Source organism: Phyllostomus discolor, chromosome 9 (genome assembly GCF_004126475.2).
Source record: "Phyllostomus discolor isolate MPI-MPIP mPhyDis1 chromosome 9, mPhyDis1.pri.v3, whole genome shotgun sequence".
Taxonomy (NCBI): domain Eukaryota; kingdom Metazoa; phylum Chordata; class Mammalia; order Chiroptera; family Phyllostomidae; genus Phyllostomus; species Phyllostomus discolor.
The window spans coordinates 98,296,148-98,366,004 of NC_040911.2; the positions used below are offsets into that span (position 1 = coordinate 98,296,148).

The window sequence follows — 69,857 nt, forward strand, 5'->3', positions numbered from 1 at the left end:
AAGCGAGAGGGCGGGAGTTGGGTGTTTACTGCCAGTTTTCCCCAAGGCGCCGTTCCCTCCCTGCCCCTCCCCTCCCCCCGCCCTGGCGCTCCATCAGGCCGGAGGGACCCCAGGAGACAGGCCCTTTTCCTCCTGGTTCCCGCGTGGGCCGGGCCTGCGGGGAAGTGCAGCTTCCTGTCCTCAGAGGGCCCACGGCAGGCTTCTCCCTCCTCCCCGCGGGTTCTCTCTAGTGGCGCGTGACCCGCAGGAAAGACAGACACGGTGCTGCGGCCGTTTGCGCTTTTTTCTCCAGGCAGAGCCGTAAAGCGAGTCTTCACTGGGCGTATTTACATGGTGGGGAGGGAAAGCCCTCTCCTTATGGGGGGCGGGGACAGGCTGGAGGGTTGGGGTGCACGGGGGCGCGCGGGGGCGGGGGGACCGTCACGGCTGTGTGCTGGGCTCGTGGCCAGCTCGGCTGGCCGAGGAGGGCAGGACCCCCGTGCGGGTGTCACGAACACCCCAGGGTGTGGGTTGGGTGGGTCCTCTGCCAGGGACACATTCAGGATCAGCACGTGCCTTTCGGAGGCTTCTGCGGCGATGGCGTCTAGCCACGGAGGGCAGGCAGGGCTGGGGCTGTCCTGGCGGCGGCGGAGGCGGCTGTGGCGGCTGCGGCAGTGGCGCGGGGTGTCCCCGGGGCTCAGTTCTTGTCTCTGGTGTCTGAGGAGGCACTTCCAAACAAGATGTCACTGTCCTGAGACATGCCGCTCAGCTGCGACTTGGTTTTGATGAGGAACTGGGTCCTCCGGAACATCACCCTCTCCTGCTCCTGCTTGAGCTCCAGGTAGGAGCGGGAGAAGGTGTGGAAGATGGAGGTCACGGGGAAGGCCATGAGGAGGATGCCGCTGAGGATGCTGCTGAGCGCCACCACCTGGCCGGGCGTGCTCCTGGGGACCATGTCTCCGTAGCCCACGGTGGTCATGGTGATGACGGCCCACCAGTAGCAGGCGGGGATGCTGGTGAACTCGGGGCTGTCGGCCATCTCGTTCTCGATGACGTACAGGAGCGGGGCGAAGAGGGCGATGGCCACACAGAGGAAGAGCAGCAGGAGCCCGAACTCGCGGGTGCAGCGGCGGGCCGTGAGCCCCAGCGTCTGCAGCCCCAGCGAGTGGCGGGCCAGGCGCATGACGTACAGGATGCGCAGCGCCCGCAGGACCCGCAGCACCAGCCCCACCTTGTCCAGGTAGCTGTTGCCCGCGCCCGACTTGCGGCGGCCCGAGGCGGCGGCGCCGTCCACCAGCAGGGTGATGTAGTAGGGCAGGATGGCCACCAGGTCGATGAGGGTCAGCGGGCTCCGCAGGAAGGCGAACTTGCTGGGCGCCTGGATGAGCCGCAGGAGGAACTCCAGGGAGAACCAGCCCACGCACACGGACTCCACGATGAACACGTTGTGGCACATCTGGGAGCACTGGCCCTGGGGCAGAGGGGACAGTCACCGGAGAGGTCAGCGGCGGTCCCGCCAGCGAGGAGGCCAGCAACCCCTCCCCCTCCCGGGGCTGGGTGCCGTGCTACCTGGGCACGGCCAGCCTGCCTGTCTGTGCTGTCCCGCCCTGGGGCCTCTCTCCAGCTACGCTGACGCCCTGGGCGATCGCTAGGGCTTGGAGCGCCATCTTGAGGCTGACCACCTCTCTCTCCAGCCCACACCTCGCCCCTGAACTTCAGACTCCAGGCAGGCTGGCCTGCCGCCTTCTTGATGTCACCTCCCCCCACCCCCTTCAGTATCTGACGGGAGTCCCAACACCTCATATCCCAAACCAGCTCCTGATTTGTTTTTAAATGTATTATTATTGAGGTATCATGAACATGGGACATCGTGTAAGCTTCAGGTGTCAGCATGCTGACTGGATGCATCTACCCACCGCAACGTGGTTACTGCCGCAGAGCTGACACCTCTAGCACACCACGTAATTATCGTTTCCTTCTTTGTGTGGGAACAATTAAGATCTAATTTCTTTATAGGGTTGTACACTTGAAACCTGCATGATTTTAATTAGCCAATGTCACCCCAATAAATTCAATAAAAATAAAAGAAGACCCAGTGTCTTCAGGCTCCTGATTTTACCCGCCCGCCTGTGGCTCCCCTTCTCAGCAAGCGGTGACCCCGCCTCCTACGCAGGGCAGGAGACTGGGCCTCCTCCCAATGCCTCCCGTGTAATCCCCCAGAATCCCGTTGGCTCTTTATTTAAAGCGGTTCCAGAGTCAAGCCGCTTTTCACCATGTCCACTGCCAGGCACCTGCTTCCTGGGCTCCCTTGTCCCTCCCACCCATTTTGCACACACAGCCGGAGGCACCCTGAGCACCCTGAGTCAGGGCCCGGCCACCCGTGCTCAGCACCTCTGTGACTTGGAAGGACAGCGCAAGTCTCCCAGGCCACACGTGGCCGGCTGCCCCCTCTCCCACTTCCTCGTCCTCACCTACCTTGCTCGCCTGCTCCAGCCTCATGGGCCTGCTCACTGGCCCCCCTACAGCCCAGGCTCACCCCCTGGCCTGGCCCGGGCTTTCTCTCCCCTGGCTGGATCCCTCTGCCCGCACACCTACGTGGCTCTGCCCTCTTGCCTCCAGCTCTTTGCTTCAGTGTCACCCCAGGGGGGCCTTTCTGATCCCCTCCCCCATGCTTGCAATCACCCCTCCTCTTGTCCTGCACCTGATTCCCCTTCCCCTGCTCTATTTATTCAGAGAGCTTATTATCTTTTTTTTTTTCACCCTCACTCAAGGACATGTTCTTTCATTGCTTTTAGAGAGAGAGGAAGGGAAAGAGGAAACATTGATGCGAGAGAGAAGCATTGATTGGTTGCCTCCCATACGTGCCCAGACTGGGGATCAAACCTGCAACCTAAGCACGTGCCCTGACTGGGTATTGAACCTGCAACCTTTTGGTTATGGGACGATGCTCCAACCAAGGAGCCCATAGGCCGGGGCATCTCGCGTGTTTATTGTCTGTCTCTGCGCCCCGCCCCCCCTACTCCCTGTCCCACAGGCTGTGCCCCCGAGGGATGGGGCAGTTCGTTCGCCTGAAGAGGTCCCGTGTGCTGTGGGTGATCGGCTCACATTTGCTGCCTGGTTGGATGGAGGGGCACCGGGCCGGCGCTCAGACAGGCGCGGCCGCTCAGGGCCTGGCGGGCAGCGGGAATGGGGAGGGGGGCCGTTGTGGGTGGAGGCCACCGGAGAGCACGGCCATCACTCGTGCCCCCTTGATCGCCGCCTCCGGATCATGGAGACGGCCTCCTGGAAGCTTCCCAGAGAGGCTGGAAATCCGGAGTTTTCTGTGAAAGCTCCTGGGTTTTAACTGTGGGGATAATTCAGTGCGGAGTACGCACACTGTGGGCCTCTCAGACACATCTGTGCGCTGCGTTTGGCAGGTGCGCCGCCAGCTGGTCTCTGAGGAGCGTGGCTGGATGGCCGCGGGCCTCAAGTTCGCAGGGGCCTCCGCAGGGAGGAAGACACGGACAGAGCCAGCGTGGGGGGCGTGGCCTGTGGTTCCGGGGCACAGCTGCGCTCCCCGAGTCCTGCTCCACCAGCTCTCTCGCTCTCTCCCTCTAGGAAAGCATTGGGGGCTGGAGGGACGGACGACTCCTTGGAGGGGCCCTGAGGTCTCAGACCTGTGGGAAGGGGAGCTCCCAAGAGCTTTCTCTCAGCTTGCATCTCACGCTTATGGTCACAGGGTGGGGGGGAGGGATATGGGAGGGGAGAGTCACTGTCCTCCCCCTACTGGGCTTGAAGCCCCTTGAGGCTGGGTGACTTGTTTTGGTCACCCGGCCCCTCCCTGCGGTGCCTGAATGCAGCAGACACTCACACGTGTGCTCAAGGAGGAGGGGAAACAGGGAGCCACTGAGTCCCCGGAAAGGTCAAGGGCCAGGAGTTGAATAAAACAGCGGCCTGACTTGTATTTTCCTGGTGACATCGGCATTGCGTAGGCTGGCGCTGAAATGAAATCTATACTGATCCAAATCTGGGTGCTTCCAGACAGGTCTCAAATGGTGAGCATTTGCTTCATGTTTTTTGGGGGAGGTGAGGCAACTGAGGCACAGAGAGGTTAAGTCACTTGCCTGCAGACACACAGCCAGAGTGGAGGAGATAAGACTTACGTTCAGGCCGTCTGGCTCTTGTCCTGCCCTCGGCCTCACTTCCCTTTATGACCACCGATAGTTACCTTTGCTGCTGGGTGCTGCTGTCTCAGCACTTGCTTCTAAAGTTCAACACATAAGAAAGCGCCAGAAAGCTTCCTTGGGTTATAGATGCAAGAGTATCGCTCCTTCTTCCATACCGCTTGTGTGTGGAAAACCCCCCATGGGGTCAGTAGCTCTGAGGTCCCATGCAGGGTACACAGTCAGCGCTCAGTAAGTGCTGGCTGGCACGATATTTAGGTTCAGTTTTTACCGCCATACCTGCTTCTCCAATACAGTGTGTCCTACTTCTGCCTATACAATGTGTACCTGTCTAAACCTTTCCATCTGTCTTCAAACTTGCTCCCCGAAACCCCGGGTCGGGGAGGGGTCTCACACAGAAGGGGGCCGACCTGGGGGGCGAATGTCCCGTGGATTCAGCTCCCACCGAGAGTTGCCATGTGGGGGGGGGTGCAGAGCAGGTCTGGAGGCCCAATCATACAGATTTTTAAGAGAAGCTGGGGGTTTGATTTTTTAAAAGATTTAAAAAATCTAGTTATTTTTAGAGAGAGAGGAAGGGAAGGAGAAAGAGAGGGAGAGAAACATCGATGTGTGGTTGCCTCTCATGCGCCCCCTACTGGGGACCTGGCCTGAAACCCAGGCATATTCGATTCCCTGACTGAGAATTGAACTGGTCATCTTTTGGTTCGCAGGCCCACACTCAATCCACGGAGCTATACCAGCCAGGGCAGAGTTTTAATTTTTAAATGAAAAAAACACCTTACTTTTAAATGTTGACGACCAAGGCAAGATTTGGGGGAGTGCAGCAGGGGCCTGTAACCTGCTTTTGTGGGGGGGCTATGTATATGAGGACCATGTGGGACCCATTGTTCCACACCGAAGAACACAGAATTTGGACTCGGGCAGACCTGGGTCTGGGCCAGCTGCTCTGCCTCCGCATCCTCACCTGTCAAGTGCGTGAGAGAACACCTCCCATGCCGGGTTGCGTGGGAGACTCACCCTAAAAGACTGGGGGTGCGCCGGGGCCGCAGCCCCGCCCCTGGTTCCTCTGAACCGCCCACTAAGTGGCAGCCTGGAGGGTTGAGCACACCCCCATGCCAGGCCCCCGAGGAAACATGGCCCATGCCTTCTCTTATTTAACACAGAGAAACGGCCACTGTTTGATGGCAGGTGCACACACACACACGCACCTGTCAGAAAAGTTACATTCAGAACCCAGAAAGTGCTCCTGGGATATTTTTATACAAAGGAATTAGGAGGGTGGAGAAAGGACTTCAGTCAGTGAAATAAATGTTGGTGATGTATGTCGTGTGCTCAGCGCGGGGCCAGGCACATCATAAATCACGCCATCCATTTAGTCACCCGTGCCTTCATTTATTTAACAGAGTGGCGGTGTGCCTGGTGGTGCTGGGCACTGGGCTGGACACTGCGGCACAGCGTCTAGGCCTGGGCAGACACGGGGCTCGTATTTGAATGTGGAGGTGGACAACCACATGTAAAGGTGACGTCAGGAGGGACTGGGGATGCTACCCGGCTGGCGCAGTCAGGGAAGGCCTCCTGGAGGAGGTGGCAGTGTGCACTGGGAAGGATGTTGGCTTCTGGGAGGACGTGGCCTAGCAGGCAGCTTTGTCTCCTGTGCTGAGAGACCTTCCTACACCGCAGCGCGCCTCCTTGCACACAGTTAGGGGCTCTTACCTGCTCCTCCTCCTCCCTCAAGCTGGGCAAGGTGCTGATGGAGAGGTTGACGGCGGTGACGGTGACAAAGAGCACCGACAGGCAGGCGAACACCTTGCCGGGCAGCCCCGAGTGCGGCCTCTCCACCATGTCGCGCAGCCTCCGCATGCAGCGGCCCAGGCGGCCCTCGCCCTCCGCCGCCGCCGGGCCCTCGCTGTCGCGGCTGTCGCTGTCCAGCGGGTCGTCCTCGTCCTCCCGCTCCACCATCTCGGCGAACTCCTCCATCTTCTGCAGGTAGCGGCGCTTGCAGCAGCCGTCCAGGTGGTCCTCGGCGATGCCCCAGTACAGCAGCTCCTCCTGGAAGGACAGGGCGCACATCTCGCGCAGCAGCCGCAGCTTGCCCGCCCGCAGGAAGGTCAGGATGGTGCCGAAGGCCCCCGGGTTGCGGTCGAAGAAGAACTCGTTGCAGGTGACGTCATAGTCGTCGCACACGTTGAGGATGTCGTCGAAGTTGGTGCAGGCCTTGAGCTGGCCCAGCCGCGTCATCGGGAACTCCTCCAGCGTGGTCCAGGGCAGCGAGTACTTGATGCCGCCCACATTGATGATGATGCGCCGCCGCCGGTCGTCCGGCGCGCCCCCCTGGCGGGGCTCGTCCTGGGGCCGCAGCCGCTGCGCCCGGCGGTAGAAGACGCCCTTGAGCGACTGGCTCTGCGGGAAGAAGGCCGGGTGGGAGGAGGCGTCGGAGGTGCAGCTCAGGGCACTGTAGTCGTAATCAGAGTTGTCTCCCGGTAGGAGGGTCATTTTGGGCTTCACATGCCTCTCGGGCCTGGAGGGGGAGAAGGGAGGAGAGACCCTCGGTGAGTCCTGAGTCTCAGCCAAGGATGCTAATGCCGCAGGTATTTGCCGTTAGGGACTGAAGTGTCCCGGCCAGATTCACAGGGAAAAGCCCTACCTGTCCCCACGCATGGGACCGTGTTCTGCGGTGGGGCCTCTGGGAGGTGATTGGGTTTACAAGGTGGGACTAGTAACCCCCTCATGGGATTAGTGTCCTTACCAGGAGGGGAAGGGAGACCAGAGCCCTCTCCCCCGACCCTGTGCGGGCATAGTCAGGAGGCACCATCTATAGGCCAGGAAGGGGGTCCTCCCCAGAGCCCCACCAGGCTGGCACCCTGATGGCCGAAGCCCCAGGGAGCTTTCATTGTGAGCAGTGCAAGTCTCTTCGTGAGCCACCCCGCTCAGTGTTTTGTTATAGCAGCCCAAGCTGACTAAAACATTCACTTCAGAGTGAAAATAGCAACACCACCCTGCAGCATCCCCTAAGTGTTACAGCTCTTCCACATCCACCTCACTTACATAAATACACGGAGAGCTACTGGGTGCCAGGAACGCTTTAAGCACTAGAGATTCACAGCCGAGCCCAGAGCCAGACACCGGCCCTGACCCCGGGGGGCCGGCAGCCTGCGGGGCTGCCGGGCAACCGCCGTCCTGCCATTTACCGCACGCTTTATCGGGTGTGAGCCCCGCTTTTTCTTCGGGATTCATGTAGCTGAGAAAGGAGGCGATTCTGGAGGCATTTTTGATGGTCATGTCTGGTGGATGCCAACAATGCTTCTGAAATTCCTGCAATGCGCAGGCCAGACCCCACAACGGAGAATTATCTGGCCCCCAGGGTCCACCGTGCCCAGGAGGAAAAGCCCCAGTGTTGTGAGTATGAGCACGGACTTTGGAGGCCCAGCCGGGGCGGGCTACTCCATGTTGATGTGTTTCAGTTTCTTCATCTGTGAAATGGGTACAACCACATGATCCACTTCGTAGGATTATCAAGACAATTCAATGAATGATGTGCATAAGAGCACTTAATACAGTGCCTGGCACACAGTAGGTACTCAGAAATAATCATGATTACTATTTGTATTTATCTTAAAGGAATACCTTGTACAGCTCCCATAACCAGAAAACCCACATCATTTGCCACAAATAACAGTGTCCAAGGAAAGTGCAATTGTGACAACAGAGCCATCCATATTCACTCACAGATCGGGAAACGTCATCTTGAGGATACAGGAGGGAACAAGGACAGGCGTGCATGCTCCTCCAGGAAGCCTTCCTGGGCTTTTCCAGCTAAATCAGGTTCCCTCCACCCCTCTTCATGGTGCATGTATCTTCAGTACACTCCTCACCCAGTGTTAGCATTATCTGGGTGCAAGCCTGGCCCCCTTATTGGGCTCCCTGCTGCTTGAGGGGAAGAGCTGTGCCCCAGTCCTCTCCGGATCCCCGTGCCCAGCTCCAAGAAGTGCCTGTTCCATAAGAACATTTCCTGCTGGTGCGGCCGACATGGAGAGGGCACTTCTGAGAAACTGAGGTCAAAGAATCAGCCGGGGTAGGCTCCTTCCTTCCCAACCCTCAGGGCTAGAATGAGCTAAGCTTACTCACTCGTAGCCCACGGGCCAGATTGGGTTCACAAATATTTTGCCTGGCTTGGAGAAGATTTTGAAAAAGGAGAAGTTTCACGTAAGCATTCGTATTCTTGGTTTCTCTGGAAAATCAGCTATCTGGCAATATGTGGACTGAATTCCAGCTGAGAATGGCTGTCCCCTTGAGGCAGGGCATGCCTATGGGCATGCCACCCACCACAGTCCCCACCTCTTCTTGTCGTCTTCCTACACCCACTCTCCTTCACTCCTGTACATGTTCTTCTTGGCCCCTGAAGGCCTTGGAGTTTGAGACCCTCAGATTATGGCCACAGGGCTCTCCAGAACTAAGCCACTCCGAAAGAAAGCAGTAAGCATCTGATACTTTGCTTTTTAAAAGCAGCGTCCCTCCCCCAGCCCAGTCCCCCATGGAAGCACGTGGTACCAGCAAAATCCATCAATTCCACACGGACGCCCGTTTCCAGTGCCCCAGTGTCAGTCTGCGCTCTGGACCAGCTCAGGGCAACCACGCGCATGCACACAGACACCTGTCCGGACGGGGCAGGGAACCACAGGAGCCAGGAGGGCTTCCCCGTCGGAAAGGGGACCTTTCCCACCTGCGCTGCTTCTACAAAAGCAAACCGTCCCTCCTCGCTCATCTTTGGGGAAAACTAATTTCACAGGCTGGGGTTTGGAGAACTAGGGTAGACCCGTGTTTGAAGTAAAAAATGATTCGCTTTTAGAGTGTTGGGAATGTCTTTCACTCACCCTGACATTTCAACCCATCTCCTTGGGCAAGGCCGCCAGGACCCCCTGCAGGAGTGACAGAGGGGTCCCTTCCAGGCGACGTCGAGTCAGTGACACCGTCTTCAGCTCTGCTGCTCTGTCTTCATCAGGAGGGACAAACCACGATCTACTTGGCCAGAGTGGTGACGGAGTCGAGGGACACTCCTCGGGTCCTGCGAGCCCCGGAGAGCTCTCGTAACAGCCCCGCAGCACCATCCCCTCTTCTCTGAGGAATTTCTTCCAGCCCGCCTGCTCTCCCTCCGGCGGGAAGCTTCCGCCGCCAGGAGCAATGGATTCCTCCTGCCTTTCCCTCCTGGCTCAGGTCAGTTGCGGGTTCAAGCCTCCGCCTCCCGTGTGGTGTGCAGAGCTATCCTGTCTCAGCAGACGGCTTAGTGTGGAGGAGAGGGAAAAAGGACACTTGGTTCAGTCCGCGTGCACCTGGAGGACCCAGCACCGGAATTCGCTAAACACGGAACGGGTGTGCTTCTCCTTGCATCCAACCTGATGGGCGTGTGGGGCGCGGGGCCGGCTCCCCGTGCTCTGGACTCCATAGTCTCCAGCGAAGGTCGCAAATCAAACACGTCCCAAAGTTCAGCTTCTGCAAAATACCGCCCCCTTTCACCCACTCCGGTACCCTCATGACAGATCTGTCTTTTAATATTTCTCTTCAGGGTTAGGTCTGTCACCTCGAGAGCGCGGTGGGTCAGACTGAATGACCTCTGGGGGCCTGTGGGGGTTTGGGAGGGAGAAGCCAGCTCGAGAGACAACTCCCTGACCGTCCCAAGCTGGGGAGGCAGAAGAGCCCGCTGGCTCCAGGCCAGTTACTGTGACTTTGGGCAAGTCGCTCCTACCTCTGAGACTCAGTTTCCTCATCTGTAAAGTGGGAATGTGAATAGCTCCCACTTTCTTGAGTTGGGGTGAAGACTGAGGCAAATGCCATGGTGATGTGATTGCCCCAATGCCTGACACGTGACGGGCACCTGCTGTATTATTAGCTATGGGATGGGCTGCCTGCCATCCCCCCTCCAACAGCCAAGGATGACTCCTTTCCTGACCTGATCCAGTGGGATCTGAACCCGGCATTGTCTGACCCCCGGAGCCCACTGCTGGAGGGAGTGTGGCCCGGTGCAGCCTCTGGGAAAGCCCCCAGGGTGCAGAGGGAGATGGAGGGTGCTGGTGCCTTGTGACCCGGGAACCCCACTGCGGGGCAGGTCTCACGGGCCTGGACTCACAGCGGTCTTGGCAGACATTGCCGGCCGTGAATTATCCGCACTCAAACCCCTGACTCGGGACCTGCATCTGGGGAAACAGACATACGAGAGAAACAAGGTACATGGCTGTGCATTGCCAACTGCGTGTCATCCTGGGTCCCCCAGGGTCTACTAGGTGGGGTGGGGAGACGGAGGAGGGAGTCCTGTCGATGGCGCAGGGATCAGAAGCGACGCACTAGATGTAGGTTTAGCGACACACTGAGGTCTCAAAACCATGTGGAAGAAGAAACAGAAGTTTACAGCACTGGCTCTTGGTACCAGTGACCACACACAACATCACGCATTTTACAGAGATTCGTGCACACGTTAGGATTGGTACCGACCGCGGGGAGGGCGCCGGGGAGTGGAGGGAAAGGGGAGCAAGGGAGGAGAGTGGGGACTGGAGTGAAGGGGCCGGTGGATGACATGGCCCGGCACAGGCCGGGATGCAGAGGGAGGGAAGGAGCGTGGTGAACGCCACTCTGTCCGGGCTTTAACCAAGGGAACAACCAGACAAACGAACACAAGAACAGCCAAGCCACCCGGTCCCAAATCACTCTGGTGTTTGGCGGATACAGATTTCTGGGCTCTCCCCAGACCTTCTCACCCAGAGTGCCTGGGGGGGGGGGCCCGGAATGGGCATTTCAACAGGTTCCCTTAGAAAGTCTCCCATATGCTCCAGAGAGAAAGAGGGGGTGCTATGAACATCCAGAGATCTCACAGGAGCTGGGGGCTCGAGAGCTGCTCTGGGCTTTGGAGGGGAGCCCCTTGCCCAACCTCTCGATGCCCCTGGGGTTCTGGAAGGCTCTGTGGGTCCCCTGATTGGGGAGCCTCACTGGGGAAGTGGAAGCCTTCTGCACTGTGAACGCCTTGACCAAGTTCCCCTGTGTGAGCCAGCAGATCCGCTGACACTCCCATGCAGTCTCTGGTCCTTCCTCTCGGGAGAAAGGCGGTGTTTACCAGCAGCGGCTGAGGGCTCAGTATCCATTTCCAAAGACGAATGATCGTTTAAACCGTAAGGAGTTCCGAGTGGCAGCCTCGCCCTGAGGCTTCTCTGTGGCCAGGGTGTGACTCCGGTGGGGGTAGGAGCGGGGAGTAGGAGGGGACTCTGCATCCTGTGCCCATCCTTAGCTCTCCGTCCCTTTTCTAAGCGGGAGGGAGGCTGCAGAGAGAGAGCTGAACGGTCCTAGCACTTTAACAGCAGCGAGCACAGCCTCCCTGAATTGCCCGTCATGTGGCAGGTGCTGCGGAAGCCCTTCCCAGAGAGGCAGGCATTACCGTTAACTCCCCCATTTTGCAGATGAGGAAACGGAGGCTTCGGGAAGTGAAAACTCGCAACTCTGGTGACGAGTGATGAAGCCAAAATCTAACTAAGTCTGCGGGACTCCAAACCGCACGCCCTCGACTCTGCATTTCCCTGCCTCCCCGGAGGTCTTCCGGGGCTGTGAGCCAGGCGGCCCTTTTCTGTGGGGTGCGTGTCACCAGCGCCTGGGTCCCTCATCTCTGTTTTCTACAGGCAAGCTTTGGGACGGACGGTCTTGAGGGATGAGCAGAGGCAGACAATAGCTCGTGGTTCCTAGTGCGCATGCATTTGCACAGCAGCCGAGTGAGAAGTCAACGAAACGCCTGGCTTGGTCAAATTCCGAGTTGCCCTTTTGGCCGCTGGGTGGAAGAGCTCCCCTGTGCCACCAGCCAGGAGTGAGGGTGGAGCCCCTGGCTCACCATGTGCGAGCTGTGCACCCTTAAGCAAACAACTTCACCTCTCTGTGCCGGGGCGTCTCAGCTGTAAGCTGGGGTGATCATCGCCCCAGCCTTGCAGGCGCCTGGAGCTGCACCCCACCCATGTGTTTGCTAGAATGGCCCTTGTGCAGCAAGGCTGCCCCCCCCCCCATTCTCCCCTCGCATTTCCTTTTTTCCAGGAGGAGTGAGAAAGAGCAGACACCTTCCAGGGGCTGGACTTCAGGGCTGGCTCTCCCTCTCACCTGGCCCTGAGGTCAAGCCCCTTCCACGGCAAAGCCTCAGTTTCCCCACCTGTAACATAAACTGATGAGCCACACCCCTCTGGTAGGCAGAAGAACGGTTCCCCCGAGAAGTCCGCATTCTAATCCCTGGGCACTGAGGCTACGTTACTGTAGTACACAGCAAAGGGACTTTGCCGGTGTGATTAAATGCAGATGGAGGGAAGATCCAGGTGATTCTGGATTATCTGGGTGGCCCTGTGTCATCCAAAGGGTCTTCGTAAAAGGGAGGGAGGAGGGTCAGAGTCAGAGGGGATGGGTGGCGTGATGCGGGGGGCCAGGAGCATCAAGGATGCAGGCAGCTCCCAGGAGCTGCAAAAGGCCAAGAAATGGCTCCCCCCGAGAAAGACCACAGCCCTGCTGACCCCTTGGTTTCGGCCCAGTGAGACGCACTGTGGACTTCTGAGCTCCCAAAACTGGAGACATTCCCCTGGCAGAGTGGCTTCCTTGGTCCGGTCCCACCCGGGGTTAGGGCTCCTGGCTGGGATGACTCAGGCTTGGGTGATGCTGCATTAATCTCCAATTAAAATGTTAATCAGAATGGATTCAGCCATTAGGCTGGCCCAGGTCCTGGCACGTTGAATCTCTCTGGGAGATGCTGTGCCCACGTGGAGAAATCTTTCTTAGCCGCCTGCCATCCATCATCCGTCCTCATCATCATGCAAGCAGGCCGGACCTCAGTCCAGCTTCTTTGGGGCTGGGGCCCAAGTTCTGGGCAGGGGGTAGTATGTTTTCTGGGAGCTGGGCTCTTCCCTCCACCCCCCACCTGCTGTCACAAGAGTAAACAAGTCAGAGTCACCCCCCCCCCCAAAAAAAAAAGACAGAGGCAGCCTCTGGGGCCTCCCTATTCAGCTGCTGCAAAATAGCACCAAATGCGTCTTTGCCTTCCGCCAGGAGGTGTTTTGGGGTGTGTGCCAGACAGCCCTTTTCAATTTGCCTCCTTGCAGGGTGAAATTTGGGAGCACAGACACAAGCAAAGGAGGAGCAGGCTTGGGGGAGAGGTGGGGACCTTGGGACCCGGGAAGGGACACTTGCTGAAACAGTCCCTCAACTCCTCTCCCCTCAGTTAAGAGTTAGGGCTGCGGTCTCTGGGGCGAGCGGCGGAGGGAGGTGAGGAAGGGAGCAGGGACAGCACGGGGCCTGCCCGCGTGTCTGGGGAGGCGTGGGGGTGAGGCCCCCGCAGAGCAGGGGAGAGTTGCGACCCTATGGGCAGCACCCGCACCCAGCCTGCCCTGCGACAACCATGGCCAGGGGTGATGGAGTGCGTGCAGCGACTCTCTTGCCTCTCCCTTTTGTTAATTCTATTTGGAGTGGCTCTCCCAGCTGCCATTTTCCACTCAGGGGCTCCATTTCTGGGTTTAATGACTCAACCAAGAGTGGCTTCCCAGGCGCCTATATGTTTGACAACCGGAAATGTGGACTCTTCATCACATGTAAGAAAAGGGATGCGGAGAAAGGACAGCCCTTCGGGGCTCCAGGGGGGTGCATTCCTGGTCTCTTAGTCCTGCATTCAGGACACGTCTCTCTCTCGGTCTCTCTCCGCTCTTCCGTTCCCTGGGGCATCCACCTCACCTCTTGCCAGAGCCCGGCTGTGTGTTTGGTGCAGAGGATTTAAGGAGGCAGTGGGACCAGAGCCTGGCTCCCAGAACTGCCCCAAGCAGCTTGGGGGTGGCGGGGGAGGGCAGCCTGAGTTCTCAAGCCTCGGTGCAGGAGCGAAGGCTCTCTTGTTTCCGGCACATTCACGGCTCCCCATGGGTTTGGAGTGTGTCCCAAGGCAGACACCTCTCTGCTGGAACGGGCTGTGACAGGGGGTGGAGCAACTGCTGAGGGCAATGCCCAGGGGCCACCCCGGCCCATCCAGCAGACCCTGTCCCCACTCAGCAGGTGCCTCTGCAGAGCTCCAGGGCACAGGGGGGAGCTCAGGCCCAGCAGAGCCTGAGAAGTCCTTGCCCTGGCCACGTGCTGCTGCCCAGGCCCCCAGCACCAGGGCCGGTCTCCCACGGTGCCACACTTTCCTTGGAGACAGGCTCGGGTGAGCCAGACCCCGGGTGACTCCGACTGCCGTCATGTGCGCGGGCATGAAACACACCCCAGTGACAGCCCTCTGCTCAGACTCAGAGAGGCGGGAGCCTCCCCCGTGCCCCCTCCCCCAGTGAATCAGAGCAGCTCCTGCTCCCTCCTCTCACCTCCCCCCTGCACTTATCTCAAGGTGTCGGCGACGGGGGATCTGTGTCCGTCTCACCCACCCGGGTGACGCTGCTGCCTGGCGCGCCGTGAGTGCTCAAGAACAGCAAGTGCTTAAGGAAACGCCTCCTGAGTGGACAGCTAACTCACAGACCCCGTGGGGGGGCGCCTGCCCTCACCTGCAATACTAGGTCAGTGTTTCTCAACCCTCCTCGCTACCTGCTCCCCCACCAGCCCTTTGGAGACCCTTTCCTTCTAGCCAGCAACCTGTTCCAGACACCCTTCTCCCCTGGAGAATGGAGGCATTCGATGACCAAGGAAGGACCATCCTACAACCTGTCCAGTGACGATGCGCCCTACACCCCTGGAGGGGGCGGGGGCTGCTGGAGCAGCCACCCCCACAGGCTGAAGCCTCCTCCAGGGAGGGGCCGGGTCTTAATTCTTACTTCTCCTTAAGCTACGAGCCGCCTTCCATTTTATCCTGGCCCCACCCCTCTCCTTCCACCTTCTCTCCCCACCCAGTACAGGCCTCAGTAACTGTCTGTTACATGAATGGAATAAGGGCTGTGAGGCTCTTGGCATGCTGAGCTGCGCATAGTAGGTGCTCAGCCCATCTTTGTCCCATCCATGGATGAATGAATGAAATGCTCTCTTCTCCTTTCTCACCCCCAAACTCCACCATCCATCCAGGCTGAGCCCCTCCTGGCCATGGGGACGCTGAGGCTGAGGTGGTGACGACCCACCTTCCCTCAGGTGAAAAGAGCGGTCTCGGGATCCCCAGGACCCAGCACACAGTAGGCACTCAATAGAAGCCTGTTGAGTTAATGACGGACTCAACAAAGCCCACTGGTGTGGGAAGCTGCATTCCGTGCCTACGGATAGAGTGAATGAGCCGGGGACAGACGCCCGCTCCCATCTCCCCCAACACTCCCTCCTCCCGGGGCTCCGCCAGGCAGCGAGAAACCCCAGCCTCTGCCCGGATGACTCCCCTCCGCAGGCGCCTCCCCTACTTTGCACTCCGGTGGGTGACCCGCTCGCGAAAAACGCGAGCTGGAACCGCACTGTGACCGCGGCGAGCGCGCTCCACGCCCTGCCCGCAACGGAACCTAGGTCCTCTGTCGCCCCAGCCGCCCTCCTCGGCAGGTTTTGGGGTCCCCCCAGGGGAGCCCCGAGCTGCGCCCCAGCCCGAATTCGCAGGCGCGGGGGCCGGTCAGCGGCTTGGTGGCGCCCGGCGAGGCTGCAGCGCGCAAAGTTCCCACCTCAAGTTGCCCGTCGCGGCGTCCCCGCCTCGGAGTTGGCCGGGCCGCGGCTCGCGTCGCCCGGGCTGCCGGGGGGGTCCCAGACGAGGGCCCCGGAGGCAAGGGGCTGGTGGCCTCCCGGGGCTCCCGCGCCGCCTCCTGGAGCCGCAGGCAAACTTCGGCCCCCGATCCCGGCTCAGCTCCCGCACTCGGACCCAGGGTCGCCTGCTTCTGCCTCGCGGTCCCCGCCGGGCTCCAAGTGCGTCGGGAGCGCCGAGCGGCAGCGCTGAGAGAGGGAGGCGGGCGGGAGGCGGGACGAAGGGAGGGGACTGAGCGCGGGGCGGGGAGAGGGGGCGGTGGCAGGCGGCGGTGCCCGCCTGGCCCCGCAGCCGAGTGAGTGCAACACACACAGGCACCCGGCGTCCGGGCGTCCAGCTCGCGGCCGCGGACCTCTGATGGACAGCGCTCCGCTCGGCCCCTTCCGAGCGGTGCCCCGGGCTGGACGCGCGCAGCGCCCCCTGCCACCGCTTTCTGCTCTTTCCCGCCGCCCCTCGGCCCAGCGGCCCTCGTGGTTCTCGTGCTCCGCTGTGGTGGGGCTACTGGCTCTCCAGCCTCCTGGGGTCGTGCGTGCCTTCCCTGGAAGTCCAAGTACGCCCAAGGTCCTGGACCTCTTGCGTCTTTGCTGCAGAGTCTCCACGGGCCACGTCAAGTCCCCAGGTTCCACTGCACCGCGGCTGCACGCTCCACGCGCTTCCGCCTTCTGAGGACCACGTGCACCCTGTCTGGTGCTTCTCCTTGCAGTCCAAGTGCACCGTTGCCCTTGGGCACCTCATGCCACTGTGCGCCAGGGACTGCAGGCACCTTGCAGCATCAACTTCTTAGGGACAGCCGGGCTAGGTGCCTTTCCCTCCAGGGTCGCGTGCGCCACCATCCCGGGGTCCGTGGGGCCTGGGGTCCGGGAGTCCTACACCCGGTGCGCGGGCAGCTGGCGGGGAGCAACGCCCGGTGTCAGAATTGGTAGGAGTCGCGCTTTTCCTGGGGGTTGGGTCGGACCCCAGAGGGCGGCGCTACAGAACCAGCCTCTTAAGATCCCTTGCCTCGCACCCTGCTCGCCTCTTTTCCTTCCCGTCTCTACCGCTCTTCCCCACCGGGGAACCATGAAAGGACTGAGGAAAGCTGGCTGTGGGCCCTGCCTGTGGCCTTCTCCTTAAGGGAGGGGATCAGGCTCCAGAGTGGGGGGTGTCCACTTTTTCTGAGATTTCCTGAAGAGGAATAGGGTTAGGGCGTTCATGCGCTCGGCAACCCTTGGCTCATGGAGCCCTGGAGGCGACCACACCTGCCCCCCAAGAACTTGCCTGCTGTGGGGAGAGGGGCAGACCCAGGACCACTGCTAACGAGTGGAGAAGGGTGGGTACAGGGTGGGGGGAGACAGACCACTTAGGTAGACCTATGAGGGGGTGCCTGAGCCCTGGACAAGGAGAAGACAATCTTTGGGACATGCGGGGAGAGCTTTCCAGGAGGGTGGGGCAGCAAAGACCACGATCCTGAAGCAGGAGGGAGGGAGTTGTGTCTGAGAATCGGCGGGGACACCGGGGAGGCGGACTGGGGAGGGTGTGTAGGACAGGAGGTCCCAGCCCTGTGCGCTTCGGTGATCAGGTGATCCCCGGAGGACACTTTGAGAAACAGCTCTGGGGGAAGGATCAGGCCGGTGCCTTCTTCTCCCATCTGAACATCGGTCAGTGCACATATAAATGTCCCCTTCTCATTGTCCGTCTCCCCACTAGACGTCACGCCCCATCAGGGTGAGCTCGGAGTGCTACCCTCCCAGCATCCTCCACGCTGCCCGGCACGGACAGGCCAGGCTTCCGAAATAATGGCTTGGGGCCACGTAAAGTCCCCAGGTCGCCTTAGAGAGACCTAGAACTTGCCGAACACCAGAAGATGAGGATGTGCAGCACCTGACTCCTCCGGAGGGCTTGTGAAAACCCACATGGCTGGCCCCCACCCCCCGATTCAGTGGGTTTGGGGAGGGGCCCTCCTAGCAGGTTCTCTGGTGAGACTGGTGCTGCTGGTCGGGGATCAGGGTGTGGGGACCACTGATGCTAGAGACCTGAAACTCAACCCAGCTGGGTCTGACTTCAAAGCCCACACGGGCTACCAGATCCACGGGGGAGGGGGGGGGTCCAAGCCTTGCTCCCTATCGTGTAGGGTCAGCTGAGCCTATGAGCACCCCTAGGGTCAAGGGCTGGGCCTATGAGAACGCTATGCACCTGAGCCAAAGGCTGGGGTGACCCATGAACAGAAGACCCTGAAACGCTGGGTGTAAACCATCATCAATAAGGGCGCCTCCCTCCCTGCCCCTCCCCCCACCCGCCTCACGGACACAGACTCACTTGCCGTGCCCACGAGTTAAATTACTGCCCGATCTTATCCCTGACTTGTGCTAAACGAGGTCCAATAAAATTCTTTTAAATCCTTTTAAGGAATTCCCTCTTTTCGGTTCCTCCCTCCCTTTAGAGCCTTCCAGATCCTCAGCTCCTCGTATCTTCTTCATTTTCCACCCGAGAGGCACTCCCTCCCAAGCTGTGCTGTGGAAGTGGATGTCGATGGTGCTTGTGAACGTCTTCTGGAAAGACCGGACTGGCGGTTGCTTGCAGACACCCAGGAGGTGTTGCAGGGGGTGTGGCTGGGCCATTTGTAGATCGCAGAGGTGCGCACTGGGCCAGCAGGTGGACTCTGGCTCGAAGACCAGTTGCATTTGGCCCTGCTGGCTTAAAAACAATTCTTTTAATTTTGAATTAGTTGCTACCCTTGAACACTGGGTAGATTTCACATACAATATTTTCTTTAGAGACAGTGGGAGATCTGGCTGACACCCCTCAAGGGAGTGGGGTGCTGGCTCTGGGTCACACCCCCACCCTAAGCCCCAACCTTGGCCTCTGGTTTGCCCCTCAGCTCACATTGGGTTGTTTAAGTTACCACCAGGCCCAGGGAATCCTGAGTTGCTGACCTCTCGTCTAGGGTCACACAGTAAATGCGAAAGGAGTGCCTGCATCCAGGCCTGTGTGAGCTAAAAGCCCGAGCTGGTCACTGAAAAACGTGCTGCTATTAGTATAGGGGCAGGCGGAGGATGTGGCCTCTCTGTCTCTGGCCCGAGGAAATACCTTAAAAGGGAGTTGCTGTCAGCGGGTTAAGGATATGCTTTCCTTCCCATTCATAACCAACCGTCAGTAAGCCCTAAAGTTCTGGGTTGTTTTTCTTCCGCGTGAAGGGTTCCCCTCCGCGCTGTCCAAACTTTTGTATCCATCCGCTCTCCTGCGATGAAAAGGCTTGGGGTTGCAAGACACCTGGTTAGAGGGAGGAGGGCAGCCTGGGGAGGGGGTTGGGGGATGGCATTTTCCACTTCTGTAGCTCTTTTGGTGGGGGGCTGTGAACCTAACATGTGTGGGGGAGGAGGGTTGCAGCTGGTTGCTTTGGCGTGGGGATGCGGGGATTCTGCCCACCGCCTCCCCTGCGGTCACTCTTCTCCAGGCCTTCCGCCTTGTCTCTGTGCCTCTGACACCCCGAACAAGCTTTGTCCTTCCGTCTGCTGTGACCTTCCACGGACTTACACACAGCTAGTTCCTTCAGGTCTCAGCCAGCTGTCCCTTTGGCACTCTTGGTCAGGGGCCGGGATCAGGGGGCCGGGGGTGAGGCTGCGGCATGCATGCAAGGGTGCAACTTTACTTAAAGCTTTATTTTAAATGTTGATGATTTGCTCATCGTGGGTTTGTTTTGCACTGATTTGGATTTTAAAAATATTCTATCAAAATGTTGTTTATCTTTAAAAAATTCTTTTCATAAGAGTTTATTTGAGCCAAACTGACAACATATGCCAGGGAGGGAGATCTCAGATGCTCCGCCCAGTGTTACTTAATGTGACGACTGAGCTTTTGGGCACCTTCTTTCACTGTGCACCCCAGTCGGGGACCCCATGTGCCTCACCCCAGCCCCGGCTTTGCTTCCAGGCCAGGGTGCTCTGGGTGGGGAGTCAGGACATCTGGCTTATGGTCCAGCCTGTGCCCCTAGACAGGCTGTGTGACGGGACACAGTCCCCTCGGTGCCTTGAGCCTCTCAGCTGTGCCATCTACCAGGGCGGGGGTTCTAGTTGGCTCTAGTTCTAGAACTATCCAGGACACCTGCTAGAGCTCCGATAGGTTGTGCATTGTCCCCTGGGCCCTTTGGGGCTGCTTTAGGCCTCGCTGACTCTTCTCATTATGGGGTGTCACTGTCCTTTTCCCAGCATGCCACACGAGGTGTTCCTCTGTGCAAACACCATGCATCCTCCTGGCTGCAGCGTGCCAGGTGCGCCAGAGCCCTTGCTCAGTTTCCCTGCTTTGGGGGAAATTTCCAGTTTTGCAAGTGTGGTCAGGCACTCTGCTCTTTGATGTCTTGCTTTCTGTTCTTTGGTTTCATTCATTGGATCTCATGGGACACACTTTCATTGGGGACTGAGCAAGCACTCAGGACACACGTCCAGCCCCAGGGAGCTTATGTCCATTCTCACGCGGAAGCCTTCAGCCAGCAGACCCGTGAGCTGCCAGAAGTCTGTGTGGGGTGGAGGACTTCCAGCCCAGCGAAGGCCACATCCTCAGAAGTGTGCACTGTCCTCTCTCCCGGGAGGCCCTGCAGCCTCCGTGCCATCTCCAAGCGCCGTCAGCCTGGAGCAGCGTCGGAGCACCCTCCTGAGCAGAGAGTGTCACAGCATCCTGTCCTGGACCTGCACTTGCCCGGGCCAAGCTCGGCGGCGATGCAGCTTTCGGTTCCTCCTAAGGCCTCCCCTCCTTGGTCCCTCCCCTGGATTGTGGTTTGCTCCCCAGTTCCTCCTAGTCCTGACACCCTCAAAGCCCACCTCCTTCTCCCGGCTTCCCTCCACTGCTCCAGCCCTCAGGCGGCTCTGCCCCTCACTTTTCTCTCCAGGGCCTTTACCAACTAATAGGCATTAGAGTGGAGCTTAATTAAGCTCTGTCTGGAGTTCCTTGTTGCTTCAGCCCAGCCAGAATGTTCTGGCTCCTGCAGGGAAAGAACGCTTGCCTGGCAGGCAGTTAACAGCAGGGAAGGCTCTGCCCCTCAACGCAGAGGGTACAAACAGATGCAACTTGCTCCAACTGTCATGTTTTTAAAATAACAAATTATGTACCAATATTTGAAAATTTCATATAAAAATCTGGAGTTCTGGCTTCTCTTGACAGCTTAGAAAATGTGCTGACCCTGAACTTACTGGTATAATTGGCTCAAGCTGGTGGTGACTTTTTCCATTAGAAAAGGCCTGGGTTCTCCAGTTTGCCACAGTCTCCACTATTCCTTAATGCCTAACACTGGGCTCCCTTTACTCCTCTACTTTTCTTTCCTGACTCCTACAAGCATTTGAAATTTTAACCCTGGCTCTCAACTTTTTTCTTTAACAGCTGCTGTGCACTAGCAAGGCTCTGAGAGAGGCTGGGCATCATCGCTGAAGCTTATTCGGTAGATGTGGGAGGGGAGAGTGAGGAGGTTGCTTGCTAAGAACCCATTTTGTAGCTTCTTAGTGTCAATGAACTCAGATGGGTGTTTGAGCTTGGTTGGTACTACGCTGCTTTTTACTTGTATATGCAGAGATGCATTTAATGTGAATATGAAACAATACATTTATAAAAACTCAAATAAACGAGCTCACTGAGAGTACTTATTATGTGCCAGTTACTGTTCTCAGATTTTTACATTTAATTCATAATAACCTGGTGTGGTCAGGACCTCTACTTCCCCCCCCCCCCCCCCCCTCTTTTTAGAGACAGGAGAACCAAGACACAGGTAAGTGATTTGCTCAGGATCACAAGAAGCTGTGATTGCCACGCAGAAGGACGCTGAACCTCACTTCCAGCTGGACTGCAGGTGCCGGTAGATGATGGCTTTTTAAATGGCTGTCTTCTCTGCATCGTCTCATTTCGGGGACTGTCGCCTATCGCCCTCCTGCTAGGAGTGTAAGGTTTGAGGCTTTCTGTCCTCAGCACAGAGCGCAAGGCCGGCCCGTCCACCGGTCTGTTATTGTAGGCTGTTTGATGTGGGGACAGGCAAGATTGTAAGGCTTTATAGCAAGATGACGGGGTGGGGGTGGGGCAAGAAAGCAGTGGCCCTGCCAGCCCGGACCAGCCTCCCTCAGACAGCCCACAGACCCCAGGAGCTCGGGGCCCACCAGCCAGCCCCTGGGTGTGAGCTCATCCCCCATGTCCCCACGCCTGAGGTCAGCACCCCCACGCACCACTTTTGCTGCAGTGGAAGATTTTAGTGTCCCGTCGTTACTTTGCATTGCTTCTGGGCTGCGTTCCCTCTTATTTCATTTTCATCTGAAATCCTGAGCTCACCCTCCTCAGCAGCTGACGGGACCATTTATTTCCAAGGCTGCAGCCAGTCGGAGGGCTGCCGACAGCTCAGCGGAGCACTCTGGGTTTTTGCCACCTGGTTTTATTCCTGCAGACGGGGCTGGAAGAAAGAACATCTTCATTTTGCAGCAACAAAGCTGTCAGAGCCTCCGAGCCTTGGTCCTCATCCCTCTTAGCCCAGAGGACACTGCTGGGGGTGGGGCGAGGGACTCTGCCCGTTGGTCTTTTGTGCTTTGGGACTGAACGTCTCTAGAGGGCACAGCCTGTGCTTTGCAAGTGTCCTGTCAAATGCCCTGGGATCGTCATCGTCGGACTGGCTGCGGGAGACTGTGTGGCCAAGCCTTCTCTCAGATCGTGAAACCAAGCCCAGAGAGGGCAAGAGGCTGGAGGTGGGGATTGCCCAGCAAGGGGGTGGCAGGGCAACACGGTCAGGCTCAGCCCCAGCCCTGTGGTATTAGCTCAGCCTGCCTCTTCGGAATATGAGGGCCAAGGCTTCAGGGACGCTGCCCCCGTGCACCAACCACCTGGACTGCTTCAGCCAGCCCTGCTCGGGGCTCCTTCTCCTCCCCCTTCGTCTTGGCATAGACGTTCCCTCCTCCGAGAGCCCCCCCCACCCCCCCCAAGCCTCTGCCTGAAGCATGCCCCCCCCCCCCCGCCGTCACATTCTCTCACAGCCCCGTTTCCTTGTTCTCAAGCTCTGATCAGTATCTGCAATGACCTCGGATCAGAGTTTAATTTACATTTTTATCGTCTGTCCCTCCAGAACACCAGCTCCACGGGGTCGAGCACGCGTCAGGTGTCTGTCCCCCTGCTCCCTCTCAAGCACCTGGCACCCAGGGCTTCTCTGTGGCTCTGTGTGGCGTGACTAGCCAGGTGGGTCTTGGGAGCTTCCAATGACCCTTAAACAAGGAAACGGTTTTCAGGAATCACTTCTGTTTGCTTTAGATAAGGTTTTGTTTGTGCGAACAAAGTCCACTCCTAAAAATGCTCCAAGGACCATACAGCCAGCACCGCTTTTAATGGTTCATTTGGCCCCATTTGCTGAGCTAAGGGTGCATGCCACGCTCCGCGCAAGGCGCCGCACTCGCGGAGACGGGGAGAGGCCGGATTGGCCAGGAACCATCTCAGACCGGCCTAAACACAAAGCAGAATCCATCGGGTTCCCATGGTTGAGAGTCTAGGGGCTGCTCTGCCCGACTCCAAAGCCCACGCTCTTTAAAAACTCCTTCAAAAGTCCTTACACACTTTACACAGAGTGACACACACAGATCTTCAGGGCATGGTTTGCTCCGTTTTGGTAAAGGCACGCACCTGTGTTACCCACACACCTGTCAAGGTACAGACCCTTCCCGTTACCCCAGCGAGTTCCTTCCTGCTGCCCCTGAAGCCCCTCCCCCACCCCCAGCCCCGGGCCCCGCCTCCCCCGGGCAACCGCTGTTTGTGTCTTTTGCCACTTGGAGAGCAGCTTCGTGTCTTCTCCAATTTCACGTGAGTGAAGCGATACGGAATGCACACTCTTCTGTGCCTGCCTTCCATTGCTCAGCACGCAGTTCAGCGCTCAACGTGAGCTTCCGAGTTGGCGCAAGTACCGGCGGTGCGTGCCTTTCCACTGCCGCGTGGCGTTCCGTGGTGCACGCCCGCCCGCGTTCGTCTCTGCACTCACCTGCTGCGGGGCGTCTGGGGGTTCTCAGTTACGGACTGCTGTGAGGAAATGCTGCCCCCGTGCACTGCCAGCAGCCCTCTGGACGTGAAGACGGTGGCATGGAGTGGCACTTAGAGGCATCCGAGACTGTGGACAACAGGGTTGACCCACAGCAGCTTCGTTAGCTGGGCGTCCTCCTGCGGGGTGGTCCTTGGGGGCCTCTGAGCAGTCGCCAGTGGAAGGCCCTTGTCTGGCTCTGGGCAGCTCAGGGGGCTGTTTGGCTGGTGGTGGGTGGTCTGCAGCGACTGAGTTGGCTTCCAGAGCTGTCCTGGTGCCCATTCGCATCCTAGTCTCCGTCCCCTCACGTCTGGTCCCCAGAGGCTCCAAGTCTACTCCAGCCGTCCCTGGGATGAGTGTGGGTCTCCGGCAATGCCTCTGTTCTCTTCTCATAGCACTATGATGGTGCCAACGATGCCTTATTTCTCTTGGGGCCTCCTGTTTATTTTTAAGAGATTCCTTGTGAAATGAGAAGAAAAAAAAAACCCCTGTATCCATTTCTTCCTTCATTTCTGCTGAAACGATTTTCATTCTCGTCCACACAGTGTGGCTACTCACACAGTGTGAGTCCGCATGGGAAGGACGGGCAGAGAAGGCAATGCTCCCCACTCCCAGGCCTCTCCTCCCTGTGTCCTTTTTCTCCTCAGTTTCCTATCATCACCCGACAGATTGTACATTTCGACTGGCTGTTGCTAGTCTTAGGTCAGGAGGGATGGGGGATCGGTCCCGGAATCCAGAGGAGGGACTGTGGAGACAGAGAGTGTCCCGAGAGCACCAGCGACCTTCGGTTGAGGGACACAGGCAACCTGATGCCAGGACGCCATGCTTCTTCGTCCTCTGATCTTGCTGAGACTCCCCGTTGGCCAGGCCCGATCAGATGAAGGGGACAGGCACGTGCCAGCCTCCAAGGGCCCAGGCAAGGGTGGGGTAAGCGATCTGAAGCAGGGGCAGCCTTCAGAGTCTTGTTTGGAGCCCTAGGGTGGGGGCCATCCCAGCGGGCAAGGGGTGGCTCGGTGGATTGGACTCTGATCGACCACCAACATTTCCACGAGTGTGTGTGTGTGATGGAGAGAAGGCAGAGCGTTACAAGGCCTGAATGTGAACTTCAGAACTTCAGCTCTCCTCCTTTCTAGGTGTGTGACTTTGGACAAATCACTGCGCCCTCTGAGCCCAGATGTGTCTCCTGCTCTGCAGCCTCTCCCAGGGGTGGCAGAGGTGCAGCGAGGTCCAGGACGTGGAGGTGCTTTGTGCACTGCAGAGCCTCGGACGGAGCTGGTTGTTTCCATCTCAGCTGCCGTGCATTTCCATGGTTGACTCGGGAATTCCAGGCCTTGATGCAGACTGGGTCCGTGGTCACCATGAAGACCTGGGAATAGCCCATGCTTTCAGCCCAGTCGATCTACTTAAGTTGGTTTCTGATGGAAAAATCTACACAGTTCTGAAGATCCCCGGTGGAGGCAGTGGCTCTGTTACTCATTAGTATGCAAGATAACCAGTCTGTGCTGGGGACCTGCCAATAAAATCTTTTTTTTTTTTTCTAATCCTCACCCTAGGATACACTCACTGATTTTTTTTAATGTTTCTTTTTTTTTTTAAAAGATTTTATTCATCCATTTTTAGGGAGGGAAGGGGGAGAGAGAGAGAGAGAGAGAGAGAGAGAGAGGGAAACATCAATGTGCGGTTGTTGGGGGTTATGGCCTGCAACCCAGGAACGTACCCTGGCTGGAAATTGAACCTGGGATACTTCAGTTCCCAGCCCGCGCTCAATCCACTGAGCTACACCAGCCAGGGCTTCACTGATTTTTTTTAAAGAGAGAAACATTGATGTGAGAGAGAAACATCGGTCAGTCGCCTCCCTTACCTGCCCTGACCAGGGGTTAAACACACAACCTAGGTACGTGCCCTGATTGGGAATCAAACAGGAAACCTTTGGGTGCCCGGGGGTGATGCTCCAACCTACTGAGCAACCCAACCAGGGCTGTAGGTAAAATCTTGGTTTCGGTTTACTACATACTCCCAGCAGGGACCTGCTCTCCCCTCTCCTCCTTCCCCGTTGGGGTGAGGGAAGACGGCAGCGTGGTAGGCAGGGTTGGTTCTGTGCTTCCTGCAATGCTGTAGGAAGTCTGGCGACAACCACAGCGTCTCCATTCCTTGTCTGGGGACTCATCTGCCATTCCGTAGCAGGTAGGAGACCCCCCGCCCCCCCCCCCCCCCCCCCCCCACGGCTGCAGCACTGAGGTCCCAGGGAGCAGAGAACATTGCCCGGCGTTGCTACGGTGTTTGGCGGCAGAGGGGCGTCTCCTTAGCAATCTGGGCCGCTGGCCCAGCGTGGAGGAGGTTGGTGGGCGCCACGCCGCTGACTGCCGTGACTTGGCCTTCAGCGCTGGGAACGGCGTGGTGTACCAAGCGCAGGGTTAGAGGCGGTTCTCAGCCAGCCCGGGGTTGCCTGCTGTCGGTCTCTGGCTCCGATGATGAGTCAGGACTCGTGTTTGTGGTGGGGGGCGGGGCAAGAGGCCCGCTTGTTCTCCAGCAGCTCCGAATCCGCTCTCGTTCCCGGCCACGGGGCCCTGTGGTTCAGGGGCCCAAACGCCAGCCAGCCGGGGCAAAGGAAACCTGAGTGTTAGTCTGAGCTCTGCCACCCCCTCGCTCCATCTGTTTGGACAAGCAGTTTCTTTCTCTGGGCCTCAGTTTACCCATCAGGAAAATGGGGGACTTGTAGTGCCCTCTGAGACGTTTCTTCCAACTTGAATATGTTGTGTTTCTAGGCAGGTTTCTCAGGCCGGGAGCTATTGCCATTTGGGTCGGAGGACTCTTTGTTGTGGGGTCTTCTGCGCCTTGTAGGGTGGTTAGCAGCAGCCCTGGCACGGCCACAGGCAAATGACTGAGCGTTGTAATAAGCAAAAATGACTCCAATAAAAAAGGATGATGAAAGTCCCCTGGGTAGCAAAACTGTGCTTGTTGGAGAACTACTGTTTTGGGGGGCAGGTTGAAAATGTGCAGGTTGTGGAAAATATTTCCCCCGGTACTACTCTGGAGGGTAAATTATTGTCATTATTTTTGTCGTTATGAGTTATTCAACATGCATATATATGTATGTGTATGTATACGCACATATATGGGTGCATGTGTACATGTATGTATATGTGTGTGCATATGTGTGCATACATATCTGTATATGTGCATACCTAGGCCTCCGTCCTCACATGTCTTCCTTCCCCGTGCCCACCTGTGTGTCCCTGTCCAGTCCTGCTCCCTCCTCTCACAAAGACAGCAGGTTTAGAGCCCGCTCTGATCCAGTGTGACCTCCTCTTCACTCAGTTACTTCTGCAGAGACTCTGTTTCCAAATACAGTCATCTGTCCCTTCTGCCCTGCGCCAGACACGGGCATGTGAAGTTGAGCAGGACGAACCTGCTTGCGGCCAGCGAAGCCCACGTGGCCGAGGGGGTTTGAGGAGGGCGGATCTCAGGGTGAGACCAGGAGACCTCCGTGGGCAGCGTCCCCCCCGTTTCTCCCTCCAGCATTCCAACCCAGGCATCCACCGCGATGCTTGCATTGATTGTTAGTTGTTGTAATAATAATGCCTTTCAACAGCCATTTACTCTGCATTCGGACTCACATCCACTTAACTTTTGCAGGCTATAGACCGTCTGAAAAATCAGTGTTACTGCACCAGCCCTTGTTATGGTCAAAGTTATAAACTGTTTTCTCCTTCTTGTTCTGGAAAACTCTTAGTGCTGCGGTTTCCTGCAAAATTCAGCACAAGATTCCAACTCTTTTCCAACCGTGATTCTTTTCAGATTTGACTGAGTGCCTGGCATGCACTAAATAGTTGATGTGTTCTAGATGCTTCTGTTACTGCCCCTACAAACTGAATGAATAAGGCGCGATGTTGTGGATCAGGTGGCAGGGTTCTTCGATCAGTGAACTGTTGACTCGATTAGCCGGCAAATAGGTGTCAGAGCCTGCCCTCCTAAGATCCTGGAAATGATAGGAAATTGCTTTAAAAGAACATAATGTTATCAACCAATATTACCACCATACATTTCATTTAAAAAAGAAAAAGAACACAATGAGAAGGAAACAATAGCCAAGAAGTTGTTAGATCTCATCAAGATTCCCTGTTATTTAAGAGTAGTATTTTACCATGTCCATTGACTATATCACTGTACTGTGATAATAGCAGTACAATACCTGTACCATCACTGACTTAGCGTCTTTCTTTAAATCAACTTACTCTTTTTCAGTTAAGTAGATTTATTTTAAAAGGAAACTTTGTATCACTATGATAAACGGAAAACCAACGTCACTTGGCATAAACGAAAAATAGCCAAAATATACATGCAATATTAGATGGCCTAATGCTATTAAATCAGAGCAAACTATTCATTCTCATGCTCCCTAAAATCACTTGCATCCCACAGCTGTCCCCATACTATGCTTAGCAAATAATCACGCACAGTGAAAAAATTTTAAAAAGTCTAAGAAGTGCCTGAGATTCGCAAATGCCGCAGTGGGTCCTGGCATGGAAATCAGACATAAATAATGTGGTTATAACACCTAATTATTTCTCAGCAGTTCATGATGCTTAGAGAAGAATTACCATGAGATACAGCGTGGCTTTCTGGCTAACGATGTCTTCCCCCTCCTAATTAGGTTTCTGAAACATTCCTGTGTCACGATCCCCGACATACTTCACCAGGAGTGTAGGAATCCGGTAATACCTCTCATCAGCGATGCGGTCTCCCGCCAGCACTCAGACGTACTTAACTTTCGCAGGTTCTGAATCTTCTGAAAAAATCAGTGGTACGGAACCTGTCTGTTTCCGTCAACGTTATACACTGTTTTCTCAAACTCGTTCTGGAAGACTCCTAATGCTGCCGTTTGCCACAAAACTTAGCCCAAGATTCCAACGTTTTTCAAATGGTTGGCAAAGAAGTTACCCTCCCCCCACCTCCTGCCCAACACACAATGAAATTTCAAGAGCATATTTCAATAAGTGGCCCTTGAGTAAATCTAAACCTAAATTACTGGGCCTTTGGGAATGACCTTGACATCAGGTTATTTTGCGATCATCAGGGGGAAGCCGTGCTAGGTTGGAGTAAGGCCTGAGGGCCAGAGACTCCTGTCAGTTGTCTTGGGAGGGGAGGGGAGAAGTGGGAGGAGCTGGACCTGGGATGGAGCGGTGCAGGAAGGAGTGGCTTCGGAGACCGGCGCGATGTGAGGGTCGATAGAAAAGGCTCGGGGGTGGTGGTCCTTAAGGATGTGGTGGGGTCCGGCGTTCAACCTCTGGAATGGGAGAAAACATTTGCAAATTGTATACCTGATAAGCGGTTAACAGCTAGAATGCATAAAGAGCTCCTACAACTAAACGACAAAACCCAAGCGACCTCATTAAAAAGGGGCAAAGGACTTTCTCCAAAGAAGCTACACAAATGGGCGTCAAGCACACACTCAGTGTCACTGATCATCAGGGAAATGCAAATCTTAACCACAACGAGATACCACCTCCACCCCAGCCGGAGGCCGCTATCCAAACCCAGAACAATACCAGTTGTTGGACAAACCGGAACCCTTGTGCGCTGTCGGTGAGAACGTAAAATGGTGCAGCTGCTGCGGAAATCAGAACAGTGGACCCTCAGGGAAATCGAATAGAAATTATCACATGATCCAGCCACTGGCTGTCTGCATGTACGCCCCCAAAGAACGGAAAGCAGGGTCTCGAACAGATGTTTGTACACCCAGGCTCACAGCAGCATAATCCACAATAGCCGAAAGGTGGGAGCAACCCGAGTGTCCATGGATAAGTGAATGGATAAACGAAATGGGGCGTGGATGCATGCACAAGGGACTATGAGTCAGCCTCAGAGAGGAAGCGGACTCTGCCACACGCTACGGTGTGAGTGAACCTTGAAGACAGTGTGCTCAGCGGAATAAACCAGACACAGAAAGATGAACAGTGCACGGTTCCTCCCTGCTGAGGGTCCTAGAGCGGTCGCACCTGCTCCTAGAGACGGAAAGTAGAAGTGTGGTTGCCAGGGGCTCAGAGGGGTGGGGACCGGGGAGTCGTTTCATGGGTATAGAGTTTCAGAGGTGCAAGGTGAAAGGAATTTTGGAGGTTGGTTGCCTAAAAATGTGAATGTACGTAACACTATGGAACTGTACACTTAAAAATAGCAAAGACACACATTTTATGTCATATGTATTGTGCCACAATTGAAAAAAAAAGGATGTAGAGGCGTTCCTTGGGGAATGAATGAACTCTTCGCCAATACGGAGTAGTGGTGGCCTAGGGTCAGGGCGCTTTGGCTATTGGAGGCAACAAGGCTTAGCTTTAGGGTTATTTACGGTTACAGACAGACACATGTTGGTTACTCTACAGGAAATCTTCCCTTTGCTCAGCTGGGGCCTGGGGAAGGTTTGGGGGCAGAGCTCACGCCTGGAACTGAGCTGCCTTTCCCGTGCGTCTGTGCGGGTGTGACCACCCAGCAGTGGGCCGGCTGTTTCTTCCACGCGTGAGGCAGCTGGGAAATTGGCTTCCAGAACGCGCTGATGCTGGAAAGCTCGTTCTCCCGCAGAGTCCAGGTCGGGAGGCAACATCTCCTCCGGAGAGAGGGCAAGACCTCCCTGTTCGTCGCTGGCTGCCTTTTGGCGCGCTGTGTGGGTTTAAAGACTCCCCTGGGATTTTGAAGTTTACCTCTCTGCTACTGTAGCCCCCCTTGAACTTGTGGCTGGATTATTGCAATTACTTGCCCCGATTCGGCCTCTCACCCGGATCAAATGCATTCCTCACGATGCAGTCACATCCTCCTCCCCAAACCGCAGCTCGGATTCTCTCACTCTGTGTTGCTGTTTGAAAAACGTCTGAACTAGCCCTGGCTGGTGTAGCTCAGTGGACTGAGCACGGGCTGCGAACCAAAGTGTCGCAGGTTCGATTCCCAGTCAGGGTACATGCCTGGGTTACAGGCCATGACCCCCAGCAACCGCACATTGATGTTTTTCTCTCTCTCTCTTTAACTCTCTCCCTTCCCTCTCTAAAAATAAATAAATAAAATCTTTAAAAAAAAAAAGAAAAACGTCTGAACTAAGTTTAGTGTTCGAGGTTCTCCACAATAGGATTCTAACCTACCTCCTTAACCTTGGCCTTGACCCTGCCCACCCTTATCTTTTGCATCTGGCTGCTGGCAAACTGCACACAGCCTCACTTGCTTGCTTTTGGCCTTTGACCTTGTCGTTCCTTCCTCCCGGTCGCTCCTCCCTCAGTCTCATCTGCCCTCCCAGGCTGAGCTTCGTTGGCACCTCGTATAGGAAGACCATCCCCAGGGCACTGCATGCGCCCACATCTCGGGAGGGAGCTCCACGTGGCTCCTCCCCCGGGTGAACTTTCAGGTAAGACCGCAGCCCAAGCTGACCCCTGGACTGCAGCCTGTGACAGACAGACCCCAAGCAGAGGGCCCGGTGAAGCCACGCCTGGATCGCTCTCCCACAGCAAACGTGAGATAATAGCCATGTGTCGTTCGGAGCCTCTAACTTTTGGGGTAAGCTTTAACTACAGCAATATAGAACTCCTACAGAAACAGGGAGGCCTGGGAAGGGGCCCGGTCAAGGTCACACAGCTAAGTCTGCAAGCCTGGCGTGGTAATCCTCAGCCCGACTCCCTTATCACCACGCCTGTGTCTCTGGAGTCTGCATCACCGTGGCTGTAATTGCTTGGCCCACGGGCGCGGCTCCTTTCAAGGAGGCAATGGGACGCCGAGGAGGTTTTGGGGGTGATGTAGGGGAAGGGGGAAGCCCACACCTTTCCGAGTCAAAGGTCTCGATCCCAGCCGGCCATGCTAGGCTAGCCTGGGGGCCAGAGAGACTGGGGTCAGGCTGGCAAGACCTTGGAATACACTCAGGCGTTGAGCTAAGGGGCAGGGGCAGGCAAAGAAATATAGCCTCGGTGTCCTGCCCATCATGCTTTTCTGAAGAGGCGTGCATGTGCAGGGAAGTCAAGGTGAAGTGCAGGTGGCCTCTGGTGCCGGCCCTGCTCTCTGTGATAGTAACAGAGGTGCGAGGCTAATGTTCCAGTCGGGATGGTCTCTGGGGTGGCGCTGGTCGAGACACACAGCCCACTCTCCCGCACAAGCAGCACGTCTGTGACCGCCTGTGGCCCCAAGTGACAGCCTCCTGGGAGGCTGGCGTTTTTCATTTCCTTCTGACAATAGTGGAGGAAAAGAGCTTTGTGGACTCAGCCCCAAACCAATAATTAAAGGCACATTTTATCGCCAGCAAGGGCAGAAGCACCCACCAATGGCCTTCCCGGAAAAGGAAAAAATTGTAAAAATAGCCTTGCTCCCTTTATTGTCTTTCTCCTCCTATGGTGATAGCTGACGGGTCCGTGAACGAGCTCAGGTCTGTCCGTCTCTCTGCTCTGTTTCTGCCGTGGGGATGCAAGGGGGTGCACTTCGCAGGCTGAGGGTTGTATTCTGCAGGGACCGGCTGGTCCCACCGCTTCTCTCCATCTCTCTGGCTTCTGGGGCCGTTCTGTTAAAAAGTGCGGTGAGGCCAGCTGCAGAGGATTATGCGGACCTGGGCCAGGTCTGCCCAGGGTCAGAGTTAGGACGACGGGAGAGTGGGAGCTTGGGACTCAGCCTGCCCTGGGCGCCAGCACCGGTTCTGGCGTTTTCTAGTTGTGTGAACATGGGCGAGTTCCCTGACTCTTCTGAGTATGGGTTTTCTGACCTCTCCAACGGCACTGCCCGCCATGCAGGTGGTCCTAAGGATTCGGTGGGGGCAGTGCATGTGCAGCGCCCGGCATTGTGTCTGCATACATGAAGCAGCTCCCAAACACCTTGACACACTGTTGATGCCGGTGGGGCTCGGGGTGGGGTAGCTGGGGAGGATGGCACAGGCGAGCCCTGTGGCCCCCTAACAGCACACTTGTGGACCTCGCTCTGCCTACCTGGGAGGCCGGATTTCCTCCCAGGAACGCCAGCTCTCGGGCCTCGCTGAGAACCACAGCGTGTTGTCTCGTGTGTGCTCCACGAGGTGAGATACTCATCGCCGGTAATCAGACTGTTAAGGTGTGCGCGGCACAGCCCAGGGCCCAGGTGTGCGGACTCCGTGTCTGGGGATGAAGGTCTGGCGAACAGGCTGGTTAGTGTTTATCTCAGGAGGTTTGAAACGAAAGCTCCGACTTGGGGAGGGTGTGTGTGTGTGTGTGTGTGTGTGTGATTTGTTTTGTTTCGTGCTTAAAGATGTGACTCTGGCTGGAGGCGGAGAGGTGGGAGGTGACAGAGAGAGCTCTGTAGGGGGACACCTGGACAATGTGGCCTGGAGCTGACACACAGGTGTTCTGCCTGGTCCCTCAGTTTCCCTAAACGTGACAGGAGCAGCCAGGGTCCCTCGCCCCTGCCAGCTCTGACAGGTGGTTCCACCGCCCGTGGGCTGTAAGCCTTTGGGTCCCCCTCTGTAAAATGGGAGTTAGAATCCTCCCTTCCCCATGGGACCGTTGTGAGCGTTCATTGGACGGTGCTCATGAGCTTTACCGAGGTGTCAGCTACCTAACACGTCACAGCGATGGTGCCGGTGTGGGGAGGGTCTCTTAGCGGAGCTCCCCAAAGACACAGCCTGGACCCAGGATACAGTGAGGGCAGAGGGGGGGAGGTGGAGCAAGACGGGGCAGGGGAAGGGCTGGTAAGGCTGTGTGGTCTCTGCTGGAGGTGAGCTTCAGCCGGATCCCATGGAGCGCGGGTGAGGGGCACAGTGGGGCCAGCTGTTGGGAGCCTGTGCCCACCAGTCATGGCTCACGGGCTCCCCGCTGGAGTGGAGGTGGGGCTCCCTTCTGGAAGAAGGCAACTCGCTGGAGAGGCGGGGTGCTGGGAGCTGTTAGAAGCCAGCCCTTACCCATCCATGGGAGGTAGGGGTGAGGGTACGCCTGGTAAAGGGGATCTGGGTGGACCCCTGCGAGATCCCCTGTACCTCTTCTTTATTCCTGAAAGGCTGAGGCGTGGTGGTCCTTGGCGCTTCTGTGCAGAGGCTTGTGGGATCACGACCGTGATGCGGCCGGGGGCTGGCATCCTGAGGACTCGGCTCTCCAGGTGGCATCACCTGCCTGGAGCTGCCCTGTCCTCATTTCCACAGCCTGACATCCTGGGCAGTGGAGGACCAGGTGTCTCAGCCTTCTGCACGGTCCTCCCTGCCCTTTGCTGGTGATGAAAGCAGCCAGCACGCTGCCCACGCAGAGGCCACGCAGAGTGATGAGGTCCTAGGGGCTGTGTAACACGAGCGCACACACTGTGAAAGCACGCCACTGTGGAGAAGGAGAAAAGGTTGTCAGCAGGCAGCCCCAGGGGAGCGTGGGGCTCTGGAAACTCATCAGAAGGCTTCCCGGGGTGCGAATGGGATTCTTCTCTGTGCTAGAGGTTGAGCAGTTCCCATCCAAGAAATGTGCTGCAATTCAGTTCTGTCCTCGCAGATAAAGTGGTCGGGCGCTTGAATTTGACGGATGAAGTCCCCTTGGCTGGGAGCGCAGCGCAGTGGGCTAGCAGAAAGTTCTTGAGGCTGTAGGGGGTGGGGAGGGAGCCCTTGGAAGTCAGGAGAGATGCCGAGTTGAGAGAAGCTCTGTCTCTTAAGCTAAAGGCCAAACAGGGTGCAAATCAGGGAGATTAGCCGGGAGCGAGGATCACTGTAACTGGGACCTGGGAGTGGGAGGGGGTAGGGACACTGTGGAGCAAATGTGTAGAACGAGAGTTCTGCATAAACTCATTTTTCTGTCCACCCAACCGTGTATCCATCAGTCCTTCCTCCATCCACCCGCCCAGCAGTTCTTCACCATGAATTTTGAAATCTTTTCGGAACAGTGAACACATGGAAAAAAATGCAAATAGAACAACAGGACAAAAGGTAAGGCCGAGGCCTTTGCGTCTTGGTTTTTCTCGCTGGAGAAAACAGTTAACGAGTTTCTTCTAGAAATATTCTGTGCACACACCCGTGTGCCCGCACGCACCAGTGTACCTGTACACACGAATGGTAGCACGCTATACTCTCTGTGCCTTGGTCTTTTGCCATACTTTAAAGACGCAGGTGGCGTTCATGCGCCAGCCGGGGCAAGTTTGGGGCGTGCGGTGCGTGTTTCAAGAACCAGGGTGAGGGCAGATCGTCGCAGGCTCAGGTTTTGAAAAGTGCCGCCAGGTGGGTGTCCAGAAACCAAACCTCAGGGAGATCGTTCGATTTGAGAATGTTTCACTTACCGCCCGGGGAAGGACAGCTGGAAGCCTCATTCATCTACAACGCTTGATTATAAATTGTTTTCTTTCCCGAGTCTCCAGTCCCCAAGATAAATTAACAGGGCATTTTCCACTGACGTGGCTGCGGAACTACTTTTTCACGAGAGCCAAAACGGCTTACCTGTTGCTGTTCTAACAACCTTCACACCTATTGATGAAAGAGGGCCCCTTCTCTCAGCACCTATAACTGGGTTTCCCTGCCCAATTCATTCTTTTTAAAAAAATTTTTATTTTTTTATTTTTAGAGAGGGAAGGGAGGGAGGTAGAGGGAGAGAGAGAGAGAGAGAAACATCAATGTGCGGTTGCTGGGGGCCACGGACTGCAACCCAGGCATGTACCCTGACTGGGAATCGAACCTGCGACACTTTGGTTTGCAGCCCGCGCTCCATCCACTGAGCTACACCAGCCAGGGCTTCTAATTCATTCTTTCCCCCAACTTTTATGTTGAAACATGTGAAGTCTATCGAACAGGTAAAAGAGTAGTATAATAACCATCTTTGTATCCTTACTTTAGACTCACCAGGGATTGGCACTAGGCATTTTGTCATAGTTTTTGATTTGTTCTTAAATTATTTGAAAGGAGATTGTAACCATTATGACCCTTCACCTCTAATACTTCAGCCTGTGTCTCCCCAAAACAAGGACACTCTTCCCCATAACCACAAGGCCATTATCAGGCTCCAAAATTGAATAACTGATATAACATCCAATATTCGAATTTTCCCAAGTATCTCATTCTATGTTTGAAGCTGTTTTTCTTATTTCTTTCTTGATCCAGGGTCCAATCAAAGCTCACACATAGCAGTTAGCTGTCATGTCTCTTAGGGCCTTTCAATCTAGAATGCTCCCCCCAAGCCCCAGCTTTTGTCCTTTCCACATCTCATGGCAGACTGACTTTTTAAAAAAAGATTTTATTTATGTATTTTTAGAGAGGGGAAAGGAGGGAGAAAGAGGGGGAGAGAAACATCAGTGTGTGGTTGCTTCTTGAGCACCCCCTACTGGGGACCTGGCCTACAACCCAGGCATGTGCCCTGACTGGGAATTGAACTGGTGACCCTTTGGTTCCCGGGCTGGTGCTCAATCCACTGAGTCACACCAGCCAGGGCAGACTGACAGTTTTGAAGATCCAACCAGTTGTCCTTTAGGATGTCCAATAACTTGAGTTCGTCTGATTGTTTCCTTATGAGTAGACTTCGGATACACCTTTTGGCGAACGTAACACACAGGCAATGTGCTTTACTTCCCCTGCGTCACCTTGGGAGACACCTGATGCCCGCCCTGGTCCATCGTTGGTAAGGCCGCATGTGGGCACACGTCTAAGGTGGTGTCTGCGCCATATCTCCGCTGTAAGTTAACACGCGAGGCCACGTGACTGTTCTGTTCCCAGCGGCCTTTCTCCAGTGGGTCTCAGCATCAGCTGAGGATCCTTGCCTGAATCAATGATTACAATTTCCCCGCAGGTACAATCTTCTAATCCCGTCATTCATTCACGTCATTCAGTCTATCTTTATTGGCTAATGTTCTTGTGTAAAGAAGATCTATACCCTCCTAAGCCCTGGCTGGTGTAGCTCAGTGGATTGAACTCGGGCTGCGAACCAAAGTGTCACAGGTTCGATTCCCAGTCAGGGTACCTGCCTGGGTTGCAGGCCATAACCCCCAGCAACCGCACATTGATGTTTCTCTCTCTCTCTCTTTCTCCCTCCCTTCCCTCTCTAAAAATAAATAAATAAAATCTTAAAAAAAGAAGCTGCACTTAAAAAAATAAAAAGAAGATCTACACCCTCCTGTCCCGCCCCCCACCCACCTTTACATTTCTTATTTTTAGTATCATCATGGCCTTGTGAATTCTCCCCACCTGCCACAAGCTTTGGTCAGTGGGCGGAGGGTCGAGCCAGCTTCTTTGACCTTGGAACGTGCCTCCTTCAGCCCCCAGCACCCCCTTCCTTTCTGACACAACAAGACGTTGCCCCAGCAATGGACTTAGTCATTTGTCCCTTTTAGTAGGGGCACAGTAGTGAGGAAGAAGATTTGGGTGCGGGGTACACTTTCTTGATATTGCAGTGTTACTACTTCCGGGTCGTTTGAGTGGGGGGCTGGGCTGTTCATCAGTTACATTGTGAGTTCTCAGTGAGACCCCCAGTTCTCCCTCACCCCCACCCGTTCCATATTTATATCTTCATTCGCCCATAGTGGGGCCAACTATTTCCAATAAAAATAATGCACTCCCTCACTTTCTCTATCATGCAGCCCTCACAGGGCACTTTCGGAAGGACCGTGCCATGGCTACCATTCTCAGCTACAAATCTAGGAGAGGAATTCGGGATTTCTTTGTGGTTCTTCCAGTCCTGCCCACCAAGGGCATCTGGTGAGAACATGTCTCTAAGTACTCTGAATCAGAAGTTTTCTCTTTGGGTTGCATCATTTATCGGCTGTACAGGTAGAGTCTTTGTTTCTGCTTGTGTTCAATTGTCCAGGCTGGCTGCTTTCCACCTCTTTTGATCTGAGTGAGTGGTTCAAAAGCTAAACTCCACAACAAGGTGTCCTCAGCCGTTTCCCTCCCCTCCCTCCCCCTCACCTCATCCTCGTCTGTGTATATAGCGAATGGTATTGATTCATTTCTAGTTTACTCCTCCGGTGCTTCGTTTTGCAAAAATACTATCACACACACACACTCTCTCTCTCTCTCTACTGTTTTGCACTTTTTTTTTTCTTGACAATAGAGGGTGGGGCAAAAGTAGGTTTACAGTTGTGATTACGTGAAACACAGAGTTTATTCTTATGCTATTATTTATTAATGATTATATTATTTGTATTACAGCTGTAAGCCTATTATTACTTTCCCCCATCCTGGTATGTCCTGGAAATCACTCCCCACCGGCTCACACAGATCTTCCTCACTTCTTTTTCACAGCTTCTTAGATTCCATTGCGTGGTCATACTGTATTTTATTCAATCACTTTCTTTATTCTTTTAAAGATTTTATTTATTTATTTTTTTCAGAGAGGGAAGGGAGGGAGAAAGAGAGAGAGAAAGAAACATCAATGTGCAGTTGCTGGGGGCCGTGGCCTGCAACCCAGGCATGTGCCCTGACTGGGAATCGAACCTGCGATGCTTTGGTTTGCAGCCTGCGCTCAGTCCACTGAGCTACGTCAGCCAGGGCTGCAATCGCTTTCTTATGAATGGGCATTTAAATTGTTTCCCATACTTTGCTATTACTAATAATGCTGCAGCGAATAATCCTATATATAGCTTTTCATACTCAGGGAGCTGTGTCTGCAGGATAAATCCCTAACAGCGGTATCAATGGGGCAAAGAGTAAATGCACGTATCATTTTGTTAGAGATTGCCAAATTTCCCTTCCCAAGGGTTGCACCATGAAGCACTCCCGTCAGCAGCATTCCAAGTGCCTATTTCCCCACAGTCTTGTGGGCAGAGTTTGCCGGTAAGCTTTTGAATTTGCCAATTGGATGGCAGAGAAATGATATCTCAGTATAGTTTTGCTTTGCATTTCTCTTATTGTGAATAAAGCTGGGCATCTTTCTTATGTTTAAGTCTCATTTACACTTATTTGCTGTTAACTGTTCATCTCCTTTGCCAATTTTTCTAACAGGCATTTGGTCCCCACCCCCGGCCCCCACCCCCAGCCCCCACCTGTGTGTGTGTGTGTTTTTTTTTTAAGATTTTATTTATTTATTTTTAGAGAGGGAAGGGAGGGAGAAAGAGAGAGAGAGAAACATCAGTGTGCGGTTACTGGGGGCCATGGCCTGCAACCCAGGCATGTGCCCTGACTGGGAATCGAACCTGTGACACTTTGGTTTGCAGCCTGCGCTCAAATCACTGAGCTACGCCAGCCAGGGCGTCCACCTGTGTTTTTAAGTTCTCTGTAGAGCGGAAAGATTCGTCGCTGTGCCCGTGGCCATGGGATCCCTTCTTTGGCTTCAACTGTTTCAACCCTCTGCTGCCTGACTAATCTTAGATCTTCCGATATTGTCCTGAAAGTTTCAGGGGCTCTGTTCATTTTATGTAGAAATCTTTTCTTTTCTCTGTTCTTCAACCCGGCTTAGTTCTGTTGATCTGTCTTCAGGGTGAGCTACTCTTTTCTTTGTAATTTCCAATTTGCTCTTAAACTTGCCCATGGAACTTTTAATTTCATAGTGTGTATTTTTCATTTCTAGAATTTCTGTCTGGTTTCTTCTCTGCACTTTTTCTTTCCCCGCCGATGCTCTCTATCTTTTCATTCATCATGAATGCATTATCCTTTACAGCTTGAGCGGTTATAATAGCTCTTGAAAATTGGGTTGCATTTTCCCATTTCTTTGTATGATGAGTAATTTTGGTTTATATCTTGGACATTGTACATTTTATATCATGGAGACTTTAGATTCTTTTACTTTTCCAAAGAGTGGTGATGTTTTTTTAAAAGCAGGTGATTAACTTGGTTCAACTAAAACTGCAAGTCTGTCTTCTGAGTGGAAGCTAATATCTCAGTTCATTTTTCTCTCTCCATCCCCTGCTCTAGGCTGCTCGGAATCTTCCCCATGCCGTTCAGGAGCTAGACAAAGATCTGGGAAAAGGCTGTATTCAGAATGTGGAGGCCTCCTCTGTTTTTGCATCTGTAACTTTCAGGATCCCCCCACCCTTACCCCTGCACTATTCAGTGGCTGTGGTTGCTCTAAACTCTGACTTCTCATTGTTCAGGCCAGAAAGATTCCAGGGTTTTGTTTGTTTGTTTGTTTGAATCAGAGTTGTAGCGCCCATGTAGCACTGACTATGTGTCTTGACTTCAGGCTAGAATCCGCCGGGTTTGGTTGACTTCCCTGCACCTTCAGGGAGGTGGTTCCTCCGGCCCTGACTTTGCAGTTACTTGCGGGAGGGTCAGTCAGCGGGAGCTCGCTCACAGTAGCGGAACTCGAATTAGTCTTTGAAGAACGCGTCCAGCCTTTCCCTCTTTGACAAGCACTGCGATGAGTCACTGGCCAGGCTGTGCGTGGCCAGCACCTGGAGATCTGCACAGTTCAGGTTGCTCCTCCTCCGTGTGGGGCTGGACCCATCCGGCCTTTCTCTGACCGTGGAAAATGTGCTGTTCGCCAATAAAGATTACATTTAGAAGAATAACGAGCATGTCTGATTATTTCTAATGATTAGTATTTGCATAGATAGAGGCGGTGAGCTATTAAGAAGAACAAGCAATGAAGAGTGTGTTCTGAAGAAGTGCATGAATATCATCTTATGATCTTGCATTCATTTTGCTCTGTGGTTGCTAAAATGAATTCTGAGTTTTCTTATTTTGCTTGAAGAAGTCTCCTTTTACCTACCAGCACCCTAACTTTAAGCTTGTTCCCACTGCCTAGCAACAGGGCTAAGGATTGCAGCCTTTTTTTTTTTTTTTTTTTGCATTCCGGTATACTATGCTATTTCTAAGTACCAAACCACTCTTTAAAAAGTAATACAGTTCTTTTCATGTTTTAAGAAGTCTGAAAGTTGAATTATTTGCATCCTAAGATATTCCAAGAGAGTTTTACATTGCCTTAAGAATTCTCATGGAACCAAAGATTTGTTGTCTAGAAGACATCTTTCTCACCCACACAATCTTCAAGAGACGAAAACAATGTATGTGCGATAGGGAGAAGCTCGTGTTGCAAAGAAAACACTAATAAAAATTCTCCGTGGGGCAGGAACACGGTGGTTCTGAGACGGATGTCGGAACAACAACAGCCGATACAGACGATCCTGGGACCCCATCTGATGAGAGGAAAGAATTTGGAGCTGGGCTGGGATCAGCTGCGTTAACCCAAAACTCCAGACTCCCATCAGTAATAAATGACACTCTCTGCAAAGAAATAAGTTCTTCCAAAAGACCTTAGAGTTACTTGAATGTGTCAGGGGCAAACATCTGGAATGGCTAACTCCCCTCCACTCCTCTGACGCGTACGGGGCACAAAGGTTTTTGTAGCAGCTGACAAATTTTCACAATAAAGTGCTTGAGACCCAACTATGACATCATTGACAAATATTTTTATTTTTATTTTTAAAATATTTTATTTATTTATTTTTTTTAGAGAGGGAAGGAGGGAGAAAGAGAGAGAGAGAGAGAGAAACATCAATGTGCGGTTGCTGGGGGCCATGGCCTGCAACCCAGGCATGTACCCTGGCTGGGAATCGAACCTGCGACACTTTGGTTCACAGCCCACGCTCAATCCACTGAGCTATGCCAGCCAGGGCAATATTTTTATTTTTAATACACACATTTGAATCAAATAATACCGTATTTCAAAATTTCCCACTTATTTAAAACTTCTTTTATTTTTATTCAATACTTCATTTATTTTTGTCACGCCGTATTAAACTTTATCTGCTAGTAATTTATGTTAACTATATAATATGTATTGCTTATATCTTATTTTATTTTTTTAAATTGTACCAGTCCTAGTTTACATGCTCATTGTAGTGCTTAACCTCCTGTAATGTTTACAGATTTAGGAATTCAACATATACTGGCTGATTCCTTTGGTGGTTTGAAACAATTTTATTGATTCCATACCCTTTTTGACGAAACAGTGGTGCTAAATACAAGAAATGCTGCTATGGTCGTTTTTTCCTCCCGTACCTGTGCTCATTCACCCGGCCACCAGTTGCAGCACCCCCGCTCAGTGTCAATCCCTAATAGAAGATTCTTATCTGTGCTCTGTCCATCCCAGGAGGAATGCCAGAGGCCGATGATGCGCTCAGACCCTGGTTGCCAGAGGCAGCCTGGAAAAGGGAAAAGAGAGTGAATTCAGGTGTTAGACAGAATGCAGACCTGGGTTTACATCCCAGGGAAGGGAGGCGCTTCTCCAAGCCTTGGTTCAGCATCTGCACAGGAGGGAGGAGGCTGCCGTCTAACTGGAGGGGCTACAGCGTCTGAAATGCACAAGTGTGCCAGCGTGGCTGCCTCCTGCCAGACGCTCGCCCCCTTAGCTCCCTTCTCTCTCTCCCCCTCCCTCCAAGAGGCCGTTTCTCTGCCAGGAGGTACCAGTCGACAGGAAAGGCGTCAGAGAGGTGTAACAGGTGTGATGAGGGTCGGTTCTGTGGAGGGGACGCAGGGGTCTTTGACAGCGGGGAGCAGAGCTCCCTCCAGCGGGGGCCGGGGGAGGGGAACCCACACAGGAAAACCCGCATGAGGAGGCGTCAGGAGGCAGAGAGTGGCCCTGGATTCCCATTGAATGTTAATGCCTTTCTCCTCTGGTGCCTCTCACCTGGAAGAGTAAATTGAAACAGTGGGAGCTGCGATGCGGAAGCCTCTTCATTTGATTTCGGAAGCACTGTGAGGCCACCCAGTGGGAACCGATGGGCCCGTGAGTGAGTAGGTGTTTGTCTGGAAGAGAGTTTGGGAGGAGCGGTGGGGAGGGGCCGAGAGGCTGAGCTGCTGCTGCTCCTTCGGAACTGAGTTAGGCCTGGCAGGTGGCCTGGGGGGCCCTCCAGGGGGCTAGTTCCCAGTGACCCCATCACCCTCGCAGCCTCTCCTTCCCTGGGAAAGAATTCGGAGGTCAGCAAGCTCAGCGGCCAGGAAGGGGGAGTGCGGGGCTCGTTATGTGCAGCGGTTCCAAGTTTATCGGATTCTTGCAGGCCTTGGCCTGTGTTATCTGATCCCACGACATAAATCTAGTTGGTTTGAAAATTCCGGCTGACAAACCCCATCTGCTTCAGATGCCGCCCCGGCTGTGAGGAGCCCCCTTTACGACACCATGTATCATTTTACCAAGTTAGGTTTTAAAGTACTGGTGGCATTGTTTATTAAACTCGAGCTTCGTGCCCGGGCTGGCTGAACCGGCTCATGCGCCGGCTGCAGATGCACGCTGCACCATTCTCACCCCTATTGTCCTCGTCTGTCTGCTCCGCTCGGGCGTGAGCGGGGGCGTGGGCCTCCTCCTCCTGTGTCTCCCCGGACCGCGAGCACAGCGCCGGCCCCGCGGTGGGTCTGGCGAATCTACTTTTATTCAAGGTCCCTGAGAGGCTGATGGTGTTCAGGTGTGTGCGGCTGATGGCTGTGGACACGCTGTCCCTGTGTGCAAATGAGGACTCAAGTCAACAGATGTTTGTCAAGTTCTTCCCATGGTGTGGGGTGGGCCCAGTCCCACAGGCTGCTGTGTCTGCCCCCCAGCAGGGGCCCCTCTGGTCAGGTGACGCTGGTCCTGTGTCCTGAATGGGGCAAGCGTCCCTCCCCCCACAGCTGTGTCCAGCAGATCCTCTCTCTTCTGTCTGGAGCAGCTCCACCCACTTTTCTCCACCTCCAGTGCTGTTGCCCTTTCCCAGCTGCGTGAATGACCAGGATGGTCTGGTTCCTGGGCTTCCCGCCTCTGCTCCTCCCCTCCCCCACCCACCAGATTTCCACACGGTAGCCCGGTGACCTTCGCAAATGCTCATGCCTACCTAGCATCTCTCTTCTCTGCATTTAAAAATCCTCCTGGCTTCCCATCGCCTTTAGGATAGAGTCCTGTTCTTTGCCCCAGACACTCTCCGCCCTTTGCCACGTGGCCTTTCACCCCGCTTCCACTCCACCTTGCCTTCCCTCCCCCTCCCCCTCTGAGCGCCAGGCACGTGCCTCCTTCTCTTCCGGGTGGGACTGGGGTCTCTCCTGCCTCTTCAGGGCCTTGACCATGATTTCCCTTTACCTTGGAACTCTCTGTCCTCCCCCACCCCCTCACCCTTCCTCTTTCTCCGTCTAGTGCTTACCCATTCTGCACATCCCAGTGCAGACCACACCTCATGGGGGCGTCGCTGCTCCCGGACCGTGGCGAGACCCTCCTCCCAGGCCTTCCTGGCTCCCTGTACTTTTCCACCTGTCACCGTGTCCCTGACAACTTGCTGGCACGCCTGTCTTTCCTGCTAGACTCTGGCCGTCAGGCCGTGGCTTCGTGGCACACGGCTGGTCTTTCTGATGCTTTGACCGCAGGGTCTAGCTCAGTGCCTGGCGCGTGGCAGGGGCCCGGGAGATACAGGGTCCAGCGGAAGTAAGGCCTGCCTGAGTGTGGTCGGGAGGGTAATAATCTGGGTGGAATCATTTATAGTTTTAATTTGAACGTGTGGCCTAAAGTGTCATAGGGTGTGCTTGAGTGTGACAGTGTGACGTGACAGAATTACATGCTTATGATTTTACAATAAAAAGGGGCCGTTATTTGTGCTGGACACTGTAGATCGAGAAAGAATGAATGAAGACTCCCAAAGCACAGAGGCAGTGCAGCGGGAGTAGCTGACTCTGGGAGGGGTAGGAGAGTTTCCCACAGGACGACTGATGCCAGTGAGGTGAGTAGGAATTTTCCAGAGGGAGGAGGCGGGTGGGATGTTACAAGGAGCATGAGGGGCAAGTGCAAAGGCACGAAGGTGGGGCACTGAACAGGATGCTCGCTGGGTCATTTAGGGAGCAAGTCCGGGGCAAGACTCTCGGGCGAGGGGCGGGGCGTGGTGTCCCCTTCCTCCCTCCACCGCCGCCCTTGAGCACAGAACCCCCCACGTGAGTCTCTCTCCGCAGCCTCCTGTCCGCTGCCACTTCTGCTCAGACCTGCCTGTTGATGAGCCAGGGACGTGAGCCCGTGCGTTACAATGAGTCAGCAGGCTGCCCGAGCAGAAGTCTCCAGACAGCCGTGTGCAATGCCAGAGTCAATTACTGCAGCCCCCGGGAAGGGCTGTTTAGCATCTTGAAAGAATTAACCAACCAGTGCATAATTATTGCAAATGAACTGCCTCTTAATTATATCCGTGTTTCCAGTACACACCCTGGTGCACTGCACCCCTGCGGTCCAGGGCCCTGGGTGTGTTAAGTACCACCCCCCACACCGCCCCATCCCCACCCCCGCCAGCTTTTCAGGGGGTGGGTGGGGTGGACAGCGGCGCTGCACGTGTGGGAACAGCTCCTCTCCTGGAACTCTCAACTGAAAGGTCATGTCTTTGCTTGTGGACACTTCTGCCAGAGACACAGGAAAAGAGCAAAGCTGTTTCAACAGCCTTTGTGTGCTCCATCGAGCTGTCTCCCGCCAGGTTCAGTTTAGTTCAAGGACAACAGCTCCTGTATGCCAGACACTGGAGGCGGCTCTCACCTGCTAGTGGGAGGTGGCATCCCCCCGTTACAGATGGGGAAACTGAGGCTTGGAGGTGATGGGTGGTTGCCCAAGGTCATCTATTCGGTAAACGGCAGATGGGTACTTAATGCAGGGTCTAGCTGGAATCTGCCTCTGGGCCTTGTTCTGGAAGGTCACGCGGCCTGTCCCCCAGGACACCCCAACGTGTGTCCGCGGACCAGCGCTGCGCCAGCCTAGGGCACGTGCCTGCCCGTCCCCACCTCTTAAGGTCCCGCTAGAGTTTGTCTCAAACCCCATTTGTGCCCTGGCAGTTGGATGCTTTGCCCGAGGCTCCTGGGACGCCCCTGGAGGCCCTGGTTTTGGATGCGCTGGTTGTGAGGGCCCTCCTGGCCAACGCTCTCCTGCTGTCCCTGTGCCCCACGGTGTCAGCTCGGTACCGATTCAGACCGAGCCTCTGGTCTGCCTCTTCACTGCCCTCAGAGGAACCCGCACTCGCGGCAGGCATTGGTGCAGGAAACAGGCTTTCCAGAAAATGTCTGAAAAGATAAGAAGGTGGCTGAGGTGGCTGAAATTCCCACAATTTTCAGCCGATGGTTAGGCACTCTGTTGCTGTGTGTGAGCTGCTTATTCCAGCCCCTAGAGAAAAGTCAGCCGTCAATGTGCAGCTGAGTGAATTCTCACGAGGTGAACACACCTGTGCAAGCAGGGTCCAGACTGAGAAGCAGAACATTCCAGCACCCCACAGGGCCCCCCAACAGAGGAGCCCACCCCAGTTTCCCCCCATACCACACACGTGCAGGCAGCTAACATCCAGAGAACATGTGTTGTGCGTGAAATGTTTTCCATGCATCATCTCATTTAATCTTCCCGTTTACTTCTAAGAGAAAGGTACTCTTATTGTGCCCATTTTACAGAGGAGGAGCTTGAGACTTAGGTTGATTTGCCCCAATTTTTCCTGCAGGTAAGTGGTGGAGGCAGGATTCGAACCTAGGGCTACTGACTCCAGTATCCTGATTCTTAGCCACCAGCCTGCGAACATATCACACACTTGATTCTTCTGTGCATGGTCCAAGCCCTCCTTGAATGCTAACTCCACTTTCCAAAGGTGGGGATGTGGCGGGGGCTTTGGTGTCTAATATGGTTCGGTGCATTCAGAAGGCGTCTACTAAAGGCTGGATGGCTGAGTGACTAAACCGAATGCTGTGGCTTAGAGAGAAATAGCTACCGACCAGTTGCACATCTCCCCCTGTGCGGCAGTGGGTTGCAAAGTGTGGCGATCCTTGGGTCCGCTCACCGACACTTCCTTGTCTTTGAACTTGGGAGGAGAGGACGTGAGAAGAAATAAACGTGGTGATGAGGTGAGGAAAGGCTTCTTCTGGGCTCCCCCTGGGGGGAGGGAGGTGTAGATGGATGGAGTGCCCTGCTGCCCTCTCCAAGTGCACGCTGCTTTTTCTGTGAATTTGTTTCCCTGCCTGATTTATCGTGCTATCTGGAAAAATCCATTTTTTTTCCTTCTCGACGCCGCAGAAGAGTGCGTGTTTCAAAACACATTTGTGCCCTTAGAACTAACATAGTCAGTCTTATTGCCTCTGGTATCTGTAAGCAGGCCCATACCATGCTATTTTTAGGGTCATTTCCAGAAAAATAATTTACTTTTCACTGTGGAGTCTGTCAAGCTAAGTGGAGTTATTTTCTTTGTGGAGTTGGATGAGAAAATCTAGTCCTAAAAGATGGGGATTTAAAACATTTCCTGCAGAGATGGGCCTCACAGCTGTGTCGATCCTGAGACGTAAAATAAAAAGGAGCAACCACTAGGCCTCTGTGTCCAATGTACTTTGTTACCATCTACAGGTGTATTTTCTTAAGTAGTCAGAGCTGTTTGCATTAGTAATAAAAATAGCTCTGCCAAGAATCGCCCTTGGCTGCTAAAAAGAGCTCCTTCCCTGGGGCGGGAAGCGAAGAGTGAAGGCTTTAGAGTTAGATGGAGCAGCATTCAAATCTGGGCAAGTGACTTAACCTCTCTGGCTTCAGTTTCCCGATCAGAAAAACGAGGATAATAATAGTGCCCACCCACCAGGTTCTGTTGGGGCCCAGCAGGATAAGGCGTAAGGATCAGGGTGGATGTCTCCATTATGCACCGAAAGCACAGGGTCTAGAACCGTGAATCGTTTAGGGACCTACACAAATGTTTCCATTTGCGTTTCTTAAAATCAGAAGAAAGACAGGTCCACGATCGTAAGAAAGACATAGTAATGAATCTAGCCCAGATTGTGGTTGTCTTTATGCCAACACAATTGTCAAATACGATTCTTAAGATTGTTTATAGAGGAAGGAGCCTGGGAAGGCAGAAGTGCCCAGGATCCATAAAAGTCACACGGCGTCCCTGGCCTATATCAGTTGGGATTAGATTACTCAAAAGAAGTAGCTTCAACAAACGGAAGTATATTTTTTCTTTCACATAGAAGAAGTCCAGAGCAAGTAATCTGAGGTCGGTTTGGCAGCTCCCTGGGTCTTCAAGGCCTTGGGCTTACTACTTTTCTGTAGCATCTCCCTCAAGTTTGCCTCATGGTCCAAAATCGCTGCTGGAGCATTAACCATCATGTCTGCATTCCAGGCATCAAGTTGGAAGAAAGAAAAAAATGACAAGAAGAGTCTATTAAGGAATATTCTAAAAATGTTTGCATAACATTGAACTTGTAGTCACAAGGCCATAGCTTAGCTACAGAGGAGGGAGGGGCAGGAAATGTCAGGTTTGGGTTGGGTGCATTGCTTTTCCAGATAAAATGTGTGGGTTTACATGAAAGAAGGAAAAAACAGGGCCAGGACACACAACTCCGAAGTAAGGAGAGAGCAGCTGTCTCTGTGGGGAAACACCTTGGCCAAGAGGGAGAAGGAGAGGGCTGGGCAGGCAGATTCCCCCTGCCAGGTCCCTCACCTGTGGTGTGGTGCGTCATCCAGGTCTGAAAGGGGAGGGGCATTCTGCACAGGTGGGGCTCTGATCGAGCCAGGGTGTCAACCCAGAAGGGATGGAGGGAACCCGGCAGGTGCAGGAGCTGTGCCCCATACAGTGGTTCCCTCCCTCCATCAGGTCTCTGCTCTAGTACACCCTCCTCCGCGAAACCTTCCTGACCACCGGATCTACCTATCAGACCTCCTTTCCCTGTAGGCCACGCCTCCCTCACCTCGAGCTGCGTTTCCTTTACCGCCCCTCTCGCTGCCTGTGGGGTTACTCGTTTATTGTCTGTTTTCCCGGCTAGAATGTGGGCGGTACGGAGGCAGGCGTCTTTCCCGTTCCGCTCAGCGCCGCACCCTGCCTCCAGCGTTTTGCGTCTGGCACGTGGTGGGCAGTCACACGTGCTGCATGAATGGCCCGATGCCTGAACACCGGCGTCTGGGAGACGGGACTAGCGCGGGCTCTGGTCACGGTCCGTGCTCTCCAGCTCTCTACACTCTTCAGCTCTCTGGCTTCATGAGTGGCCACCCTGCAAAGGGTTGCTGAGAACCCATTCTGTGCCAGGTGCTGCTCTGGGCACCAGGAATTCAGCAAGAAGCAACACAGACAAAAATCCCTGCTCTCGTGGAGTTTATTTCTCACAGGGGAGGGAGACAGACAAAGGCGTCTGCAAGTGACAGGTGGTCTGGGGAAGAACCAAGGCAGGGAGGGGGCTCAGTTCTGGGAGCGGGGCGAGTGGCCGCCGGCCAGTGGTTGAAGCAAGGCTTCACCAGGGAGCAGAGAGAGCGGAGCAAAGTCTGCCGCGCTGGGGAGCCAGCCCTGTGGACCTCTGGAAGGAAAGTGGTCCAGGCAGAGGGTACAGTGAGTGCAAAGGCCCCGAGGCAGGAGCCTGCCTGTCTTTCTGCAGAGCACCCAAGGGGGTGGGGTGGCTGGCGGAGAGAGTGGGAGGCCGGGTGGAGGGTGCCAGAGTCAGGGCAGGTGGAGCAGGGTCTGCCAGGCACGGCTAGAACTTTGGTTTACATTCTGAAGGCTATGGGAGACCACGGGGGAGTTCCGGGCAGAGGAGGGGCGTGACCTGACCTTCGTTTTAAAAGGAGCCCTGGGCTGTGTGCTGGGGACGGACTGTGCGGGGTGGGGGGTGGGGGCGGGGAGGCCAACGAGGAGCCTACCGCCTTGTGAAGGTTAATTTTCTGTGTTGACTGGACCGGGCCATGGGGTGCTGGGACAGCTGGCAAACACTTCTGAGCACGGCTGGGCGGGTGTCCTGGGCGAAATGAGCCTTGGCATTGGCAGACTGAGAAAGAAGACCACCCTCTCCAAGGCAGGTGGGCGCCACCCCTCCGGTGAGACCTGGAAGAGACAAAAGGCACGGGAAAGGCGGGTTTGCGCTCTCTGTGTGAGCTGGGACATCCATCCTCTCCTGTTCTTGGGCAACGATGCCCCTGGCTTGGTGCCTTTTGGACTTGACCCAGAACTGACTCGGCTGGCCCGCCTGGTTCTCAGGCCTTCAGGTTTGGATTGGAACTACACCACCTGCCTTTCTGGGCCTACAGGTCTCAGCTGTCAGTGAGCCAGCCCCTCAGGCAAAGTCTCTTTCTGTAGCCGTCCTGTTTCTCTGGAATGCCCTGACTCTGCAGAGGGAGACGGGTGAAGTTCAGTGTAGCCTGACAGAACACGTTTCCTCTTCCCCCAATCTTCCTCAGTGGTGCCACTGATCCTCACCCCCTGGCAATGAAGCCCCCAGTAGGGGTATATCTGTGTGAACCCCACTGTGGACAAGGCTCAATCCCCACGATGCTCAGTGGATGTGGGGGCGGGGGTTTCAGCCAGCAGGCTCCTAGGTGAATTTAGCTCGCAGACAAGATGCTGCAAATCTTTGAACTTCCTTTCTAGGAGCGTGCTGCTGCCTGGCTTTCGTCCCAGGCCCCACTGTTCCCTATTGCCTTCCATTCACGGCCAGTTTCACTCATTTACGTGCTCTGTTTAGTCTCTGAAGAAGACACGCAAGGTCAGTGGGAAGTGGTATTGCCAACTCTAGTCGGTACCCGCTGGGATTTCTAGGCTACAGCTCTCGTTAAGCCCATTTTATGGGGCAGGGAGTGGATAAATACACTGGTTCAGAGCAAGGAAATGACTAACCCAAGGCCACGCGGTTCTCAGTTGGTGATTATGACTCCTGGCTCCCAATCTCTCTCTGCCCCCAATCCACTGGCTTTGAAGTTGGCGAGAGCTGAGAGAGAATTCTCTTCCTTCGTCAGCTAGATGCCCTGCCCTACTGGTACATACATGATTCCAGAAACAAAGCAATAGAGAGGGGACTGTGTTCATTTTCCTTTCCCACTCTCCAGTAAGGAAAGAAAAGGCCTTCACCCGTGTGTCTGTCATTCACAGCGTGAGACCGAGGCAGTGGTCTTACGGTGTACAGTGAAACTTTGTACAGATGTTTCTTCAGATGGAGGGTTTCCCTGCAAAAAGCACCACCCGGAGCATGTGTGTGGTGGTCCACACTGACGGCCACACTTCACACCCACAGCCCTGGGCTTACACCGCCTGGGCCTTGAAAACACTATGGGGGGTGGGGGGCATCCAACCTCCTGGCGTCTCTGGGCCGCCCATTACATACACAAACACTAATGGAAACGGATGAGCAGAAAACAGGTTTTAAGTAAATTTACGACTTTGTGTTGGGCCACATTCATGGCCATCCTGGGCTGCATGCCGCCCTGGGCCGTGGGTTGGACAGCCCCCTGTGGTGCTTAGTAAAACTAGCCATCTCCTAAATTAAATTTCAGTGGCGTGACCAAACCCTTCCCAGGGAGGGAGCGTGCGATCGCGTTAGAATCGTGTTCCCGAGGGTTCCCAGAGCCGCTCCCAAGCACCGAGGCGTTCGGGAGTCAAAAGGCGTTTGCCCTGGGTGGGTTTCCAGGGGGGAAAAAAAAGACACTCAGCCATCGTTTACCTTTTTCTACATTTCCCCAATTTTCTCAATCTGTTCCTATAGCAACCCTACTAGGGACTGGGTTGCTAGAAAAGCGTTAGTTTCTATAGAAACAATTTGTTCTATAAGAGAAAAAGTTTACTTGGTAGCACATGAAATCTAATATTAGGATTTTGGTTTTGTTGGTGGATTTTTTTTTTTTTTGTCAGCCAGAAGGATACTTCCCAAACCACCTACGGACGTATGTTGCAGCTTTCAGCTCGTTTTCGTCTCCTAGTGTGTTCTCGTGTGAGTTTCCAGTCTCAGTCCCTTGGGCGCTTTACTAAGGACATGAAATTTAAAAACTGTTTGACCACTCACATGCTCAGATGCAAGGGGCTGGACTAGGTGATCTCTTGAGACTTTTTCTGGTACAGGAATTTGCTGTTTCTCTTGACTTCCTTGGGAAAACCCTGAGGGGTTTTTACTAAAACCAGATAGGTAGTTTGGGTTGCAAGTGACAGAAATCTAACCCCAAACTGGCTAAACAAACAAACAAACAAAAAAGTAGGGGTGTGTATTAGTTCTCATAGTTGAGAAGTCTTGAGGCTTCAGGTATGGCTGGATCCAGGGTTCACTGAAGCCTGGTTGCTTTCCCTTGCTCAGCTCTACCTTCCACTGGGTTGGCATCATTCTCAGGTAGACTCTTCTCATGCGGTTCCAGCAGCTTCTAGCTAAGCGTCTCTGGTGGTTCCTGGACTGACTGAGGTCACATGCCTGAAACAATGACTGGGGACCTGAGGGAATGAAAGGAGCTGATTGGCTAGGCCTGGGACAGGTGCTTATCCTTGGGGTCAGAGGTGAGGTCAGCACCTCCCAGCCCCCATCGACTAAGAGGGAGGGGAGAAAGTTTCCGGAGAAGAACATTTGGAGGCAGAACTGGAGAAAAGGGGGATGGATGCGATCCAGGCATCTGTCTCTCCCCGCAGTGAGTGATTCCAAATTGCTGAAGGGGACCTTTTGCTCTGTATTCTGAAATTAGAGGGCTGGATCTTAAAAACATCTTTTCATCCCAGCGTGGGTGCGGGGTGGGGTGAGGGGGATGGAGAGAGAGAGAGAGAAAGAGGGAGAGGTTTTTCCTCTCCCAATCATTTTATTTTTCTAATTAACCTGCTACCAGCTCCACCTTGAAAACATCTTTCAAGTGAGATTTATTTTTTTTCCTTCTGAAGGGAGTTGAAACAAAAATCAGAATACATTTGCATGTTACCTAAAGCATTCTAAACCCGAGTCTTATTTTACTCACCACACAGTCTTTCATTTTCCAGGCGGGGAGCTGTGTGGTCACAGCCACCTTCAGCCTCATGGGTCCCTTCTTGAAAAGGTCATTGTGAACCGGGGTGGAAATCACTGGGGAACACAGCTAGGTCTATTTTGCCATCGACTCGTCCCCCCAGCGTTTCGATATTTCTAGCAAATCATGCGTCAGCAGAAGTGGGAGAAAACTATTCCCTGGACCGATCGAAGGTGTGAGTTCCTTCAGGGAGGGTGCTGGTGTGTGGCCAGCAATTTAAATTAACTGGACCGTCAGGGCGCATTAAGACCTTAAAATAGGATCGTTAGCATGTGGACAGCATTTTAGTCTGAAGCTAATTTCTGCTACAGGGGCTCTTTTGTTTTAAAAAATGCTTTGTTTTCATGGTTAGTAGCTTGCAGAGATATTTAAAAGTTTAAAACATCTTTGGGATTTTTCCCCCCTTGTTAATAAAGTGGGTTAACAATTTCACAGGGATTACTGCCCACAAAGCTCTTGTATTTCAGGCGAGCGGCTATCCTGATGGGATCAGAAGGGAACCCTTTGAAACCTTTAATCTCCCGGCAAGACTAAGTGTTTCTCACACATGAATGGGTCCCAGTGGACATTTGAAAGACCCTTCCAAAGCCTTGTGCTTCAGAAGAGAAAACCTTTTAAGTAGGGCTCGTGAGTGAGGGACTTGGGCCAGCCTGGCTGTAGGGAGGGAGTGTGCCCGTGTGTGTGTGTGCAATGGTGTGCATACGTGTGCATGCATTGGAAGTTGAAGGAATTTGGCTGTCCAGTGTTCTTTAGAATGCTGAGAATAGAGGCTGATGTTCCACCTAACCTGCCCCCCAGCCCCCAGCCGCGCCACCATGGAGCCACCCCAGAGGCCTTGACAGCAATGGAGATTCAGATGCACATGGAGAAGCAGGGACCAGTGCTCAGGGCAGCCAGCACTTGCTGACCTTGACCGTACAGCCACACCCCCTGGGCCTCTGGTCTGGGGCGGGGCCTAGGATTCTGCAGTTGTAACAGGCTCCCAAGTGCTGCTGGTCTGTGGCCCACTCTTCGACGATGGAGACGGCTTCTCTGTTTTACCTCGACTGGGAAAGAGTCCGGAAATCCCATTTTGGACGCTATCAGTCCTGAGCAGCACTGGCTCCTGTGTATTTGGGGCTTTATGTCATACCGGGAGAAGCAACCCCATTTGCAGGGGAAGGCCCAAACGCCAGCGGCATCAGAGGCATCAGAGGATGTCCCAGCCCTTGCAGAGGAGCAGGCTGCGGGCAGAGGAATACATGAGACAGAGGACAGATCAGCAATGATTCGGGCACAGCTCATCTTTCACAGTGGGGCTAGAAATGAAGCCTGGTGCACCTTCAGAGTTTGTAGAGAATCTTTTTTTTTTTTTTTTAACTGTGGAGACTGCATTCCCTGAGGGACAGGTGACGCTCCGTAGTGTCTTTGTTCGTTTAGCTGGAGGCAGATTTCTCTCCTCCCCTCCCTGGGGGATGGCCTTGTACCTGACTCTTCAGATGAGAAGCCACACAAAAGCATTTCTTCAGAATTCTCAAGGAGGCAGCAGATTCAGAGGGAGAAAGGAGCAGGCATCAACCACTCGGTTTTTTGGAGACTCTCAAAGCAGGCAGCATGTATCAGGTAGCTACTGCTGCGTAACAAGATACCCCAACACTAAGTGGCTTCACACAACAATCTTTCATTCTTTCTCACGAGCTTATAGGTGAGCTGGGCAGTTATGCTGATTGCAGCCAGTGCCACTCACACGTCTGTGGTCAGTGGGCGGGTCGGCTCAGGGCTGGTGGTCCAGCACAGCCTTGGCCGGAGGGGCTGGCCTTCCTCCATGTGTCTCCTCTTTCCTCACAGTCGGGGCATGTTCTTGTAGGGGTGGCAGTGGCCCAGGAGAGAGCTGGCACCCTCGCCATGCCAGAGGACAAGCGGGAATACCCACATGCTTTTCCATCTCTGCTTGTATCACACTTGCTAGTATGTCCCCTTGGCCAAAGCAAGCCATCTGCCCAAACCCAGCGTCAGGGCGGGAGGGACGACAGTGGGGCAAAGGGTACGGGTGCAGGCAGGCCCTTCGCTGGGGCCACGGGTAACATTCAATGGCACAGTCCTACCTGAACGCTTGAGGTTGAGTCCATGAGCCTCCGAGGTAGTGGGACTATCTCATGCACTCACTCACTCACTCACTCATTCATAAAATATCCATTGCCTTTCTCTTATGCCAAGTACCAGGCTTCCGTCAGACTTCACTTCTAAGTCCCACTTACTTCGAGATCCACACCCACTTGGATTCCACCTCCACGTCATCTCCACGTGGAAGCTGTGAAAAGCCTTTGCTCATGCCTCTGGGAAGCCACGGGGCCCGTGGAGTCCTCTCTGTGGAATGAGGAGGGTGGTCCCCTTCCCAAAGTCTGTAGAGACAACTACTGCCCGTTGCCATGGAGATGCTGGGTCACTTTAAACGGACCCAACCTGCCTCCTGCTCCAGGGGCTGGTGCCTTTTAGAATATAAGGGCGTGGCTAGAACTCGGGAGGTCTGCGGTCTACTCAGGCCCTTGGGGTCATCGCCTCTTGAAGCCTGTTTTCATCGTCATGAAAGCAAATAACAATGCTTATTTCACAGTTTCGTTTGGTTGATTTTGGTGGATTTAGAAGTGCAATCACTAACGCTCCGGGACAATGTAAGGGTTTGGCGTCACCGTGTGCGGGGAGGAGGGGGGTCCAGTGAGCCCTCCTAGCTTGGTAGGTAACCATGTGCCGGCAAACTGGCTGCGGGCGGGGCTGAGGTGAGAGGCTGGGCAGGAGTCTGGATTTGTAACGACTGCAGATTTCCTTGGCGGAAAGACCTCACGGCTGATTTCTACCACGGTTGCCACGAATGATTTAATGACCGGCTTGGAAAATTCTTGCGTAGTGAATAATCAGAGCTCCTGGATATTTAGCAATTTACTTTCTCAAACTCGTAAGAGCCTGCCCGAGTTCTACCTGGCCCGTCTCTGGTACTGGACTGCCTGGATTCGAACCAGCTCTGCCTCTTGGTCTCTCTGTGATTTTGTGTGAATGACTAAACTATGTCTGTTTCCTCTTCTGTGAGGTGGGGGTATAGTCGCCCCTGCCTCCTAGGATTGACATAAAGATTAAATGGGATAATGCATATGAGATGCTTCCCATATAGTATGTGCTCAGTAAATGCCAGCTATCGCCTGCACTGCCTCTCTTGGTCAGTGGAGGGCGCAAAGGTCTGGTGGACACGCTTGCACAACTGGGTTACCCAGCCCTGTGGGCTGAAAGCTGGCTCACCCCATCACCTGCCCAGGCCCAGCCTGCACCGCCAGCCTCTTAGAAGTCATTCATTCATCGCCTCCCGCAGAGTTCTGAGTACTTCCCTTGCGTCAGGCTCCTTACAAACAGAATCTCTTGTAGTCCGCAGTGCCACCCTAGGAGGGAAGGACCCTTTTAATGTTCCCCCCTTACAGATGGGACAACTGAGGTTCAGGGAGGCTGACTAAGCCCCACAGCTATGGGTAAGGAGAGGCAGGATTCAAATCCAGAGTCCTTGAGTGGAAACCTCCTCCCCACTTTTTTAAAGGAAAAAAAAAACCCCAACTCTTTCCTTCGGAGCAATTTCCTGATTTTCTCTATTCTTTTCTTTATTTAATAGAGGCTTTGTTGAAATTTAATTTACATACATAAAATTCACCTATTCAAGTGTGAAAGTGAATTTTTAACCTCCTCACAGAGTTGGGCAACCATCGCCAGGACCTCACTTGAGAACATTTCGTCACCCCCGAAAGAAAGCCTGGCTGCCCCTTCTTCTCCCCAGAGAAACCCAGAGACACTGGCCACACCCGCTGTTTCCACAGAAACCGCCCTCCCTGCGGCCCGCTGGCCCCGCCGTGCCCGGGGAGACTCGGAGGCAGGAGTGTGTTGCCCACATTCATCGAACACCCTGTCCACGTCCCAGAAAGCGTCCCCTGATTTTATCGAGCTATTTATTCGGCTCTCCCTCCCGACGCAAAGAGGGAATATTTAATTATTTACAGGCCCACAGGCTCTTTTCATGCTGTTGCCTGGGCCACCTCCCCTACCCCATCTCACCCCCCACTGCTCATCTTGCTCCATTTGGGAGGAAAACAGCCAATGAGGGGGCGGCCCTTCTTAGGCTGTCATTGTCATGGGAAGCCTCTTTTGTTACAGCCTCACCCCCTCCCTGACCCCCCTGCCTCCTTTCAGCCGCCCCTTCCCGTAGTCCAATTTCATCTGATTCTAGGTACTGGGGGATGAAGGAGCTGTGATTGGGACGCCCTGGTGTGCCAATCAAAAAAAAAAAAGTACAAAATTAAACGGTGTTTTTTTTTTTCTAGACAAACCTGGAGGCAGCTGCTTGGTACTTAAAAATCAGGCTGTGTTTAATCGCTGGGGGAAAATATGTATCAAATGCAGCCTGATCATAGTATTGTCTAAACAGCCCTTGAATTTGTAAAATGACATGTGGCGGGGGTATTTTTAGCTCCCGTTTCTCAGAAGCTGAACAGCCTGCCCCTCCCTTCCCCGCAGTACACTCCTCACACGATGATAATTTCTGGTTCTGCCGGCTTCACCTTCCTCGGGGCTGTTAAGCATGCGCATGGTGTTTCAGCTCCCTCACCTTCCGGAGTTGCTCTTTGTTCCACGGGGGCGGTGGAGAGGGAGAAAAGGAGCCAAATAATTTATCGCTGGTTGTTTTTGAGGCCTGAGATTCTTCAATTTGCAAGCGATGCTTGTGGGTGTATTTATGGTTCCCAGATGCTTTTTTGTTTGTTTGTTTGTTTTGTTTTGCCAGCGAATTCTGTGGGCGTTGGAGAAGGAAGAATTTCAGCAACGTTGCAGTGAATCCCACTGGTGAGAGAGAGACCCAGAGGTGGGGCCCCCTGGAGACTCACCAAAGGTCTCCTGGGCCCCTCCCCCCCAGGGCACTGGCGTGTGGTTGCCTGGGGTGTGCATGTGGACGAAAAGGCCAGTACTTGACCTTGTCCGAGAAACAAGACATCTCTCTCCTCTGTGGGCCGCCGGAAGGAGGGGAGTCAATGAGTTCTTATTCAATGAACCCACTTCAGGACCAGAGTGTGGGAGTGCCAAGTGCATTTGCTTCTCTCCTCGTTGTAAATGGCCCGGACCTCCCGGTCGTGACAGTGCCGTCACGCACATCGTTAACAAAAATAATCACAGCTCGCCGCACAGCGGCTCGGGCCCAGGGGCCTCAGGTGGACGCACTCTCCTTACCCTCCTGTGACGAGAGGGCTTCTCGCGTGACAGCCAGCACCATCTCCAGGCACTGCCAAGGATCCCCGAGAGGAGTCGCCCACAGTTGAGAACCACTGGAGTGTTCGAGGGGGCTGGAGGAAGACATCAAAGTGGCAGGAAAACGGGAGGGAAAGGAGGGATGAGAATACGGGAGAGAAACCCACACAGAGGAAAGGCGAGCTGTGAGCGCAGGGGGAGAAAGAGATGGGCAGAAGGCTCCGCCCCGGTTCCTGGCACCCCTGCTGCACTGGCCACGGGCGGCCTGGGCCAGTCTTCGCCTTCCCCGCGCCTCGGTTGGTTTTCTCCGCTGTGAAGTGTGCTCCTGCCGCACAAGACCAGGTGGGAAGAGCGAAGAAGTTGTCTGTTGTGAGAGTGCAGCGCAGATCCGAGTTGCTCTGACCTCGGAGGCGCGTGCTAAGGACAGACACAGGGTCCGGCACAAGTAACGCCCCTGGTTTCAATGACCAAAGCATAAGCGTGTCATGCTGTACCATAACAATATCACACTCAAGCACACACAGTGGCCTCTGAGGTGAAATGTTCAAGTGAAAACTACACATTATCACACCCATATTGTTACCCTATGAACTCTCACGCAGGCGCGTTACTTCTGCCGGAGCCTGTAGCATAAGTCAGATCAACTTGCCCCCATCACGGTTGGCTGGGCTACGAAAACAAGCTGCTCTTGAATTTGCTGCCCACCCGTGAGAATGCCTAGGGCAGCATTACGGCATCCTCATTGACGATCGGAGACCAGTGTGACCGAATGAATGTGGTTTGGACACGGAGCGAGGCGGCGAAGCGCTGGCGAGGCCAGCTGGAGGAGAAGGGGTTTTGTGGAAGGGGAAACCGATTCGGGATTTCTCTGTGTGGAAGCCTCTGGTGTCCTCTCCCCCCTCCCTTCTCTTCCTCTGCAAAATTCAGCTGCAGGTCCTCCTCGAGCAGTTTGGAGAACGCAGCCCTGAAAATCTTCCTTGGCAAGTGTGCCTCTCTGTCCACGCACTTAGGAGGGCGAGAAATAGAATTTGTCTTTATTTTCTTTAAGTCTATTTCAAGCCCGCCTCACTTGTTCTTGGGGCTCCCTGCACAGCCCCCCAGGGTGGGTGGGGAAAGGCTTAGAGGCCCAAAGCTCAGGCTAGCCCCCTGTGGTCATCTGTCTGCATTTGGTCAGTCTGGAGACCCATGTTGTCCCGGCCAATCCCAGGTCTGCTGCTTCCTTCCCAGCCACTCTTGGTCAGACTGAGACCCCTTGGCCATACCCTTCCAAAGGTCTGCCACTCTCCCCCTTCCCACCCCCCTCGAGGCATGGCCGAGGACCAACGGCCTGCAGGAAGGCCCAGTCTCTAGGACCCCTTTATGCCTCGGTGTCATCCCTCCCGCTCCTCTCTTGCATCCCCCAGGGGCGCTCATGACCTCTCCTGGTTTTCCGGGTCACCTGGCTAAATCCCATCCGCAAGCTTCCTGGCCTTTAACAACACAGCTGGTGGTGAGACTACCGTATTCTTGTCGTGCGAAATGTGCACTTTTTAAAAAAGATTTTATTTATTTATTTTTAGAGAGGGAAGGGAGGGAGAAAGAGAGAGAGAGAGAGAGAGAGAGAGAGAGAGAGAGAGAAACATCAATGTGCAGTTGCTGGGGGCCGTGGCCTGCAACCCAGACATGTGCCCTGACTGGGAATCGAACCTGCAACACTTTGGTTCGCAGCCTGCACTCAATCCACTGAGCTATGCCAGCCAGGGCTTTAACGTGCACGTTTTTGCCCACGTTTTTTGAGGGAAAAGCAAGAATGCACATCGTGCATGAAAATAATGACTACATGCCATGGGCATAGTAATGGGCATGTTAATCCCATGTGTAATGCACACAAAAACTCGGGTGCATATCACAGACAGCAAAGTACTGTATTCCATAGACCTCGCCAGGTTTCATCCCGCTGCCTGGACAAGCGAGCTCAGAAACGGCCTTGTAGGATGGGGGACAAGAAAATGGATACACAGGGAGAAACCCAGGCACTAAAACTTCAACAACAAAAAAAATGGCTGCCTACATTTTGTTGGCCGTGTCCAGGCTTCCTGGCCTGCCTGTCCGAGCTTCCAAAGCACGGAGAGCCATCCAGGACTAGAGCCAGGAGACTGACCGTGCTGGCACGTAGTAGGTGCTCAGTGCACATTTGCTGAGTGAGAGAATGAATGGAGTTTTTTTTTTTTTTTTTGCTAAGTCAAAAGTGTCTGCAGCCTAGTCTTCTATGTTCATGCCCTCAAATAGAAACTCACCCAGGGGGTGAGTGACTAAGGGGATCATGTGGGTTTCGACGTTCCCCCCAGCTGCCTCCTTCATGTAACGAAAAGTCATTTTTGCTCCCTGCTCTGCTGCTTGGTACAAGCTGGGGAAGCTGCTCAGCCGTGCCAAAGGGGCTTTTGCTTCTTTAATATAGCACGGGTGCTCTGATATTTCCCCAAGTCTTTTGGCCTCCTCCATCTTCCTGGTTGTCAAGGAAACAGTTTCCTGGACAACCTGTTGACTTACTTGGCTGCCGAGTTTGTATTATTCAGAGTGGGAAGCTGTAGTGGAGGATTTAAAAAAAAAATGTCACCAAGGTAACCATCAGCAGCGCTTAATTATAGTTTTAGTTAAAGATGAATTCTCTTTTGCAAATGTTAGTGTATTTTTGGTTGGGTGGCGGGTGGGGGGGGGAGGTGTGGGGGTTGGAGAACCACCCAGAGATTAACGTTTTCTAATTATATACTTTCAGTTGTGGACAATTCAGTTTCACTTGCAACTAAACTTGGTTTCATTCAAGATCGAGGTGTTTTTTTTTTTTTCCTTCTAGAAAACAAACAAAATAATGAAAACAAAGAGGAAAAAGAAATCAGTTGTGTGGGAAGCAGGCATCGCTGTGGTGGCCGTGGCAGGGGCGTAGGAACTGAGGATATTGCTGGTGGCTGTTTTTTAAAACACAGATTTACCTGTGGCTCTGAGAGGTAGTGCCGTGTTGTGGTCACACACTGGGTTCAGGACTGCCTGGGTTCAAATCCCCGCCTTGCCGCTCACTCGCTGTTTGACCTCAGACAAGAGACTTAACCTATCTGTGCTTTCATTCCCGCCGTGGCGAACTGGGGGTGGGGGTGGGAGGAGGGAGTTGCTCTTCACTGAGGGTGTGCTCTGAGGGTCAAGGTTGCTGTAGTAGGTCCTTAGAACAATCCCAGCACAGTGTAAGCTCTCTGTAGTATGAGCCGTCACTACAAAGTCGGACCTTCTACTAAGCCCTGCTCTGCATACGACTGGCTACCGAGGAGGCAAAGAGTAAGTTTTTAAATGTTGTATTTAAAAGATCAAACTTGCCCTGGCCAATGTGGCTCACTTGGTCAGAGTGTCGTTCCAGGTCATAGGTTCGATTCCCAGTCAGGGCACATATCTAGGTTGTGCATTCAGTCCCTGGTCAGGGTGTGTGTGGGAGGAAGCCGATTGATGCTTCTCTCCCTCTCTCTCTCCCTCCCTCTCCCTCCCTGAGTGTGTCCTCCGGTAAGGATAAAAAAGGAGAGAGAGAGATCGAACTTTTGAGGACTTCAGGAGTAGCCTTCTTTGAGCTGTGTGTGACTTTGCTGGCTCCGTTCCTCCTTGCCTGCAGAGAATTGATTGAACCAAGAATCGAAGTGGAGCCTTTGAGGGTGACCAGCAGGCAGGCAAGTGTCCTTCCGAGGAGGAGCTCTTGGGCTTGGTCCGGGGGGCTCTGTCGGAGGCTCTAGGTGGCTGCAGATTCCTAGGGCCTAAGGGGTTGCTGAGATGGTCAAGTCCTCAGCCGTGCTCTGCCTCCTGCACCCCAGGCCCTCTCCCAGGTCTCGGGCAGTCGGGCTGCCGAACCACCAGATTGAGGGGCGGGTTGCCCTGGGGGTGGGGGTGGCTCCCTCTGTCATCCGGGTGAGCCCAGGCTGATGATGACGACAGCCTCATTCAGTCCAGAGCGGGACTCCAAAGGCCCAGCTGTGTGAGCTAAGGCAGGGGCTTGCTCCGTGCTCCCAAGTCTCGGTACCTATGACAACGAGGAGTTTCAACAGCCCATCCCCTGCAGTTCTGCAGAGTTCAAAATGCTGCGATTCTACAGAGGGAAAGCGAGTCACCGATCTGGCCTGCACGCCCAGGTTATTCCGACTCCGAGGGCTGCTCTCAGCCACATGCTAACCCCCTGCTCTGCACTGAAGCCACGGACCCTGGAGCCTTGGGCTAGAACCTGGAGAAGTAATGGGCCAGTCCGTGCCTCAGTTTCCTCACTGGCCCTGGTGCTAATAGAGACACTAACAGTGCCTAACCTCTCAGGGTCGTTGGAAAAGAAACAAAATAAAGACTGGTAACGTGTGGTATGTGCATTTCCTCACTGAGGTCTCCCCATCACCATTATGGTGCGTTAGTTTCTCCCACACAGGTTTCTGTATCATTCGTGCCATTATTGTGTAACTTTCTGCATCCTCACAAATCTCCCAGAGGGCCCCCTTCTCAAACACAACCCCTTTCACTTGAGACTCGGCCCCAGTCCAGCCCGCGTCAGAACTGCTGCTCCCCGACTATGGGAGTATTTGTTCCGTGTGCTTTCCCCCCTTCCTGCGGGATTATATAAACTTTCCGCATTTCAGAACAAAGGCCTGCATAGCAATGAACTGGTTGGTCGTGAGCAGCTGGAGCCCTTGAGTTTTGGCATCCAATGCCCTGTAGTCACCAGATGGATCAATTAAGGTCCCGAGGCCGGTTCTCAGTCGGGCCAGGGGCTTCGGAGACGGCGGGGCGCAAGTGTTCCAGGCTCCGCCTCTCTGCTCCTCACCCTAGTCCTGCTCCGTGGTCTTATTCATCCCAGTCTTTACCCAGGGGCAGCTCCGGGGAGCAGAACCGCAGTACCCATCTGCTCCCCCACCCCCTCCAGAGGCCGCGAAAAAGGTCCTTTCTGGGCATTGAAAATATGTCTCACCCCTTCCACGCCCCGTTTTTTTAAAAGGCCTCCGCGTTAGACTGAAAAGCACACATTCCACCAGGATGATTGAGGAAAGGTAATTATGTATTATTAAGTGCATAAAAAAAGAGAGAAAATTGTTCCTTGCAACACCCCTATGGCTTGGTAGAAATAAAATAGCAAAATGCTAAATGGTTTTCCTGCCAGCAGGATGAATGGATGACTGCACGCTCGATTTGAGCTCACGGGCCAAGGGCCCTTGCTCAGCGTGAGTGGGGGGCCCTGGGGAGCGGGGGTGGGTGGCTCCATCGTGTGAGCCTTCACGGGGACCTGGGCCGCAGAAGGGGAGGGAGAATGCAATTGACAGAGGGGTTCCCTTCTTGTGGCAAGTGGTCTCTGACCTTGGACAAGCCACATAACCTTCCTGTGTAAGATGACGCTAGTAATGCCTGATCACCCAAGCCACACCCCGTGTTGCAGAGTGCGGTAGTGCGCAGTGGAGGTGAGCTGCAGTGTGTGGGGGGGCGGGGTCAGAACCTCAGCTCTGCCGCTTGTCAGCTGTGCAACCTGGGGCAAGTCACTCCCCCTCTCTGTGCCCCACTTCCCCGTCTGAAAAATGGGGAGGGGCAACAGCGACATAGGCCTACCTCACAGTTGTTGCGAAATGAGTTAGTGCATGGAAAGCGGTGAGAACGGTGCCTCCCAAGCACTCTCTTAGTGTTGATTGTTAGCGTGACATCTCGCTGCTCATCATCAGTATCCAAACGCAGGATGAAACTACTCAGTGGGAAAGCAGGGTTGGAACTTCTGGACTCCACATTCTGGTGAATTTCCCTTAGGCCACACAGCCGCCTCCTGAAGGTCCTTCCTTCCTTCCTTCCTTCCTTCCTTCCTTCCTTCCTTCCTTCCTTCCTTCCTTCCTCCCTTCCTCAGACATACATACAAACTCCTCCACAGTTAGAGGACCCCAGGTCGAATGCTCAGCCCTCCTTGCGGGTCCTTTGCTTTTCTCTTTGCATTAAACAGACTTGGCGAGGACACCCATGGCGCGGCATCGCTCAGGGCGGAAGCCCCGTTCTGAACAAGGGCGAGCCACAAACCGCAGGGAGGGCAGAATCAATCAGGCCACCGTCCCGGGCGCTGGAAGGTCAGAGGGCTTGCGTCACAGGGGAGCTCCCTGCGTGGCTGCTGTACGAAGAAGCTGGCAGACGGAGTTCAGGCTCCAGAGCTCCCCGAGGGTCCTCCTTGCCGACCCTGGGAAAGGGAGGCAGCCAGACCTTCTAAGAAGGTGCTTGGTCTTCTCAGATTAACAAAGTAAGGTGCTTGGTGCTTGGTCTTCTAAATTAACAAAGTAAGTACGTCTGCGGGTGGTATCTCTGGCCTCTGCACAACTCAAAAGCAGGCAGCATCCTGGTGGGGGGGGGTAGTGGTGGTCCCCTCAGTGTTGCCTTTTTGAGCCTCAGGCTGGGGGCAAGGACGAGACAACCAGTGAAAAATCTGCCTCTTCCAGGAGCTGTGAGCTGCAGAGAAGGGGAGGCACTGGGCCACTTACTTTTTACCCGGCAGCTGCTGGGGCTCAGGGACCTTACACAGTGACCGCAGGTGCTGGCTTTGGGCGGACAGCTCCCCAGGGCCTGGGGTGCTCTGCGAGGCCCGGGAGACCAGCTCTCGGGAGGCAACCCTGCAGCTCCTGGAAAGCTGTCCCCGTCCCCGTTCCGCATGGCGTTGTTGTGGGTGAGGATGATGGGAGTGAGGGAGGGGACCTGCATCCGGTCCTCTCCACACATAGCGATGAGATGCTGATGCAAAAACGGCTACCATTTATGGAGCGTTCACCTTGTGTTCAGTGCTACATTCAGGGAACAGTGTGGAGTGTTGCTAGAATATTGCTGTTGGCTTCCCGATATGCGTCCTTTCCTTCCTTGCTGAATTAACCCGATGTTATGCTGGGTGGAAACATGCCCAGTGCTGAGTGAGTCATGATTTGTTTAAGGCTTAAACTTGAAGCCCATCATAATAATCCTGTTTCTCGTTTTTTCCATGAAAGCTTTCCTATGAAGCTGTGGATGGCTGTCAGGCCCATGTTAGGCCAATGAAGCCGATGAGGATGTTTGTTGTGGTAGTCTGTGAGAAGGCTTCATTTTTCTTAGACAGGAGCAGGTACGGCTGCTATATAGCCTTCTATTATGCCCCTTTGTGGCTGGCCTGCCAATGAGATGGCTGGAGCTAGAGCAGCCGTTTTGTAGCCACGAGGGGAAGGCTAAGTGTCTTGTTATTCAGCGTGCAGTCTGAGGGCCAGATACCAGAAATGCAGAGTCATAGCTGGTACAAGCACTTACATGCTAAACAGCCTCATATGGGGTACCTCCTGAACCGACCCAAGAACCCCAGGAGGAAAGGACCATCATTATCTCTTTTACAGATTGAGAAACGACCTGAGAGAGAATACTCTATTTCCCAGCCCGAGACAGCTGGTGGACTAGGGGAATCCAGGTGCACGAGGCCCTGGAACCTGAGCACGAAAGCCGAGCGCTCTCACCGTCTCGGCCGTCGCTGTAATTGAGGTGCCTCCTCTAAGCAGGAAGTTGGAAGGAGCCATCCCTGCCCCTCAGATGCACCTGTCCATGCCCCCCTTGCCCTGCACACAGGTCCCTGCTCAGCTGTGCCCCCTGGCCTCCTCGTCATCCTCCCTTCCAGCTACTGCATCCTGAGAGCTCCCTCTTGGTGCCCCGTGACTATCAGAACCCAGAGGAGGGGCCAGCCGCCCCCCGGTGCCCCTCACTCAGGGCGTCAAAGCCCTTCTCAGTTAGCACTTGCAAAGGCTGTGTGTAAGGGTTCCCAGCGAGGGGACGCACATCGAAAATCAGACTCCAGCCCCAGAATGCCCAGAGGGTCTCACCCGGCGGCAGGGCCGAGGGGGTCCCCAGGAGTCAACCTTTCTCGGGGAGGGCTCCCCAGGTGCCTTGGAGGGACCCTCATCTGAGCTGGGGAGGTTTGGCAGAGAGACTGCCAAAATGCCACTCCGTCTCCTTTCTCACATTTTTCACGGTCACTTGATTAATGTCTCCGTTGGGCCGTGGCAGGCCTCTCCGTGCCGGCTGCATAGCAATCCATCAGCATGCTCAGCAAACTCGGCTTTTCTGGGGAACAAGCCATCAAACACCCGTGTGGTCTGTAATTCAGGCGGCTGGAGCTGGTGGGCGCGTTCTGGCTCTGGGCCCACGTCCGGGTGTGGGGGCCACTGGGCTCCTCCCGGGTGGCTGCGGGATGGCAGGCCCATGCTGTGGTGTGGCATCAGGTGACCGAGAAGGGAGGTCAGGGTCTTTCGAATTTAGGGGGAAAGAGTCTTGGGGTCTGCGGTAGGCAGAGCAGCCCTGCAAAGGGGTCCACGCCCCAGTCCCTGGAACCTGCCGATAGGGCGTGTCCCCTGGCAAAGGGTCTTTGCAGATATAATTGAGGTTATGGACCTTAAAGTGGGGAAGTAATTCCAGATTATCCAGATGTGCCTGGTGTAATCACACAGGTCCTTAAAAGCAGAGAAACGTCTCCGGGGGAGTCAGATCGGGCAGAACGTGAAGTTGGTGCCGAGTGATGGGGGAGGGGCCCCACGGAGAAGGAGCGCAGGCCGCTGTTCAGGGCAAAGGCCCAACCTGGGTGACAGCCAGCCAGGCGTGGGGAGCTCAGTCCTGCAACCGCAAGGAGCCGAATTCCACCAGCCACCCACGTGCCCTCGGAAATGGCGCCTTCCCCGGAGCCTCCGGTAAGAACCCAGCCCTGCTCACACCCGGGTTTTGGCCCTGGGAGACCCTCAGCAGGGGCCTCGGTCCAGCAGCCCTGGATGTCTGTCTGACCTCCTCGAGCCGAGAGAGGATAACCTGGTGCTGTGATGAGCCTCTGGTTGTGTGGCCTTGGTCAGGGCAGCCGCAGAAGACGAACACAGGCTCTCATTCCCGAGTCTGGGAGGGGACCTTTGCCGTGACACCTTCTCACCCCGACCTCGCCCTCCGCCGACCTTCCAGTCTCAGCTTCCCAGGAGGGCTGACGTCACGGCGCACAGGAAGTCCCACCTGCATCTCCTGGGTGGCCTGGGGTGACGGCGAGACCAGCTTCTCAGGCTCTGTCATTGTCCCCACTCCCCTGCTCCAGGTAACATGTTAGTATCTTTCCTTTCAGCTCTTTTCCTACGAATTTTGCCTCCACAGCGGAGACCTGTGGGACGCACTGGTTGGCTTCCTGCTTTGCCTCCTCCTGTGACGTTTTCATGCTCACAGAAGCCTTTTCGCAAACCTCATTTTTAATGCTGCCTCATCGTCTGCCCGACGGATGTGCTGTGACTGATGTGTCCTTTCTCCAGTTCTTGGACTTCAATTTATTGCCTTCCCTTTCATCCCCAATTATGAATAATTTAATTTTTTTTTTTACCTAAAGATGCCCCCAGCATTCATTCTTAACCACAGAGTCCCAGAAAAGGAATTACAAGGCCCAAAGGCACACATTTTTTTCTGAGGCTTTTGATACAAATGCTAAATTACCCTCCAGCTTCTGGGGACCATCTGAGCAGCTTGAGTTCACTCCCTAAGGGTGGGTGGTGCTGTGTCTCGTCTCTCTGTCTCCTCCATGGAGCCCACCCTCAGGGGCCGGGCACACGGTCGGTGGCCCGTCTTGTTCGTGAATCATCATCGCGGACTCACCCTGACCTCTGACCTGTGTGACCCTCACCCCATCTTGGAGATTTAGTCTGGCCAGTCGCTCCTGTCGGAGACACGAATCCCAGTCCTGTGTGCTGTTGCTATGGACGCCTGGGGACCCTCTGAGCTGCTTGCTGTCCTGTCGGGCTGGTGGGGAGTCCAGTTTGGGTCATTCTGGGGCTTTCCCTCACTTGGTGCTAAGCAAAGTCTTGGGAAGGGACAACTTAGGCAAATACAATGTGTGTGGGGTGCGGGCGGGGTGGGGGGCTCCAGTGAATGATCAGGCATCGTCTGCGAGACGCTGCTTTGTCTGCAAGCTTTGCCGGGGCTCCTACGTCTCCCGGTCTTGCCATGTAGTTGGTGGGGGCAGGGACTCCCACTCACCGGAGCCCCAGAATATTTTCCATCTCTAGGTTTGCAGGTTCTTTCATCTCTCTCCTCCTCTTCTCCAAGGGCGTCCAACCTAAGGCCCACGGGCCGCATGCAGCCCAGAATGACCGGGCATGTGGTCCAACACAAAATCATACATTTACGTAAAACATGAGATTTTTTTTTTGTGATTACCTATCGAGATGGACGTAATGGGTGGCCCAAGACAACTCTTTTTCTCCCGGTGTGGCCCCGAGACGCCAAAAGGTCGGACACCCCTGGTCCGTCCGGGCTGCTCTAACAACTCTGCCGACACCGAGGGGCTTAAACAGCAGACGCTCATTTCTCACAGGTCCACAGGGAGGCTGGAAAGGCCAAGGTCAAGGTGGCAGCAGATTCAGTGTCCCGTGCAGGGCCGTCCTCTTGCTCTGTCCCCACAGGGCAGACGGGGCAAGCGGGCACTCCGGGGCCCCTTTTATAAGGGCGCCGAGGCCTCGCCTCCTCACACCCTCACACGGGGGGTTAGGGTTCAACACACATGTTTCGGGAGGATGCTAACACGCAGGTCATGACACCTTTAAAGCCCGTAGCCCTTTCTCCGTGCTGGAAGACAGCTCACGTTCCCAGGCTGCTCTACCTGCTTACAAAGGGCGGGAAGAGATTTCCGTTCGAGGTTGCTTTTCTTCGCACCTTGCAATACACCCCCAGGGCCAAGGACGCGCATGCAGGTCTCCATGCCTTCTAGAAGAGGACCTCAGAAAAGTCAGAAGGAACCCCCCCCCCCAACCAATTACTTTAAAAAGAAAAGGTTGTCCTTCTCCACGAAGGCTCTGGGAAGTCCTACAATGAAGAAACTTCCCGAACGTCCACCAACCCAGTCTTCCTCAGCTCACTGCACCAGGAGGCCTCGCCTCTTAACACCTTGTTCTTTTCCTCAGCGCTGTGTGGAATGCACTGGAAACCACTGGCCTGGCTCAGTTCCTGTTCTAGTTGGCAAAGGAGGAGGCTGCTCCCCGAGTGATAAATCTTTCCCACCAAGTTCCTTGCCCATAACCCGACCCATCCGTGGCTGTCACCGGGGAGAAACTTTCCTGGAGAGAGTCAAGGAAATCAAACTTCTTTTCCGGCATGCCACCTTCTTGTCTGGCCAAGGGAGCTCCCTGTGGGGAGCCCCATTTAAATTCTCTTTATGAAGCGATGATTCCAGCTTCCCTAACCCCCCCAGGGTGTCACTTGTGTGTCTGGATCTGATGTTTCAGCGTTGGCATCAGCCTGGCTGTGAAGTGTCACAGAGGATTGAGAAGCCATCTGACACTCAAAGATGTGACATTGTCAAGCCTCAGAGCCTCGTCTCTCTCTGGACGCCCTGGCGGCCCGGCCTTCCTTGCTCAGGGGTGTCAGCCGGCAGGGCCTGGACGCAGGCTGCTCTCAAGATGTGAATTGCTGATGATGTTCAAGGCGACAGAATGTGGCAGATAAAGAAATATCCTGTCTCCGGCTCTCTGGGAGTAACCTTGACGGTGGGGGGGAAGGAATGAAAGTAGAATTTATTGAGACTCTTCCAAGCCAGAAATGTGCTAGGTGTTTATATTTTAAATTGTATTTAATCTTTATAAGTAGTACAGGCCCAGGGCACAGAATTTATACAACAGTGTGAGTGCGGACTGTCTCCTTCCCACATCTGTGTCCATTTGGCTAGTTGCCCTCCCGGCAGGGGACCACGACATCTTCTCGTGCCCCTGTCCCGACATCCTATACATACGGGCAAATATGCCAGTAATGTGAACACAAAAACCAGTGTTTTTACTATACATACCATTCTGCACCCCGACTTTTTTTTAAAGGAAGTACTTTCTTTTTTTTAAGATTTTATTTATTTTTAGAGAGGGAAAGGAAGGAGAAAGAGAGAGAGAGAAACATCAATGTGCAGTTGCTGGGGGCCGTGGCCTGCAACCCAGGCATGTGCCCTGACTGGGAATCGAACCTGCGATGCTTTAGTTCGCAGCCCATGCGCAATCCACTGAGCTGCGCCAGCCAGGGCTGCGCCCCAACATTTTTGCTTGGAGAGTGTTCTGTGTTGCTTCATTTAAGGCTGACTTACTCTTTTTACCTGCTGCATCAGTTTCACTGGATGGATGTGCCTTCATTTATTGACTTGATTCTCTGTGAACAGACTTTAAATTGTTTCTAATCTTTTCATGCTAGGTCTGAGGTTCTCAGCTGGGGGGTGACTTTGCACCATG

At 54.3% G+C, this 69,857-nt stretch overlaps 1 protein-coding gene and 1 long non-coding RNA gene across 2 annotated transcripts; both read right to left on the reverse strand.

The window, feature by feature from the left end:
* Positions 1-287: 287 nt before the first annotated feature.
* KCNG1 (potassium voltage-gated channel modifier subfamily G member 1) lies at positions 288-15,994 on the reverse strand. Its single transcript, XM_028524497.2, has 3 exons — positions 15,743-15,994; positions 5,856-6,660; positions 288-1,450 (listed from the first exon to the last, which is right to left on the reverse strand). Exons 2-3 carry the CDS (start codon positions 6,633-6,635, stop codon positions 677-679), a joined length of 1,554 nt encoding a protein of 517 aa, XP_028380298.1. The 5' UTR covers positions 6,636-6,660; positions 15,743-15,994; the 3' UTR covers positions 288-676.
* A 5,067-nt stretch (positions 15,995-21,061) lies between these two features.
* On the reverse strand, positions 21,062-40,682 carry LOC118496918. Its single transcript, XR_004899474.1, has 3 exons — positions 40,672-40,682; positions 28,708-28,711; positions 21,062-21,424 (listed from the first exon to the last, which is right to left on the reverse strand). It is a non-coding gene; the product is annotated as an uncharacterized LOC118496918 (long non-coding RNA).
* Positions 40,683-69,857: the final 29,175 nt, after the last annotated feature.

Bases quoted from the DNA above. Each gene is read 5' to 3' on its own strand.
- KCNG1 (XM_028524497.2), bottom strand. From the start codon at position 6,635: ATGACCCTCCTACCGGGAGACAACTCTGATTACGACTACAGTGCCCTG. The intron at 1,451-5,855 runs GTAAGAGCCCCT...CCTCTGCCCCAG, and splicing joins TGAGGGAGGAGGAGGAGCAG to GGCCAGTGCTCCCAGATGTG.